The following is a 72,089-nucleotide window of genomic DNA, read 5'->3' on the forward strand; positions in this document are numbered from 1 at the left end:
ATAAATATATTTGACAAAATGGGATTTCCTCCCCCTGAATCTGGCTATACTATATACTCTGCTTTTTGTTGTTTTAAAATACCTTCAAATATCTTCTTTGTGATGGATTTTGTACACATATGTTAATTTAAATACTTCTTGCAACCATCTTCTGGCTAGCTCCAGTATCTCAGCCTTTGGGCATAAACTGTAAGGAATATAAACTAAATCATAGAAAAGTAATGAAAAGTAAAATACAGAGGTGGACAGAAAAGCACTCTGCCTCATAAAATTACCTTGAGGTGTTTTTTTTCCTATTGAGGTAAATTTTTTATTTATTAGACTAGTTTATAATGTTTAAGCAAACTGTTGAAATATAAGATCCGAGAATGCACAATTTATTCTATTTATATCTTCATGGATATTTAAAAACTTATGCCATTTCCTACTAAATATTTCTTGACTATTTATTGGCATTATTCTTGGAAGAAAATGGAAATTACCTTTTGCTTATGCAGCCAAAGCAAATCAGTTTTGATTTTCTATCTGAGATATTTTAAAATATCACATGTAAAATTTCAAATACAATACTTTAAGATGTGTTTTATCAGTTTATGGAAATGGTTATAAGACAGTTATCTACCACAGAAGATTCTGTGACCCAGAAGACCCTCTTTTTCTTGTACATCTTTATAAATATTCCAGAGTACAAAAACTCTGTTTCTATATACTTCAAATTCCTCCATTTGCTGAAGTGAGCACTCTTCATTGTGCTTAGTAATATTTTTTCCTCAATTTTTAGTATGCAAACATTGAACTCCATCCTGCTGTTCTTATTGTCGGAAACAGTTTCAGTGGAATTGAGCACACAAAAGGATCTCAGCCTAGCAATATGCCCTCAAGTGCCTAGTTTCACTTTTCAGAAGTCCTATCGATTTCAATAAAAGATATGAATATATAAAATTACTTTCAAGATCAAATACCTGTAGAATGTGTGATTTAGGGAAAGAAGTTGGTTTAAATATATAGTACATTGTAGTATCATGGCATAACTCAGGTGGGAAGGACCTTATGAAGGTCTCTAGTTCAGCCTTCTGCTAATGAAGCATGACTAGCTGTGAGATCAGTCCAGGCTGCTCAGGGCTTTACCCAATCTGATCTTGAAACATTGTGGGAATGGAACCTGCCCAACCTCTCTGGGTGACTTGACAGATTTTTCTCGTGGGGAAAACATTGTTCTTTACATGCAGTCTGAGCCTCTCATTTCATGCACCACCATGATAAAAGACTCTGGTTCCATCCTCTCATTGACCTCTCTGAAGGTCCTGGGGGCTGCTCTTAGGTCCCACACAGTAAAAACTTCTCCAGGCGGAACAAGCCCTGGTCATGTAGCCTTGGTTACTTTCCTCTAGAGTTGCATTTTTGTTGTAGAGGGGGGCCCAAAGCTGGGAGCAATGTTCTGAATGTGATGTGAGTGCTCTATAGAGGAGGATAATCCTTTCCTTTAACCAACTGACCCTGCTAATGCAGACCAGGAGGCTGGTGACCCTCTGTGCTGCCCAGGTATTGCCCACCAGCATCTCCATAGCCTCTTCCACAGAGCTACTCCAGCCCAGCAATCCCCAGGCTGTGTTGTTACAGGGGGTTGTTTCTTTACAGGTACAGGGCTTAGCCTTTGTCTTCACTTAATTTTGCAAGACTCCCATGGCCCATTCCTCCAGCCTGTCTGTGTTCCTCTGGATGGCAGTCCTGCACTCAAGCATACTAGCTGGTGTCCCTAGCATGGTGTCATCTGCATATTTTAGAATCATGGAATTTTAGAATGGCTTAGGTGGGAAAAGACCTTTAAGATTATCAAGTCCAACTACAAATTTGCCACTGCCAAGTCAACCACCAAGCCATATCCTGAACAACTACATTAAAAGTCTTTTAAATACCTCTCAATGTATTTGTGTGTAGAAGTGTATATACACACATATATTTATGCTAACACAAATTACAGTTTATCCACCAGTCTATCAGGTATAATATCCTGTACATAGTATTTAAAAAATAATTGTGTATTTTCCCGGTCTTATTAAGATGCATTAAACTCCAGTTGAAGTGCAGCAGTGCTAAATTAAACTAGAATTCAAAGTGAGTAAGAATCATGTTCGCAAATTCACGTGCAAGTTCATCTTATTAATAGTCTTGTCTAGATGTTTTCTTTTTTCCTCCTCATCTTGTATGGAATGTTACTTTGAAAAATGGTGGCTTTGTCAGAGTTGGTGGAATGATAATTAGCTCATCATTAAAGAGAGGAAATTTAAAGCTATGAAACAACAAAGCACAATCAGGTCTTTTAGAGATAAATAGGAGGCCTTTTATCTCCAGAGTCTTGATAAGTTGATTGAATTTTTTTCTGAGAGTTGATATAGCCCTCTAATTTTAACCCATAAGTAATCATGAAAGTTCAGTGGGATACCAGTGTCTCACTAGGAGAAACCTTTACAGCATACTCCCAAACTGAGTTTCTATGAGGAATCCTGACACATATACTGCCTTGTAGATGGTAAATTTCAGTTCAGGTTTTCACTCTTCCTGGAAGATCTCTAGGTGTACAGTGAACAAAGTCTCACTTTAAATGCTACCAGCAGAGTGGAGCTTCCCATGTATCATGGTTAAAGTAGACAGCATGTAGCAGGGAACAAAGAGCCTCTGCACTAACACCGCTACTACAGTCAGGATCTGAGCCTGACCAGGTGACAGAGAGCACACAGTTTAATAGTACAACTCCTTCTGAACAGCACAGTTTTCCTAGTTTTTGCTTTGCCCCTGTTTACCCAGTGGTTTTTTGGTTTGGCTGGGTGAAGGGAGATAGTTGGTGGAGAAAACCCTCCATTTTTCCCTTTTGCTCCCAGGGGACCATGTGGGTGGTGGATTCCCCTCTTTGGGGAAGGAAGCAGTGGGCAAACTATTTCCTTTGTATCTTTGTAGTTGCTGCTATTTCCTTGTCAGTAAATGGTTATTTTTTCACTTATATCTCCTTACATTTTGTCACTCTGTATTGGTGGGGAAAAAAAGGAGAGGCCTTAATAAAGTACGTTCTATTGGAGTTCCCACACCAATATTTGTCTTTAAACCAAGACACCATTTCAGCTTACAGATGAATCCTGATTTAAAGAAACATTCCTTACAATCTGTCCCTGAATGCTTTATAAACTTCCAAGACCCCTAATAAGTTCATTATCTACAGGGATTAAAAGTCATCCTACAGGCTTCTTCATGCAAATAGATGCAACTACACTTACCAATTTTATTTATCTTCCACAGTCATATTTTTTACATTTGATCACATTCTGAGATCTCCTTCTCTTCTCTCATCTGCAACAATTTTAAGAAAGGAAGAGATTTCTGGTTAAATGCTGTAAAGCTGGAATTCTATCTGACTGCTGCAAAGTTGTCTGAAGGCTTCTTATCATCATCAGATGACCTGGATTTTCAGTGCTTCTGCACAACATTTTCTTTCATCAAGGAACTGCTTGTTTTCTTCACTTGGTATCCTTGAACAACCCCGAGTAGAAGACAAAATGATATATTTATCTTCCTCATTTTCTTTCCCCTCAGCTAAGCTGTCAAATGATTGCTCATGTCCTTTACACACCAGTTTTTGACTTTGTACAACCCAGAGGAACAGAGTGGGACAGGGATTTTTTTTCTGAAGTTTGCAAGTAGAGTCAGTAAAATGAAAAACAGACATTCAGCCAGATACAGAGTTAAGAAGAAAGGTTTTAAATGTGGTCAAAGATTGCTATGTAAAACCAATAAATGGGCAGAGCAACATTTACAGATTTGCCTGCTAATAGAAATGGGTCTGCCAACCTATACCATGAACAAATAAGGAGTCGTTAGCTATTGACTGAGGGGATGTTCCGCCATCTGTAGAGATCACAGACAGGCTGTTCACTGGCCAGCTCTTGAGTATTTTAAACATTAATGTGATTAAGTCATACATTTCAATTTGCCAAGAGTGTGGATAATATACAGCACGTGTTAAGATCAAGCTGTGGAGTCTAGCAAACAAGTTTTGAATATGGATTAGAAGACTATGTGTGTGTATGTGTAAACTATATATTTTATGTTTTGGTGAAAACATATTTAATATAAAGAGCAACAAGGTACAATAGATTTTATGAAAAATGTCAGTTGTTCAACATGTTTTTTTGGTATTACTTTATTACTGAGCAAAAAGAGCATGATATTCAATCTTTAAAGAATATAAGAACCATAAGCATCAGCATGTGAAATGCAGGAGTGCAAAACTTTCAGAGAACATCCAGTTTTGTCCTGTCAGTAAAGAGTTAAACATTGCTAAAGAAAACAGAAATACAAAAATTATAGTTGTTATGTTTTCAGTGTCTCCATACTGCATTTATAATATACATCCAGCTGATTCATTTTTTAACACTTTCCCAAATCTCTCTACTTACATTTTGAGCTCTTCATTATTTAACATAATTTTGTTCTTTTAATAAGTTTTCTTCATTTTTCCATGTACTTTCTGGACTTTTTCCTTAAGTTTTTTATATCAAGCTGCAGTTTCTGGAATACTTGATTTGCTTTAGCACTTTCCAAATATTTTACTTTGTTTTTCAGTTCTTCCTTCATGACTTCACTCTTTGTGCCTACTCAGTCTGTCAGACTGTCTTAGGTATTTTTACACAGCTGGTATCTAGGCACCTTATTGCTATTAAAGATATCAGAAAGTGTTGCAAAATATCTCTATAAAAAGAAATACTTGTAAGGAGGAGTTGTGCTGCAGAAACAGAAGAAGCGCTGACAAAGGACTGGTCATTCCAGTTTCAATGCATTGCAAATCTGCAGGAAACAGCCTCAGAATTAAATAAACCAGGCATATTCCCATTTTTTATGTGACACGTCTTCTGTACAAAATGTGATAACAGGCATTTAATATCAGTGGTTACACACAGGCACACGTCGGTAACAGACTGAGCAGATACTGGAAAAGTGTGTGGAGAATCTTGTCGAGAAATACACTCAGTGCTGGTGGTTTGGTGAGCAGATGCTGTGGGAGTTGCAGGTTGAGCTCTGGGTAGCAGGAGCCTAAGGCAAGAGGCCCTGGTGCCAACTTGGCACAGGGATTTGTGGTGCCAAGAAGGTGAACACTCAGATGAACTCCACACAGTAGCAGCCAAGGACTCAGCTGGAAGACCCCAGACTTTCCTGCGCTTAGACTGCGAGGATATAAAATCTCAAGGATTCCTTTGTTCAGGGTCCCTCCTCGAAGGCACTAGCTCAAGCCATTATTCTGTTCTTGCACATTATTTTGAGGATTCTGATGTCTAAGACTCTGCTATGAGAAACCTGAGGTTGAGCCGGTAAGGAAACCTGGTCTGACTGTGTGAGTGTGGGGTGTGTCAGGAATCAAGTGGGGCACCTGTTGGGTCACTGGAGCTGCCTGCTGTGAAGGGACCTCAGTCCTAGATCAGGTGGTGCAAGTGTGACTGCCAGAATGGCAGATAGGAAAGCTTCCTTAACAATCTGATCATCATACAAAACACAATTATGAAGTTGGTCAGCAAGGATGAGACACTATCTTTTTCCCACCTGTGCCATGTCTGGTTTAGAAAGCTTTTGCCACATCCTTCTCATATGTGTACACAATAACACCCATACCAGTATGGAGAACGATGAGTACAGGCTGAGAATGCACACAATGTTATCATAGCACCAGAGGAGTAATAGCATTGTATTACATGGAAAAGCTCTCATTCCCATACCATCATTATTATCAACAGCCTCATCTTGAATATTAAAACCATGTGCAGTTTTGGTCACCACAGTATTAAGCTCTTTTAGAGTGCCCAAAGGAGGGCAATGAAGATGATGAAGGACCTTGAGGGGAAGTCATATGAGGAATGGCTGAGGTCACTTGGTGTGTTCAGCCTGGAGGAGTCTGAGGGGAGTCCTCATTGCAGTCTCCAACTTCCCCATTAGGGGAAAAAGAAGGGTAGACATTGATCTTTGTGGTGAGCAGTGACAGGACCTGAGGGAATGGCCTGAAGTTGTGCCAGGGGAGGTTTAGGTTGATATTAGAAAAAGGTTCTTCACCCAGAGGGTGGTTGGGTGCTGGAACTGGCTCCATAGGGAAGTGGTCACAGCCCCAAGCCTGATAGAGCTCAAGAAGTGTTTAGGCCATACTCTCAGGCACATGGTGTGACTCTTGGGGATGGTTTCGTGCCAGGTTAAGGGTTGGACTTGATGATCCTGTGGGACCCTTCCAACTCAGCATATTTCATGATTCTGTGATTCTGTTCCATACGAAGTGGTAAAAAGTATTTGTCATCAAAGAAACAGATTGCCTGACACAAAATCAGTCATGATCCTTCTTTTCCTTTTGCTATCAGGACTCAAGCTGCAAAACTTCCTGGTAACTTCTTTCAGACTTTGTAGACCTCAGGAATGATGCGATTTCCTTCCTTTTTTTTGCTACTTTTAAATACTTCCCAATAATATTACTACGCATTCTCTTGCTGCTTCAGTCTCTCAGATGAACTAAGAGCTCCCAGAAGATCCTGTGGTGGTCCTGGACAGATTTCTTTTCTAAACCTGAGGCAACTACTTCTCATTTTCACTTTTCCATCTCGTAAGAGATGGGCTGGAGGTGATATCAGTGAATAATTGTTACCAGATAAAATAGCAATCAACAGCCTACCAGTGCTGATCGGCAGTCAACAAAAAGATAATCTTTTTGGCCAGGAAAGTCCTGTTGCTGCTTTTTGCATCAGAGGCACAGCAAAAAATTTGGTATCCAAATGTAAAATCAGACCCCAAAATCCTCAGTTACTGGGTGAACACCTGGAGGCCCTGAAGAACTTCAGAAAACCATTGATTCATGCAGTGAAAAATCACAAGGAGGATAAATATCTGATGGGAATAGGTTCCCAATACCATTTTAAATTATGTTTTGACCGCACAGTCACGCACACCAAAAGATTGATTCAAACAATTTAAGGCAGCCTTCTTCAAGGTTTCAGAGTCTCTGAGTTTTCACTACCGCATACCTTATTATAGGCCCAGATTGAAACAGAGAAAAAATGTGTTTCCCACCCTTATTTGATTTTCCAGCTTTGAATGAAGTTGTTATTGAACTGAATTAGTTGGAAACCGAACCAAAGAATATATTCTTCCTGTACATGCAGAAAGAGAAGTGTATTTGAAAATATAGATTAGTACTCCAATAAAATAATTCCGTGCATTAAGCTAATGACTACTACTTCACTGTCATTAACATTTAGAGCAAATACTTTTTCTATTTTATTTAAAGAACAATTAAATTAATCTAAGCCCATACTATTTAGGATTTTACCTGGGTCATGTGTTTATTTTTAATATCTGTTGATTTTCACTTACTTAAATATTCATTAGAACTTCCTTGTTCCCATTCTACATATTTGTATTTTTTGCTGGTTTTTGATTGGGAGTTTGGTTTCTATTTTGGTTTGAGGTTGTACTTCTGTATTGCTGTTTCCTGTTTTGTTGCACCCTGGTACACTTGTGGAGTTAATCTTGAAACTTATAAATTTGCCCTTTTAAATAAAACAGAACCATGGACCGTTGTCAGGTCTTGTGTGCAAGTGGTCTTGAATGGCTGAATTAATGGTATATTGAATTTTTTTCTGTCCTTCCACAGGCTCTGTGTGGTGCTCATATACCCCTAAAGGAGACTCATTGTCAGTTGCGTCTGGGATGGATATTTTCAGTCCAGAGTGCCTGACATGAATGTGACAGCTGTGTTACAGCACAACAGAGTGATGTTTTTGTACCCCATAGGATTTTACAGAGTATAGCAGGAGATTATATGGGAGACTTGAGGCTGCAGAGTCTTCTGGGATAGTACAGAAGACTCTGTAGTCTAACTGGAAAGAAACCTAGTTCTGCCTTGACTATAATTTTCTAGGAGTAAGGAATTATGTTAACAACTAAAAAGAGAGAACAGCCAGTGATCCCATGCTTTGGCTTGCTCTCTGACCTTGCTTTATTTAGCAATATTAAATGTAACTATCTTGAAACAAGGACATGTTCTGAAATAATGCTTTTGTACAGTAATTTAAAGTCATGGCAGGAAAGACTTTCAGTGGTTTCCTTATTTCTACCCTCCTTGCACAAGTATTTTTGGATAGGCACTGACTGGCATGTTCCTTGTATTGACATAATCTGCTTGAGCTGGCAACCTTGGACGAGCTGATGTTATGAGTCTGTGGTGGGGCTCACTGTCAGCCCTCCTGTCCAAACTGGACATACATTTGCCCCATTCAGCAGTTAAAATATCTGCTTTCTTTCTGTTTTGGTAGATACTGTCTAGATTTGGCATGTGCTATTAACATTAATGACTAACGTTGCACTGTAGTAGAAACTATTACTACTTGCTATGTCTTGCCTTGGGCATGCAATATTTCAAGTGGCTACTATATAAGTTGAGAATTGTCTGGTTAGGAGTCTGCTACAAGTGCTCAAAATGTGCACAAAGATCATACAAGGTTCTCCCTGCTCAGATGTGGAATTTAGGTGTCCCATGCCTTGCCAAATGTCTCATAGAAATTCTGATCTTCTAGTGCTTGTTCTCTAGAGTTTGTATAATTAAGCCTGTCACCCACTGTGATTTCACAGTCTAAAACAATCCATATATTGTTGCTGCTGTTTTTAAGCTGATACAGAAATTGGTCTATCACCTGGCAATTCTGTGCTTGCCTAAAGATAAAGGCAAATGTGGCAAACAATCCATATCTTGTTTCTGTAGATGAGGTTACACTAAACATGCCTAAGACATGTCTGAACTGTCAACTCTGCAAGTCCCTCCTATCTAACAGAAGTTACATAAACTGCCTTTTCTGCTCATATCATGGCCTGCTTCTTGCAAAAATCAAAACACTCTAATTTTTGCTTTTTGATCCTTTACAGTTTCATTTAAAGAATATAAATTTTGGAGATCTAAATCAAAAATAGTTCTCATCCGAAGTGGTTGCTCACCTTGTTCTGATCCCAGGGAAGTAATGAACTGCACAAAGTTATTATACTTAGATTTTTGTATGAGATAGGTAAATCAATCAGTGCACAGGAAGATGTAAAATAAACCAAATAGAAACGCAGTGATGATGACAATGGGAATACCGGTGTTAGGGGTGTAGAAGGGAAAAAGAGCTCATAAAAAAGAGCTCAAATAGCTCAACACTGCATAAAAGCCTTGGAAGGCTACACAGAAGTGAATGGTCAAAAAAAGAAACATGCTTCTGCAGGAAAGGATAAACACAACTTTACAATATTGGCAAATCTTGATATGTCAGGGTGGAAAGCAATCTTTTTTTTTTTTTCTCATGTGCATATCACATAGTAATCTCCAGAAAATGTATAAAAACCCCTTTGGCAATTAACACTGAAAAGAACAGGAGAGTAAGACGTATCTCCTAGTGGCAACCAGGAAAGTGCTGAGGAAGCTTTCCTGTCTGACCATCCAGGAGCCACTCTGGCAGTCACACACGCACCACCTGAGCTGGGACCAAGGTCCCTTCACAGCAGGTGGGTGCCCCGCCTGATCCCTATGCACACCACACTCACAGTCAGACCAGATTTCCTTACCGGCTCGATTCCAGGTGTTCCATAGCAGAGTCTCCATCCTTAAAATAGTCTAATCTTGGTGCAATAACTAAAATAACAAAATAACAGCTCGAGCTGGTTTCTTCAAGGAGGGATCCCGAACAAAGGAAAGCCTGGGCTTTTATACCCTCACAATCTAAGCACAGGAAAGCCTGGGGTCATCGGCTCCTGCCATATTGTTGAGTGTCCGGTCCCCAGACTGGGCCACAGGTCCCTGTGCCCTTTGTTATGTAAAGGGTTGGCAGCTGCACACTGAGCTGAGTGTATTCCTCAGCAAAAGCTCTTTGATACGATACAAACCCAGATCCACTATTTAGTAATCTCTATTAGATGATTTGTAAGACTTACAAAAGGCTGTGGTTGCAATGAAGCAGATTATTTTACCCATATTAAATTTCCCTTTGTACTGTTTCAATTACACTCCATTTTGATTTCTCGTTTCTTTGCAAACTGTACTTTCAAATTAGGGCTGCATTAGCATGCTCTTTATCTAACTGGTGATAATTAAATATGTTTTAAAAGTAGAATTCTCCCTCTAAGCTTTTGTTTTCTGCCTAGTAGGCTTTTTGTGAACAAGAACTACTTTGATCACAGCCTTATTTATGTCTTCATCTTTCTCCCTAACAACAGCTAAGAAGGTTTAGACAGAAAGTACACAAGGCTTTTGGTGGACATGACTGAAATATCATGGTGTCAAAAATTGTCTGTAAAATGAATCACGTTGGTGGAAGCAGGAGGGAAAATCACAGAATCATACAATATCCTGACTGGGAAGGGACCCACAAGGATCATTGAGTCCAACCCTTAGCCCTGCATAGGACATCCCCAAGAGTCACACCATGTACCTGAGGGCATTGTCCAAATACTTGAGCTCTGGCAGGCTTGATGCAGCCATCACTTCCCTGGGGACCCTGTTCGAGTGCTCAACCATCCTCTGGGTGAAAAACCTTTTTCTGATATCTAACCTAAACCTCCCCTAACTCAGCTTCATGCCATTTCCTAGAGTCCTGTCACTAGACTTGAGAATGAAGAGATCATTAGCTACCCCTCCGCTTCCCCTCACAAGGAAGTTGTAGACTGCAATGTCTCCCCTCAGTCTCCTCCAGACTGAACACACCAAGTGACATCAGCTGCTCCTCATATGGCTTCCTCTCAAGGCCCTTCACCATCCTTGTGGCCATACTTTGGACATTCTCTAACAGCTGAATATCTTTCTTATATTGTGGTGCCCAAAACCACACACAATACTCAAAGTGAGGCCACCCCAGTGCAGAGTAGAGCAGGACAATCCCCTCCCTCAGCCATCTGTCAATGCTGTACCTGCTGCCCCCCAGGACATGGTTGGCCCTCCTGGCTTCCAGGCCACTGCTGACTCATATTCAGCTTGCCATTGACCAGGACCTCCGGGTCCCTTTCAGCAGCACAAGCGAGGTCTTGAAGGCCTAACCTTAAATTCATAGGGTGTATCTTGGGGCACGGGGACAAAAAAAAAAAAGTGAGCTCTTCATCACATCTCAGGTGGTTCTGCAGGTGGTTCCAGAATTGTCTCTTGTACAGCCTTCTAAACCCATGTTTGCTCTAGATATCTTACATCATGGCATTAAACCAGAGATGATCACTGAATTTCAAATGTGCTGAGTAATTCTGAGGCAGTTTTTCACATCATAAAGGAAATAAAGTTTGGGACTGTCAGAAGGATTGAGTTCCTGGTTTGATCCAGATGCTTTTTAGCTGAGCTTCTGTGGTTGAAGGCTTTTATAAAGATGTGGATGTCTGCAGGCTTGAATACAATTTTAATGTTTACAGTCTTTCAAGATATGTGCTAGGTATTTGGTCAGTAAATTCTTTCGATCATTTTACTCTTTCATGCATAGACCATAGCAGGAATTGAAGTTTCTTTTATTGAATGTTTCATTTTAATACATTTGTATAATTCTGAAATTGTTCTAATATCTTCATCTTTGTAATATAAAAAGCTGCATATTAAAGGAAGGTAGATATCAACCTACATTGCAATTATTCTGTCATGACTATATATATTTCTGCTTAGCCTTTTAAGAAACATATTACTAACTTTATCTTGTATCATTGTTAATGGAGTCCTATTAAGCTTTGCATTTACTTACTTCCTAAATTCTGTAGATGGTTTCTCTTTGTTCATTTATGACATCAACGGACCCAGTTGCTACACATTTGCATTTAAGAATAAAAGATTTTAGTCTAAGAACAAAGGATTTTATCATCCCACAGTGAATGAATCTGGACACGTTCACCCATGTGTGGATGCATGCATATGCTTATTGCTTTGATGAAATACTTTACCCACTAATGTCACAGGAACTTTAACTTCAGAACTTGATGTGCTGAGTTCTTCAATACTGATAACGTGTATTTGGATTCACTACTGTGAAATAATTCAGAAATTTAAGTCAAGAGTTCATGCTCTAATTTAGAATAGGCTAAAATATGAATTGTTACATTTCCATTTCCTCTCCGATGTACTTAATGCATCAATTTCAAGTAAAAAAGTTGTGTACATTTCATAATGCTTCTGAATATATGATTCTTTTCAAGAGAGTTAAGAACTCTCAGAAATTGCTCAAAAATGGGTATAGAACAACTTCAAAAAGAAGCTCAAAAAACTGAATTAATTGCTGTCTATTGTCTCTGTGCAAGTTGTGACAGGTGTGAGAGGAACTGTATTTTAAGGTTTTGCTGACTGTGTTTTTCCTGGAATACACCATGATTAATGGTCATGATGATTAAGTAAATCTTTATTAAAGGTAACAGCTAAACAATTAAGAAAAACAATAGCCAACAGCAATACTGAAAAGTATGAAAAAAGGAGTCTCTATGACTGAGTTTTCTCATGAATTAAATAGAAAGGAAAACAGACAATTAGTAAATAGTTTTAGATTCTTGTCCTATTATACACAATAACTGTTGTCCTGGCTGTAACAGTATCCTACCATGACAATGCCCTGGAATAGTTGCTACAACATTATCTCCCATCCTTCCATCCCCCAAAAGTTTTAGTAATTTGGAAAAGTAACTAAAATCAGACAGAACCATATTAATATATGAATTACACTGCATACCAACAGTCTTGCCATTTCAATGTACTCAGTGTAATTTTGATGTTTTGCTATGTCTTATCAACTGTTCCAGTGAAATTTCTGTGTGAATCCACTACTCATAGATAAACTTTCATTATTTATGCTACAGTAGTGTCTAGTTGCCATCTCTGAGATTAGAATGCTATAAATGCCTCTGATTAAATGAGGAATAGCTTCTGCTCTTGGAAAGTTACCATCTAAATAGAATAGATGGGGGAACAGCAGAAGAAAGTATTGTTAACTACTTATTAAAGATGAGAAGCTGAGGCACAGACTCAGGAGATGTGTGAATAATATTTTATGGGGGAGGACTGAATAAAAAAACCCCACAGTTGCACAGATTTAAACCAAACTTATTTTTCATTTAAAAAAATTAAATTATAATATTGAGAAGTATGTTTTTTGCAACACAAAAAAAATCTATTTTGAGGAAAACCATGGAAAGAAAGCACTAAATTCACAAGATGTCACTCCATTTCTGAGGAATGTGTCTTGCTCCTTTCTAAGGAAGATGTCTTGCCCCTTTCTACCCTTCATCTTAGTTATAGAGTTCTCCTGGAATGATTTTTCTCTTTTATCTTAGATTCATCTTACTAGTCAAGTTCCTAATCACAATAGTCTGGGGAGTACTCCCTCCCTCTAGTAAGAGAGAATGAAATGACATAATGTTCATTTTTTCCTGTTGGCTTCTACTTTATATAAATATCTAAGACATAAAAATCTGCTGTTTCTGGTTTATTAGTGGAGTTATTATCTCTCTTTTTCAATGCATATGTAAATATTCCATAAAAGATGCAATGACTTCAGCGAAAAGCAATGAAAGCAATCTATATCAAGATGTTATACAGTACCTTTAAAGGATTTAAAAAAAGTTCAAAGTCCTCCAGGAATTCAGAGAGGTTCTATTAACTTCTGGGAATTTTTGTGTTAAATAAATGATGGAGTTTGCATTCTAATGGTTTAGAGAAAGTAGACTTTACTTCTGCTTATTGTCATCAAAAAGGTTTCATCATTGCCAGCACAAGTTATTTTGATGTTTCTGAGCATTTAAACCATTCAACCTCTTCCAAATGGAACTTTTGGTTAAAAGGATTCAAAATTTTTTGATGAGAAGTAAGGTGGTTTGCTCAAGTCATGAGTGAAATTTCTGGTAGGGACTGATATAGGTATGAAGCATTTGTTTCTGTGCTCTAGTTTGTATTTCTTGTCTACTGATTACTGAATTCGAGGAACAGAATGTGGAATAAAACTTAAAAAAAAAATTGCAATTTCATGAAGGTACACCTGATTCAGATTTCTCACAGAAGTCAGCTTTCATTTTCGTTATCTAATTTTCTGTTCCATTTGGATTTTTCATGTCATATCAAAGAGATCACATTTGACTCCATAACCAAAATGCAGCATGACTAAGAAAGGAGTAAGAAACCTTTCTAGCTCCTGGCCTGAGATTTTGTTTCCAAGGAAATTGCAGACTTTACTTTGGTAGAGGCCACACCACAAAGAAGGTGCAAAACCACCTTGTAAATTTTCTCTACAGAACCACCTTGTAAATTTTCTCTACAGATGTAAAAGACACGTACAAAATTTTTTGGTTTAACATTCCCCTCTTTCCTGCCGTGGAACGGAAGTGAAGTTAATTTTGCTCTTCCCACACATATGACCTGACAAAGACGATAGTTCTCTAGTGTCAAAATGCAACAAAACTAGAATTCAAGTATTATTTGTTATCCATGTTTATATGTTGTATATCCTTTAGTTTATAAAACTAAACCCCCAAAATACTTCTAGAAATGACAATTCTCCTCTATGGTAACAATGAAAATGTAGAATATCTCCATCCTTATGACTGGGATTATATTCTTGCCTTTAGAAACCACACAGGAAAGAGCTATCACCAGTAAGAACCCATGTCAATCTACAGGAGTTTAGTGTTTTACTGATTTATATCTGCTGAAAAGTTGGTACCTAGATTATGGTCTCCAGTATTATCCAAAATAGTACAACTTTATAGCATATTACAAAATGCCATTAAACCCAACTGCATAAATATAGAGAAATATGATGTACATATTCTCTGTCATCTCCTACCAATAGTAGACCTTCACTGCTGAGAACACTTTTTTGCTTTTATGAAAAGCCTCTCATCATTACTTACATAAATTTTTGTGAATTCTGTTGTTTCTTCCCCAGATGCTTTCTAAAACCAATTCATTTAGCATGATGTTATCGCAGTGATTAACAAAATGATGAGTCAGGACTTTCATTTGTAGTGCAGCATGGCGAGATTATACAGTACACTTTTCTCTTACTGAAAATTTTCTTTAACCTCCATTTCATCCTTCAGTTTACTAATACCTCAGATTTGCTGAACTAAACTTCAGATTCTAGAAATACTAGATTCTAGAAATTCCTGCCTTAAAGGAGTAGCAGCGAAGATTTACACCATTACTGGAATCAGCTGTAAAATCCCTAACAGATAATCTTTCTGGAATTCCTCTAAATTTAGAGTGACTTGTATATTTTCTTTTTTCCCCAGAAAAGCTATTTCATATTATATAAATCATATTATTTCTGAAGAGTCAGCCACTGGATATGAACTTTCCATTCTCCTAGTGATTGTTTCAACACCACCAGTCCATTATGTCCTCTTCACTCTGTTAACTGCTTTCCACAGTTGCATGTAAGCTTTATTTTGACTATTGAAGTTAACTATTAATTTGATTAACTCAGAACAGAGAATGACTGTCCATGATAGGATTTAACCTTGTGCACAAGCAGTAACTAATGAGTGAAGGTCTTCAGAAACTTATGTCCTTACAGCTAAAAGCTTGCCCTCTATGCTGATGACATTTTAGTGACAGATACCAAACCCACTTATCATTCAAGCCAAGAACCATCATCATTAGTAGCACTGGGAATAAACATTCATCATGTAGGCTTTATTGTCTTCAAGGGCTTCTTTTATGTACTTAGTTTTAGAGCTCTCTTTAAAACAATTTGGCTTGCATTGCAAAGTGAGAAAAAGCATTACTTTTCCTATTAGATGGCAAGAGCTATATTTTGAAATCTGGCATCTAGACCATACCTCTCATAGCTTTCACTGATAAAGACATAAATATTCTCCTGAAAGCAGCGGGTGCCTGAGACAGAGAGAGTAGAAGTCACCACATAGCAAAGAGCAATAACAGTTTGGGTTGTTGGATTGGCTATAGCTGGAATACATGTAGTTCCCTGAATACCTTTAGGAAAGATATAAATCTTGGATCTGTGCCCTTCTCATTGGAATACATTCAGACAATAAAACCCATTTTCTTATAAAAAGTAATTTTTTTTCATTCTGTATCTTAAGTGATTCTCCATGATAAGGATAAAAGTACACCTTCAGTCCTAAGTAGCCTGCTTAAATCATCCAGATTTAATCACTATTCTAAAAATTGTTGATTGGGACCATGAGTATCAGTTTCCTATCAGCTGCTGCTTGTCTCTTCTAGATGGCACTCCTTTTCATGAAATTCCTGAAAAAAACCCCACATATGAAATACCATCCACAACAGATGCAACACATTTGGAATGGCAAAAATGTCCGTAAGTCATTGCTGCTCTCTGTGCTCTATTTGGTGCCACCGATAGGTTTTGTTTTGTTGGATGGTTATTATGACTTCTTACATTTTCCTATAAAAAGTTTCCTACTCAGTTACTTAACAATATACACAAAGAAAACACAACTTCGAGGCCTTAAAAATTTTACATCCTAATTTAAAGGCATCTTTAACCTGATGTTCCATTAAGGTTCTTATGGAACAGCACACAGATAACTAGGAAGCAATACATACTCTAGAAGAAAGTCACCAGTGAGAGACTATTAATTCCAAAAGACTAATTTGTTTGGTGATCTCCTTGTTCATTTCTCAATTAGCTCAGTGCATCTCTCAAGCTTGGCACTGCAGAAAAAAGACAATGTTTTAAAAAGTAAGTGCAAGGGCCTGGCTGACTTCTTTGCTGAATTGGCAGTACATGTGGGATCTAATTTCAGGCAATGCAGTGGCCTAGTGTAACACAGAAGCCATAACATAATTTTGTGGGAATAAAAATTCCAATGAGGAACTCCTGTGAGCGCTGTTCTTTGCTACAGTTTTAAATGCTTTAAAAAAAATGTTCTGCCATTCATATTAATTTTATTGACATTTGCTGTAGCTATAAATGAAACAGTTAAAGAGCTGGAGGCGTTCTTCTGAAACTACTGTCAGCTGTGAAAAATATGGTAAAGCTTGTGAAACTGTTCCCTTTAGTGATTTCAAGACCTGCTTCTGAGAGAACGGAGTATATCCTTTCCTATGCAAAGTGGGGAATAATTTCTGTGGAAAATGCTTTGAGAGAAGATCTGTGTCGTGGTGGGTAGAATATGATTCAATAATTTAGTAATTGTGTGGAGGTAAAATATATGAAAGGAAACAGGAAGAGCAGATAGAAGTTATTATCAATCTGTTGCAGATTTCATTTAAAACAGAAGCCAAATCTTCACCTGAGTGAAATGTCCATTCTGCTACAGCTAGGAGGAAGTTAGCCCACTTATAGTCATACTGTTCTAGAGCTTGGTAAGGACAATTTGCATGATTAAAATGGCTTCAACAGGTCAGAATATCTCTATTTCATCTCAGATACAAACGTCACACTTCAGTTGTTCTCAAAGGAGTCAGAGTAGTGACATGATGTAATGTTCTTGTCTCATGTACGTGTTAGCATAATGCAAACCACTCCCTGGGAAGGGAGACAGTGCATGTACCCCGCTAGTCTGACCTGCATTCTGCATTCCTGACGCTTCTGCATTCCTCTTCAGATTGTCTGTATCTGATTGTACAGTGACTCTGAATTCCCTGAATTTTTAGAAGTGGGGTTATGGGCCAGCAGGGCCACAGACCAGTGCCGTTAACAAAGAAGCTGCAGTACTGCATACACAGCAGTGTATGTAGCTCACAACTTGCAATCACAATAAAAAGGAGCTCTCTAATCATGACAATAAGATCAACCTATAATGTAAGTCCATGATGTCAAAATGTATGAGGCTTGTAATACACTATTTGTCATACATTAATATCACAGGGCAGTAGGCTTTTCTACTCAGGACTTATAATTTTTTTAGCTGTGCTATAATACTTATCCCTTCTATCTCCTCAAAAAAAAAAAAAACTCTCTGGGAAACTGAATCCCTAGGGTTTTATGGGAAAGTTTTTAGCTTTCATTTAAGAGGTCAGAAACCAAATGGCACAATATTTGCAAGCCAAGGGGAAGAAGCATGGGCTAATATAATCCCTTCAACTTTCTACCTTACTGCTGCAGCAGATTCAGGGAATAAAACACCTAAAGTATGCCTAGAAATGATCCTTAAAAAAACCCAACCAAACAAAAAAATAAACCTTCTCTTTCAACAATTAACATTTCACCTGTTTGGCAATGCCCTTACTGAATTGGCATCATGCTGTCATAGAAAACATTTTCAAGTTCCTGAGCAGAAAAACAGCTAGTAGAAGGTTTTTTAATATATACATTATATATGTGTGTGTATATATATATATATAAATGTGTGTGTGTGTGTATAAGTGGTTTTTATTCTGATGATGTTAAAGATAGAAATATTTTAAGGATTGTTTTGTGGTGGTTTGGGGTTTTTTGCTATGTCAGGAAGATTTACTTCAATATTACTTTTGTGAGTTCATATAAGAATTCTATCATTTAAAGCAGAATTCTATATTAATGAAATCAATATACATCCTTTTTCATAAAACATAGTTTATAGGTTTTTTGTAGATGCAATTGGAGGGGTTTTTTTTGTTTGATGGTGTATATGTACACAAAGAGAGACTGAAAAGCAGACCAAAAGTTTACTTATGTCTATATGTCCCTCTTTAGTTAATAGTAGAATGGGAATGATATAGCTAATTGCTACCTATCTTCCCTCTCCAACAAATACAATTAACATTATAATACAACTTTACCAGAGAAGAGCACAAATCGATGAAACATTATTTATGAATAATATAATCTATTCATATATGTTATGAAGCTGTTTTCCCCAGATTTTTTTCATCACATAACGTGGTGAAAATTACAGTAAATTGTTTGTGGAAGTATGAACTCACATTGAAAAAGAGGCAATTGTAACACTGTTCTGAATCTAAGTTTTAAATGAAGAAATTGATTTTTTTTCCGATGATCTTTCAAGAGTTTTCAGCGAGAACAGTTCACGCAATCATTCTCTGTCATCAGCAGGTTTAGCACCAAGGACCAAATATAAAGATGCTTTCTTTAAATGAATATTTCTAAGCAACAGGGCTTGAATTAAAAAAACAATAATTTTTTCTTTATGAAAACAACTATATGTATGCCCAGATTACAGCACATGGAGTAAAAAGATTGGAAGATAGCAAACTATTGAGATAAGAAGAAATTAGCTCCTAGAGGTTCCAACAGTTCTACGTCTGCCCTTGCCGAAGGTTGGCAAAATTAATCAAATGAGATTAAAATGAGCCTACATCTTGTATAACTAGAAAGACAATATTTGCATTACATCCAAACTTCTCTGAATGGTAACAACAAGGGTGCTGAGAGTTTATGCCACAGATATATGCCAATGCTATAAAGATAATATGAAAGACATAATTTAATAATTTCAGAAACCCAGATGGATGGATCTCTCCTTCAGATATAAGACTTCATACATATAAGTACAATTATAAAATGAAAAAGCACAGACTTCTCTTGGGTACATAAACATGGGACCTGGGTACTGGCCCTGTAGCCGAGGTAATGCAATCTCATTCCTTATTAGTCCTTTCCTACATCCACAAAAGTAGTTTGATATTTTCTAATGAAACATAAGTAGGATATTAAAGCTCTGTAGCTGTATCTGACTGGATTTAATGCGTATTCTCTGCCACATTTTCTTTGCAATGTGGTATGGTCCAGAGGACCATATTTTTTCTTACAGATGCAGAAACATGTATTTACAGTACTGCAGATCCAATCTCCTAATTCTTTCTCTTTACATATTTTTTGAAAGTTCTTTACACTGAATCTCTTGATTGTTTTAGCTGGTGTTGAGGTCTTATACAAAAAAATTAACTGTTGTTCAATTTAGCTAGTTACATTGTCTGTAATAATCTGGTTTCATTGTACATTCCTTGACACTGCTGATCTCTTACAGCATCAGTTTTCCTGTTTTACAGTTTGTTTCACTGTTATTTCTATTTTTTACTGCATGAAAAGCCTGTGTGAAAACCATGCATGAGAAAGGAGAGAGATATGACTTAGGGATTGATAGTTGTTTATGTCTGAGATTTATATTCAACAGAATAGTGCCTTTACCATAAAGTACATCTGTATCGCCCTTTAGTAAGTCACCTACCGTGTGCTGGTAGACTTGGAATGTTTATTATGTTGTTATTAATTTAATTATTGAAAGAGCCAAGCACATTTTAGGATCAAGCCTTGGGGGTATTTCTGAATTTTCTGGGCAAAATAGACTTTCCGCGTGATCTGCGATCATTGTTCCAAACCCTTGCTGTCAGTGTAGCCTCTCGCCTCCATGAGCAAGCAGTCTTCTCATGTCAGATGTGAAGAGTTTTCAGAATAGAAATTGTTTACATGCCCTTATGGATATTACACTGAATTAGACATAAATTTCCAATTTAAACTTAGCCCGCTGTTGTTTTTCCCTCTTGTAATCTCTATAAACATTTCATTTGTACCTGGTTGAGCTGTTGTTGCTAAAATGCTGTTGCTACTGAGCTAACATTGGTGTTTGCTTTCATATAAATATGTTCTCCATTTAAGCTTCTCATTGAGATTACGTACTATTTTGGAGGGTTTTTTTTGGTTTTCGTATTTCTTTGAAATTTTTAATTTTTAAAAAATTTGATTGATGCTTATCTACGCTGCTCATTTCCCCAGACTTTCAAAACATCACTTCCTTCTCCTTCCGGACATGCAAACTGGATGTTAGTTTATACTGTTGCTTTTCATAGAATCATAGAATCGGCCAGGTTGGAAAAGACCTCCAACATCATCAAGTCCAACCCTTGATCCAACACTACCTTTGTTACTAGACCATGGCACTAAGTGCCACATCCAGACTCATCTTAAAAACCTCCAAGGGATGGTGGATCCACCACCTCCCTGGGCAGCCCATTCCAATATCTGATTACTCTCTCTGTAAAAAATTTCTTCCTAATATCCAACCTAAACCTCCCCTGGCAGAGCTTAAGATCATGCCCTCTTATCCTACTACTGGCTGCCTGGGAGAGGAGACTGATGCTCACCTGGCTACAACCTCCTTTCAGGTAGTTGTAAAGAGTGATGAAGTCTCCCCTGAGCCTCCTCTTCTCCAGGCTGAACAGCCCCAGCTCCCTCAGCCTCTCCTCATAGGACTTGTGCTTGAGTCCCTTCACCAGCCTTGTTACTCTTCTCTGCACCTGCTCCAGCACCTCAATATCCTCCTGAACTAAGGATCCAGAACTGGACATCAGCACTCCAGGTGTGCCTCACCAGCACTGATAACAGGGGAAGATCACTTCCCCTGACCTGTGCCACCACTGTTCTGATCCAGGCCAGGATGCCCATGGCCTCTGGTCACTGGGACATCTCTGCTCATATTCAGTTCCTGCAATCCAAACTCCCAGGTCCCTCGCCTGTGCTCTCCAACCACTCTTCCCCAGCCTTATAGCTTGCAGGGTTGTTTGCCAAATGCAGACCCGCACTTGGACTTGTTGAACCTCATCCCGTGAATCAGCCCAAACTCCCCAGTGCCAGCCCTCGCAGAGCCCTCCTTTCTTCCAGCTGATCAACACACTCCCCCCCAACTTAGTGTTCATCTGCAAATTGCTAATGGTACACTCAATCACCTCAACCAGATCATCAATAAAGATATTAAACAGGACTGGGCCCAACACTGATCCCTGGGGAACACCATGAGTGACCGGCCACCAACTGGATGCAGCACCGTTCACCAGCACTCTCTGGGCCCAGCCCTCCAGCCAGTTCCTAACCCAGCAGAGAGTGCCCCTGTCCAAGCCGTGGGTTGCCAGCTTTTCCAGGAGTATGCCATGGGAGACAGTGTCAAAGGCTTTGCTGAAGTCCAGATAGAACACATCCACAGTCTTCCCCTTATCCACCAGGCGGGTCACCTGATCATAAAAGGAGATCAGGTTGGTCAGACAGGACCTGCCCCTCCTAAACCCATGCTGGCTGGGTCTGTTCCCTTGTCCATCCTGTAGGTGCTGTGTGATTGCACTTGGGACGATCTGCTCCATAACCTTGCCAGACACTGAGGTCAGGCTGAGAGGCCTGTAGTTTTCCGAGTCCTCCTTGCAGCCCTTTTTGTGGATTGGAGTGACATTTGCCAACTTTCAATCATCTGAGACCTCCCCAGTGAATCAGTACTGTTGGTAAATGATGGAGAGTGGCTTGGCAAGCTCTTCTACCAACTCCCTCATCACCCTAAGATGGATCCTGTCTGGTCCCATAGACTTGTTAGGATCCAAGTGTCTCAGCAGGTCGCTAACTGTTTCCTCCTGGATTACAGGGGCCTATTCAGCTTTCTGTCTCTGTCTACCAGTTCCTGAGGACAACCTGTCTTACTGCTGAAAACTGAGGCAAAGAAGGTCTTAAGTACCTCAGCCTTTTCCTCATCTTTGTTCACCCCCATATCCAACAAAGAATGGAGGTTTTCCTTGCCCCTCCTTTTGCTATTGATGTATTTGTAGAAGCACTTCTTGTTCTCCCTAACAGAAGTGGCCTGATTGAGTTCAAAGTGTGCCTTTGTCTCTTTGATTTTCTTCCTACATGACCTAACTATACTCCTAAACTCTTCATGAGTAGCCAGCTCTTTTTTCCATAGTCAGTAAGCACTCTTTTATACCCTAATTTCCTTTAAAATCTCCCTGTTCAGTCAGGCTGGCCATCTTCCCTGCCGGTCTCCCTTTTGGCAGACTGGGACAACCTGCTCCTGTGCGTTCAAGACTTGCTTCTTGAAGCACGTCCATCCCTCCAGGACCCCTTTGTTTTCAAGGGCTGTTTCCCAGAGTACTCTCTGAACCAGTCTTCTGAGTAGGCCGAAATCTACCATCTGGAAGTCCAGGGTAGAGTTTTATTGATGGCCCTCTTTGCGTCCCTGAGTATTGAAAACTCTATTATTTCATGGTCACTGTGCCCCAGATGGCCTCCAACCACCACACCTCCCACATGCCCCTCTCTGTTTGTGAACAGCAGGTCTAGCAGGGCCCCACCCCTGGTAGGTTCATTTACCAGCTGGAGCAGGAAATTCCTCTCTACACTCTAGGAATCTCCTAGACTGCCTCTTCTCTGCTGTGTTTAGTTCCCAGCAGACATCCGGCAGGTTAAAGTCTCACACAAGAACAGGGGCTGGTGACTCTGAGACATTCGCCAGCTGCTTGTAGAATAATTCATCACCCTCATCATCCTGATTGGGTGGTCTATAACAGACTCCCACCAGGATGTCAGCCTTGTTGGCCTTCCCCTTGATTCTGATCCACAGGCAATCAATCTTATCATTACTGACTTCAAGTTCTACAGAGTCAAGAGACTCTCTAACACACAGAGCTACCCCTCCACCTCTCCTACTTTGCCTATCCTTTCTGAAGAGCTTGTAGCCATCCATGCCAGCACTCCAGTCATGCAAGTCATCCCAACATGTTTCTGTGATGGCAACTATGTCACAGCTTTCCTGCTGCACCATGGCTTCCAGTTCCTCTTGTTTGTTACCCCTGCTGCATGCATTGGTGTACATGCACTTTAGCTGGGCTGCTGATATTACTTCTAACTCTGGCTTTCCACTCTTAGGCTCCTTTCTGAAGAGCCTCGTATCAAACCTTCCCCCTTCAAACCTAGTTTAAAACCCTCTTGATCAACCCTGACAACTTACGGCTAGAGCCCTTTTGCTTGCTAGATAGATGAAGCCCATCTGACTCCAGCAGGCTAGGAACCATAGAATTTGCCCCATGGTTGAAAAAAACAACATTCTGCTGGTGGCACCAATCCTTTAGCCACCTACTGATGAGTTTTCCTAATCCTCTCCTCATTCATCCCTGCTACTGCAGGAACTGAGGCAAACACCACCTGTGCTCCTGTCCCATTAACTAATCAACCCGGTACCTTGAAGTCCTTTTTAATTAGCCTGTTACCTCTTTCATTAATGTCATCACTGCCAGCCTGGAACACTGTCATAGGTTAGAAATTCAGGAGAATTTTTCTTTCCCCTGCTCCCCCGCTGTAGGAAAGATGGAGTTTGAATGGAAAGGGGGAAGGGAGTTAATTAGCCTTACAAAAGAACTAGCTAGCCAGGCTGCATTCCCCACTGATGGCCCATCAGAGGCTGGGGGGAAAGGGGAGGAGTTTTGGGAGGGGGTTGCTGGCTCTGCTTAGAGGGGAGAGGGACTGACTGCGGAGTTCGGAGTTCGCTCTCGGGGATGGAGAAGGGGATCTGTGTGTGGGCATTTGGAGAGAGGGGGTGGGGAGGAGATTCCTTTATCTCTTCGATCGGGGACCTGTTTCCATTGCCCCCCATCTACTTGGTTTGCTCTATCTGCCTGATGGCAGGAGGGGCCGGGCTTCACCATCTCCTGCTGGACTTCTTTTGTGGTAGACCAAAACCACTTAATTTTTGCATGAAACTTTTGCTTCTATTCAATTATAAACAGAACTTGAGGACTGTTTCAACTCTTTTAGAAATATTTTAGAAATATTTACTACCCCGGTAAATTAAACTCAGCAATAATTCTTTTACTTCAGAAATTTTGTTTCAAGTATTATCCTAGTTCAAATATTTTTACATATACCACAAATACAGGTGTCAATTTTTTACTTTATCATTAAACTCAGATGTTCTGACATCTTCTATTTAGTTACAGAAATGCATGTGTCACACGCACTTTTGTCTTCCACACCAAAAGAAATTCTTATCTCTTCAGCTGGTGCATCATACTAAATGTCTTTACCTTTTTTTCCAAAACCATTAGACCAGTAACAAAATCCATCTAGGTATACTTGGATTTCTTGAGTCAATCTACATGCAAATGAATAATTTCTACTTCCTTAGAAGATATGTACCCCCATGGTACATTCCTGCAGTCAAGTTTTAGTAGACTTGGGTTTCTTCAGTATTTATTAAAGAAAATTCTTTGGAATTTTTATCTGGATACTGCAGTGATTTAGGTGCTGTGCCTATTAATTTATCTTGAAATTTTATCTCATTTTTCATTATAAGAAAAAAGCCGTATATTGATATTTCATTTCCTCCTGCTCTTCGTTTTCCATTTGAACTAAAATTATTAAGAAGTTCTGACAGAGTAAAACAGTAGGTCAATGCCTTAAATATTAAGGTAAGATAGATGGTAACTCCTAATAATACTGCTGGGAGAAAGCTGGGAAAATCACCTTAGCTATCATTCCCTGTCGCAGACTTGTTAATGAACTACACCACAGCTGGAGCACAAAGCATAAGACTAACCTCTGGCATTTGCAATTTTTGGCTGCTTAAATCTAAATCAGATCTGTCTCATTAACATGTGGTTAATTTCCCCCTTCTGAAAATAGTTTTTGCAAAACCCTGCAAAGGAAAAACGTGACTGTGTCTGCATTTTCCTCTGCTTTAACTTCCAAGCAAAGCAAACAGATTAAGTAGTCACAGAAGCCTACTTGCCTCTGTTTTTTGTTTGTGCATAACAGAACAGACAAAATCATAGTAAAGGCAGAAGGTTTTGGTAAGATGTAAAATACACTGGGATGGCAACTGTAAAATGTTGCTGAATATCAGACTGAAATTCTTTAGAATAATTGGGCTGTTCCCCTCTGGTCTGAGCATTGCCTCACCCCCCCATCAGAGCTCCAAACCAAACAGGTAGCAACTGAACCCTCCCCTATGTCTTCTCACAATAATTTCGTGCAAAGAAATGTAATATTATGTAAGACCCCTCTTCCTTTTTTTTTTTTTTGCCATGATATCTGTCTATGGAAATGTGTTATTGCCTTATCTTTTAAATTTGCAGAGGCAAATAAGAAAACCTGTTTGTATTGTTGTTACAATAACATAAATAATGAATATTTATAACAGATTGGGTCTACAAGGCATAAATTACCACTTGGTTGAACTGTACTTAAATGTATTTTGTTCCTTTTTTTAATTACTTCTTGTTTAAAATAATCAATTTAAAATAATTACATTCATTATTTTCATTCCCTTAGTCTTGACACTTAAGCAAAGCACTTGTTTTATTATATAAAGCATTTCTAGATACTTATGTTTTTAATGTTATTACAGTAGTTGCTTGGAGATCAATCTTGATATTAAACATAACTCTATTAAAATTTAATAAGAGTCAAATTCTAAATATTCCAGGAACAAAACTCATTCACAAGTCTGTTTATGGCAACATTTTGCATACTGCATGCCTTCCCTGAGCACTAACTACAGCCACAAAGTTTTCTTTTCTGATATGTAGTAAATTAACTTGCATTGTTTGGGGTTTTTTTAAAGAAGAGAGTGAAGATTACTCTATTGCAAATGCTTAATGTTAATACATTTAAAGCAGAACTTAGAGTATGTGTAAAGCAATTGTGACATTTTAGGAGAAATATTAAAATTATATCTAGTTACAACAAAGTAATTTTGTAGGTACACACACTTCTTTTTGACTGTATATACCCATCTTATATATAGCTTATGGCTGTACTTTATACATTCATTCTCCAGTAGAGGAAATGAAAAAATTTAAAAAAATATGACAACACATCCAGGTGATGTGGAATACAAGGCAACTGCTGTTGTATTTTTACACTATAGAGAATCAGTCACAACAAAATAAAAGAATTTACTCAAATTCAGGATTTTGGGTGGGGGTTTCTACATTGTTTGTTGATGTCTGCTAAAGGAAAACAGAAACTTTGACTAGAAGAAAATGAAAACAAATGTGTGTGTGCTGCAAAAAGTAAATACATCAGCTATAGTATTCAAGACTTTTATAGCCCAATTAGAACTTAAACAAAAGCATCCATTACAATGACAGTAAACGAGAATGTTTGAGCTTTGATATTTAACAACAGGAACTTGGTAAACACATTTTCAGGAATTTTGAAAAATCAATTTTTAATTGGAAAGTAGAATAAAAATTATTGTCCTGCCATTTTGATTAATGTTGCTTAAAATAATTAACATTATAATATATATAATTAAATATAAAATATAAATATAGAATTATAATATATATAATACACTTATATAATATATTTATATAATATATAAGTATATAATTTAAATAATGTTAACAACTCAAACAAAACCGCCTTTTTAAGGATGATTTGTGAAGTAATACATAGTAGTTGTTCAAGTTCTCGCTGATCTGCACAAAGAAATGATCACAAAATTAAGAGATTGATCCTTTTCAACCTGATAAATAGCTGTTGACATTTTAAAAGTGTCAACATGTAGTTTTTTCCCATGCACAACATGCCTTAGAAAATGCAGACTAGCCTAAGCTGAAAGCCTAGGTTGAAAGTAAATTATTACTTTTCCATAAAATTAACAAGATTTTCCTGCTCTTATAAGAATAAGGTACTAACAACTTTATCCTTCACGGATGACATTTAAGAGCTATGAAGCCTGTATTTATGTTTTTGTATTGAAAATCTTATTTCAACTCTCCTTAGTTTAATGAAGACATAGACACTTCACAGAAATGAAAACTGAATCAGTCAAATGTCTATTAGATGGTTTGGGTTTTCTGCTTTTTTTTTTCTTTTCCTTACTTCCTGGAGGTTAGTCTTGTAAGGAGATGTAGTAGATTGGTGGGAGCTGTTTTGCTCTTCCAGGAAAAAAGAGACAAGAGATATCTAACACTAATGCCTTAATATTACTACTTCCAAATATCTTAGAAACTCTCAAAGAGATTTAGCTTCTGAGATCATATAAAATTAAATTAGAATTTGACATGACATTAAAATTTCTACAATGAATAAAGAGGCGACCTGAAAGATACAATTCTACTCGCTTTAAACATGACAAAAAAAATTAGTGTTTCTCACAAATACACTCTTAAAAATTTTTAATTTTCAGTACTTGGCTTAATACATGACTGAGATATGCAATGTTCTTTTAATTTTTTTCCTTGGTTTCTCACTGCTTAGTTTGACATAAAGAGAAGTATTCAGTACACAGAGTGACTAACTTAAATTGAGGCATTAGGTATAGAACCCTGCATTCAAGATAATGTCAGAAGTTCTTTCCAGTTTGAAGATGAATACAAAAGTTGCAGTTTGATATGTTGCAAGTTTCACTACTATAATTGCATTGATGAGATAAAAAAGACATCTTAGTTGACCTAGAAATGAGTGGTATAGTGAGTGACAGTGGATATCTCATGGCAAACTTCATGATGGCCTGGCCTTTAGTTGCATTCTGTTGGTCTCAGATGTTGGCTAAAAGCTTTACTTCCTTTTAGTATGATAAGAGGGGGAAAGGATGGAGAGTGGAGATTGGATATATTTTTGAACTCAGTAGTCACTAAATGAGTTCACTAAATTTCTTTCTCAAGACAAAGAGAAGGAGGACTGAAGTAGATCAAGTGGAAGGGGTGCATCAGAAAGGCTGAAAAAAAATCCAAAACAAATTAAGAAGAGCTAAAAAGAAAGCAAAATTACCTGATCAAAATGAGTTGGATTATATAGGAAACATCATATGATCAGTCTTATGGAACAGATGATATCCAATGAGTAAGGATTCATTTACAGATATTGGTAAGTTTTAGACACAGTAAAGAAGAAGAACAGGAAAGGGAAAGGGATGCAATTCAGATTCTGCATTGCAAGATCTGTAGGTGTCTACATCACACAGCTAATGCAACACATTTCAAAATCCTTTATTAGTAGAAACTGATAATCTAAAGAGGATACAGAGGACAGAAAGATGCCTGAAAAAGATATCTAGGTGTAACACAGAAGCGTAAAAGGAACCTTGACTGAAGCATGGGAGAGTTCACAGATCATCCTTTATGCTGGGGTAAAATAAATTAAAGGAACAAAATGCATATGCCCCATGACTGTAGATATTTAAAAAGTGACAATTTATTTGATGTTCAGTTACATTTTTTCAAGTCAAAGTTGATTAGAGAGTGACAAACTCAAGGGTTAGTATTGTAAAGAATATAAGACTACTGGGACCCCTGAAGGAATAAAGGAAGCTTTTTTAATGGATTGATTCTAACTGAGGTATTAGTCATTCAGGATGGAAGCTGGCATGAAAGAACACATTCTCTACTGAAAGTAGAGAATGGGATAAGATGAATTAATGATTTCTACTTTTGACTGTAACAATCAAGATGAAAAAAATAAGAAAAATGAGGGTACACTGAGGAATTCAAGAAAGAAAATGGATATGATATACAGGATCTGTTATAGTAATGTGTATACCAAAGATATGATGAAAAGACATTGCAAATAAGATTTAAAATCAAACAAAAACCCCCCAAAAAACAACCTATGTATATACTTATTAAAAGGTGAAATTTGTAATGTCCTATTGCATGGTAATGATATAAAAGATTCTAGAAGAGTAACATAGAATCACGGAATGATAGAACAGCTCAGGCTGGAAGAAGCCTCAAAAGGTCGTCTGGTCCAACCTTTCATGGGAAAGAGAGGTTAGATGAGATTTTCTAGCACCCTGTCTGGTGACACCTTGAAAACCTCCAGTGATGGGAACTCCACCACATCCCAGTGGAGGTTGTTTCAATGGTTAATTGTTCACACTGTGAAAAAATTTCTTTCTTATATCAAGATGAAAGCCTTCCCAGTGCAATTCGTACCTGTTGCCCGTTGTCCTTTCCATGTGGCTCTTTGTGAAGAGAAAGCGTTTGTCTTAGTACTGGATTACTGTGATGAGATCCTCCTAAACCTTCTCTTAACACGGACAGTTTAACCACTGTTTGGGCTGAAGACACTTTGGAGGTGAATAATGAAAGGTTCTATGATGATATTGGTAAGAACCGCAGGAGGTTTACCACCACTGCCTTTGTAGGTAGATAAAAGTTTCTTTATCAAACTGCTACTGGTGGCAACTGTCAATATTCATGTAAATCTTGGACAATAAACCTCACAGCTTTATTGCTCAAATTAAGAGGAATAAGCTTCTGACTACAGGAAGCTGAAGTGTTTAGCATTATAAATGAAAGTTTGAAAGGAAATATTTTTAATTGTTCTTGAGACTGCCTGGCTGAAAACTAGCAAACATAGCCCTTATAAACAGTGGAGGACATGGAAGAGAAGATAACATAGAAGCTCATAGTTTTAACAGTAAGATCATGCATACAGTGGTACTGAACAAGATTTCAACATGGGAGGAAAAACAAAGAAAAAAATCCTATAATGCCGAATAATCAAAGATGTTTTGTATTAGAGGTAGTAATCTTCGGCTTTGACAAGACAATTAATTTTTCAAGACAATGAGAAAATCTTCTATCTCTTTTGACAACCACTTAATAAAGATTTTTATATGGTTCCATACAGAAGACTACTAATTCAAAGGGGGAAAACAGAATTAATGCAGAAACTGTAGGGGAGAAAAGCAAGTAAGTCAAGATGAGACAGTGGCTTGCCTTTCACTGAGAATACTGGCACAGAATGTCTGAGAGTAAATCTGGTGATTGCTTGAAGCCACGTGGTCATTGTGCAAATGAATTCCAAGATGTTAGACAGAAAATAGCAAATGATCCTGAGATTTATTGAAATATAAATCAAACAACATTTTAACAAGCTGAACACTTTGAAACTAATCTGAATTTTTTTTCCATAGGCTTCAGATCATCAGTTGGAGAGTTCATGGTGTACTTTTCATTTCAGCATATATATGTGAATTACACATGTACACACAAATATATGAATTGACATATTTTTTTATGCAACTATGAAAGACCTGAAAAAAAAACCTGTAAAAAAAAGTTGAAGACGTACAACTGATTTTATACTAAAGAACAGGATGTTTGTAGTCCACTGAAGGACAAATGAGGACCTATGCAAAATAGATGCAGTACCATGCAAAGGAGTCATCATCATCACCATGGCTAGGCTTTGCGAACGAAGATTTAGGAGGGACTCTACCCACGTTTGTTACAAGCTCGCTGGTGGCTAAAAAGGCCAATATGAGATAGGCACGTCCGGTTGCAAAAGGCACAGCAGAAAGACTCCTTAGGTGGTATATTCTGCAAGGCACGATTCTTTCTGCGTTGTCTTTTCTCCTCAAGAGTGATCCTGCGTGCTTTCTCAAAAGCATCAGCAGCGTTATAGATGGTGTGTCTCCAGACCTCCCGATTGGAGGCCAGAGTAGACCAGTTATGTTGATCAATATGGCCAAGGCTCAGATGTTGTTTCAGGGGAGTCCTTGTATCTTTTCTTCGGGGCTCCTCTCTTGCGGCAGCCAGTGGCAAGTTCACCATAAAGCAAGATCTTCGGGAGGTGGTGGTCCTTCATCCTGGAGACGTGCCCTGCCCAACACAGCTGTGTTCTCATCAACATGGCCTCAATACTTGTGACTGCTGCTTGTTCTAGAACAGATGTATTGGTCACATGTTTAGGATTGTGCGGAGATAGCGTTGATGGAAGCGTTCTAGGAGACGCAGATGGTGGTGGTAGATGACCCATGATATGAGATCGGGAAATGGTCCAATATAGCATGCAAAGATTTAAATATTTGTCATCTGACCTTGAAAACATACTTAGTGTTTGGCTATCTAAATGCCTATTAAAATGCATGACAGATGCATGATAGCAGTCAATATCAAATAGCAAAACATATGTATATAAAGGATAGTTATCACTTGCAATCCTTAGCTGTCAGGTGCTGAAACCTCTTGTGTGCTGTTTAATCACTGCTGTACAATGCTGTACTCATTAGTTGCCAGACTCTGAGATAAAGGACACTGAGTGACAGCTTTGGTATTTGACCAAGCTTTGTGGCTAGACAAGGTTAAATGAGTGTCATCTCTGGACTGATGTTAAAAATAGCTTTTAAGCAGTCAGTTGTGGTCACTCAAGAAGGATTCTCTACAGTACCAGTAGTAGCCAGTGAGCCAAAATGGCCAGTGGCCAGTGGAAGACAGAATCTGACAGAAGCCACCAGCAAAATTATCTGGTTTTGCTAGTGATGGGAAAGTACTTATATAATTGTTTAATGGCATTTGTCATCTAAACTTCTTTATACAATTGCAATACATTCATGTGCAAGAGGAAGTTCCAGATGACTTTGGTGCAGAGATGGAGTAACGGGGTAACCCATGAACCAGTGGTCTTCTGTGAGAGTAAACAGATATTGGTTGACCCAACATAGCAAAATGAAACTTTGAAGGTGAAAACTGAATGTCCGATGAGCTACATGTTGAGGAATACACTCTGTGCAGGTAGCTCGATGTGCAGCTGCAGAGGGAGCTGCAGGCTGAGCTTTGGATGGTGGGAGTCTGAGGCAAAAAGCCTTGAACTGGCACTGACCCCTTATATAACAAAGGACACTGGGACCTGTGACCCAGCCAGGTGACTGGACACTCAGAGACAAGCAGGAGCAGAGGACTCCAGACTTTCCCATGATTAGACTGGGAGAATATAAAAGCCCAAGGTTTCTTTTGTTCAGGGTCCCTCCTTGGAGGCACCAGCTTGAGCTATTATTCTGTTGTTGCACATTTTTCCAAGGATCTGGACATCTGAAATTGCTATGGGAAATGGGGGTCAAGGCAACCAGGCCTGACTCTGTGAATGTGGGGTGTGCAGGGAGTCAAGTAGGGCACAGGTCAGGTCACTGGAGCCACCTACTGTGAAGGGACCTCAGTCCCAGCAGTCAAAGTCTCTGATGATGGGATTGTGACTGCCAGAGTGGCTCCTGGATGACCAGACAGGAAAGTTTCCTTAACGAGTAGGTCAGCTATGGGGAAGACTTCAAAATTCAAAAGATCAAATTCAAAATAAGATAAAGTAGATGTAGATGTTGCAAAAAAACACTTTGGTTGGAAATTAAGGGGGAAAAAGGTTTCTTACTTCCATTGCAGTGACTTTCTAAAATAGGTTTAAAGAGTGGAGACAAGCAACACAATATGCTTTGAGGTAGAATAAGGTTACATGTTATGGTGATAGCAAGAGAACACAGAAAGTTCCTTTTACTATGCTCTGTATTTCTGTGCCATGACCATTTTATATTCTTTTTCTTATAAACATATTCTTTACAAGTAAATTATTTACTTTGTTCACACCATACTTGTATTTACCTTTTTCAAATATAGACCAAATCCTAGCCCTTACACCTTTATTTCTGTGATATAGCTGCTGTCTCTTTCTAGTTGATACAAATCAAAATTTGGCATTCAGTGAAGTCACTGGTAAAAGAAAAGAGGTGGCCAAGAAACATGTAACAAGCTCTAGAGCTATTGGCACTATTAGCACACTCTTCTGTACTCTACCATAACACCTGAGGATAAGAGAAAGCAGGATGCCTTGTGCAAATTCATTGAACTTCTTCAGATTCTATCTTAAGACTATGTAGAAAAACTTTGGAGACTGTATACCAAACCACTATACCAGACTCCATTTTTATTGCAGTCTTTCACTGCATGCAGAGACAGCTAATTTGCATTTACTGACATATCTATGGAAAAAGTTCCCTATTATACTGCTTACTTATTGCAAATGCCCAGTGACAACATATGATGATATTAAGATTAACAATCTACTGATTAATACCAAAGAGCGTATTTGCAATCAAATTATCTATATCAATGAGGTATGAGGAGAACATTTTGTATATGAGTTCAGCAGTTCATGGAGTGGTGTCATTACTCACCTAAAACCACCTAAATTCACTTCATGAGTCCTTTGTTAGTGTTTCATAAAGCTTGACCTTAAATTAAACAGTATTTCTCATGTTTTGAAATAGATACTTGTAACATGGTTTAGAATTTGCACATGGGCAGCCAAATTTGACCACCCCATGTGAACCAGAGTGCAATAAAACACGATCTTTGCTCTGTGACTACAGGTAGAGAACTACAGAAAAAGGTCATTGGACATTTTGCTCATTATTCAGATGAAGAAATGAACAACTGCTGTGCTGGTTTGGAAATGGAAATCACCATTAACACAGTACAATGCAGTGGAGGTTTTGCTACCTCTGCATTTCTGATTTTATTTTTAGGGACAAATATTTCTTACTGCCTGTAGGTACAATTTGTGAAACAGGTTGCTTTAGAAAGTAGTCTAATTGGCTTTTTTCATAAACAAAGATAGTTCTATTCATTTTTTTAAATATGCAAGATTTTGAAATAGTTGATGATTATTTTTTCATTATTGATTGGATAATACACTACTCTCCCAGACCACTAAGAAAAATATTTTTCGATTCACAAAGGTACACAATTTTGTAATATTTCATAGAAGACTAAGGTAGATTTTACTATAAGAATTATTTAACAACAAGAAATAACAAGAGTAAAGGATGCAAATGCTGTGCAATCTGTTTTATCTGCATCCATGATCTCAATTGATGCAACTGGTTCTTTTCTATATGTGTGCCAGAAACAGAGTTATTATGAAGCTTGTTAATAAAAAATTGCCTGTATGTAGAAGAACAAGTAGGTACTAGATCAATGAACAAGTATATAGCAGTGAGGAATATAGGTCATTATTGCTGAGGTTTACAAAACTTACTGCTTCCTTGCCAGCTCTGTGCCTGCAGGTCTTCTCAAGGATCTCTGATTAAATCCTCTCCATGAAATCCCTACCATGTGCTCCACTCATCCCAGGGGTTTAGTTGTGTCGGTCTAAAGGATGTAGGGTCTAGCCCTGACATGCTTTAGATGCTTTACCTTGACTCATACTGGGGGAAAAGAGACATAAGACACTTTGCAGAGACAGAAAAAAGTAAAAGTTGCGGAAGTACTATTGCTGAGACTGGTTCAGTAATAAAGTGAAAGGAGAAACAAAAACAAGGAATGGTATAAAGCCCAAAAGAGAAACAGGGAAGCTAGTTATTTTTGCTTGGGTTTGTTGGGTCGAGCTGTCAGAACTGTCAGTTGATGGGAGACAGAAGCTTGGCAAAATCCAGGACCAGTCACATGTAGCCACTGAGGCTAACATTTCTGCCCTGGGGGCCACCTTTCTGGCATCTGTCTGCTGTGCTTATGGTCTTCTGGTCTGCTGTGCTGTATGTACTGTATCAGGGGAGGTGACCATGATAATAGTTGGCCAAACAGCTCCCTAAAACTTCTTTATACTTTAAAGTTGTATATACACTATTTGCAGAGTCTCTGTGCACCTGGCTAAAGATGCCTGGACAAAGAGTTCCAAATGAGGGGCTCTAACATCAGGACAAATCCCTTGTGCTTCATCATGGAGGCTATGTGGCAGTGCCTGGGAAGGTTCAACTCCACAGAGCACGTGACTTACTCTCTGTCAAGCAGGATCTTAGTAAAAGAAAATTGATAGACCTTTTCTCATCGTGCCTTATTAAAGTGCAGACTCAAAGGACAACACTTTTATATTAATCACAGCTTTTCTGTTAACCACTCACACTCTAAGGACTTTTAAGCCTGAGGTCAACTATAAGAGCACCACAAACCTTATTTTCAAATGTCATGAGCAATGGTTTTTAGCACTGAGCAAGTAGAACAGTTTCTCGTCTGGAAGTAGAGGACGGCTGTATAAAAATGTAATTTCAGTTAGAACATTGACAATAAATGCTGGGACTGTCTACAGAAGCTTTATATTCAGTCAAATTAAAGATATACAGATTTCTGTGCAATGACAATTGAGTACTGGATATATTTCTGAAAGATAAAGAAATGGGGGCAGGTAAATAAATTATTGTAGCAGAATAAACTGGTAACTGAATGTGGTATCACACTGAAGATTTGGGAGCCTGGACTAAATTGTAACTGAACCTTTACCTTGTTTATTACAGATGAACTGCTGTAACCTCCTCTAAAGCAGTACAGACATGACATAGTTTAATGTATATTGCACTTTTGAGAATTGATGTTGCCCTTACCTTTGGCATTTGCCTTTAGCATTCCATTTCTTTCCCTTGTTTCATTAATGATGAGGTTTCTATCCCTTTGTAGCTATCATTGGTAATTAATTGCACACCCTGAAGAAGAATACCTGTGTTTTGTTTTACTTTTATTGGACACTGAATGAAGGTAGAAACTTCATTTTTTGCTTATTTGATTAATGTAACTATAACATATATGTATCTTCTTCATTAACAAAACATATTATCTACTTCATTGTCACATTTGAAAATGTCAATTTCCAATTCAATCTCAAGACCCTTCTGGCATAATGATTTATCTTTGTGAACAGATATAATTGATCTAAAGCATCATAGAAAGTAATGCCCACTTCCTCTGGTGTCTCTTCTCTTTGGTGGCATGATGAATTCTCTGCTGTCTTCTTTACCCATGTAATATAGATTCTCATAAAGAAAAAGAATAAAAATACAATACTCAGTTGTGTGCTTGAAAAGATGTTTATTCCTTAACTTTCATACAGACCAAATAAACAGACTGCAAGAGGTCTTTAGCTGCAGTATATCAGCATCATCACATTTTTGTTCAATGATAAGTAAGTAGTGATTTTGTGGTAGAATTTGGCACTTAGAAAACAGATATGGATTTGTCTAGATAAAGTGACTAAGGGGAAGTGATGACATGATGTAAAATCCTTGTGATTATCACTGCTTATTACAGATATTGCTAAAAAAGTCCAGATTATGGCACATAATTAGGTTAATGATTAGGATTTGGCTGTGGTACAACCTTTTGTGTCCAGCTTGAGATGCCATGTCTCATTCATAACCACACTTTACACCGCTGAGATATGATATTCCATAAGGAAGAAAGGACATGAGAGAGTTGTACCCAGATAGAACTTTGTCCTTGTCATTGGGAAAAAGCACAGCAAATTGGGCTGACTGCCAGCAGAGAGTCATTCCATGGCAACAGCCTCCTTGTTTCCCTTCTGAGAGCCCTGAAGAAGATTTTAGGGTTTCAGTGAGGGCTTTCCAATGGAATGCCAGAGTCGTAGTCTCAAGAGTCAGAGCTGATCCATCCTTCTCTGCATCACATTGATGCAGTCTCTTTCCCATAGCACGGAACAAATTTGATTCTTTCAGGCTAAAATTCTGAATACAAGTGCAGCAGTAGAAGTCCATGTTATGTTCCCATCATAGGAAATAATACGCTTTTTTTCTTAATATATGGTAGCTCACAAGGACCAGAGGAACATATCTTTGGAATCACAAGTCAAACATTTTTTTTTCTATTTGATTGTCCTGTGGGATATTACCTATCACAATTCTAAATATATACATATATATATACATAGTCTGATCTATTGTGATACTAAATTAAATATCTTTCTTCAGAATTATGGATATAATACATAAAAATATAAAAATACATTAGTCGTTTCTTTCTTCTCTTGATTACCTTTTTAAATTTGAAGTATTTTTTCTTATTTATAAGGAGTCTGGCAATATTGGGTCCTAGTTATTCAATTTTTCCTTTATTCTCTTTCCTATTGGCATAGGTCTGAATATCCTGATTCAGGATTTTGTCCTAAATATACTTTAAAGACTGTGGATGCCTGAGCTTTTACTGTGTGTTTTACTGTCAAATGAAATTCCTATTTATATTTGGAAAGCTGTTTGTGGATTTGGTTTTTTAAAACAGAATTTGAAAGATCTATTTCCTGTGTTGCTTGTACTGCAAAACTCCCTGGAACTCTGAGAGCGGCACTTCATAAATGAAATGTACTATTATTGCTATCTTCTCCACAGTAAAAGCCATTGTTAGCGACAACTGAGTTGCAGCCTTAAAACTCCCTGTCCAATATTATAACATTCCAATGTTCTGTTTAGGCTCAAAGAACTTAAGTTGAAAAATTTTGGTTGACTGGTTGACTGAAGTTGGTCCAGCTTTTTTTTAGCTGGAAAAACATCTTTTACAATAAGAATCCACATACAAAAAAACCCAGCATCTGTTTGAAAGATAGAATGTATTTTTAAACACTGATTTTTGTTATAACACAAAAAACTGGTAGAAGTTGAAATGTGAAGGTCAGATGTTTAACTACTGTAGATATTATAGTTTCATTCATCTAAATGAAGCTTTGCCTGTTCATAAACTTTTGTCCTGAAGTGTCTCCTACCTGGTATGTCTCAATGAGACTTTATCATTCATAGTGTGTTGATCTTAAGTGGTGAGTGGGAGTCAGTGTGTATGTGTAATTGTGCGTGCTAAAAGTTACTTGAAACTTAAGTTATGTTATTCATAACTTAAGTCATGAATATTAAACTTCCGAGAAGTTCACTAGACATCTCATTACAGTTAAAGCATATTTCAAATTGAAAGTTTTAAAATGGTGCTTTGTTCTCATTTCATTATTACTAACATTAGAGAGCAGAAATTCAAAGGTTTCATTGTAATATGAATTCTATACAAAAACATTTAGTAGACTAATACATAACCTTTAGGTTTATGAATTGCTTCTTAATTCATTATTTTTTATTTTTTATGGCTGAGATCTGGGAGACTGTGCTAACTTTGCGAATTTTATATGATTGACAGTGTTTCAACTGTATATTGTTGTAGGCTGCCTGAATAGTTAAAAGGGGTTTATGAAGACAGAAAGGCAGGGTAAACAGCTCATGCAAGTCAGCCTTAGGGATCCTATTGCATAAAATTTAAGAACACATGGAACAACTTTTCAGGGAGAAATTGATTAACTGCCTATATTCAGTGTAGAAGCCTTGGTGTAACAGGAAAATTTTTCCTCCTCAATAAATTAATTCTTTAAAAATTGTCCAGTTCATCCAAAATTATTTGATAGCTTCTCCCACAAAAATAAAAACAAAACCAAAACAAAAAAAACTTGGAAGAAAGTGATACAGATCCTGTTTCTCTCTCTTCCTACCTGGTTAGGGCATTCATCTTGGTTGATGGAGGCACAAAATCAATTTTCGCCCCTGCTTGAAAGGGATTAATCCCATATTGTAACAAGGACTCCTTCCTAGAACATTATGATGTATTTTTGGGGTGGCTACAGTCAGTAGCTCCCTTTGACTGTGACCCTGAAAGTACTCGATATACGTCAAGAAGATCAGCCCTAGAAGGTGATGGCTTTAAGAGTATTTCATTCATTCCCCTAAGTTTAAAAGACTTTGTCTTCTGAGCCTAGTGGCCTGCATTAATTACAAATACTGAACAAATGCTACCTTCTGAATATCTTCCAGATTAGTGTTTGGAATTGAGGCATGAAAATCTTATTCAGAACGAGAATTTCAATTAAGTATGCCCCACAATTAAGATGATGGGTTGTTGTCTTTCTTAACCATTGAATATATAAGTAGAAAAGTATCATCAGGTGAAACCCCAGAGTTTTGTATTATACAGTACTTAGCATGCTCTGGTGGTACATGAAATCTGATAAGTTAGAGGACAACTCGGAATTTGAGTTAGGTACCATGGGGAGTGTGTATGGGAAGGATATACAAAACAAAGGAGAAAGAATCATGAGAGAACAGCATCAGCATCACCATATACATCTTTTAGTTCTGTGAATGGTATATATTCAGACTCTTTATAATTTTTCTTTTCAGCAAATATTTTCAAAATTGAAATAAAATTGTGTTTCATATCACAAAAACGTTTCATCCCATTTACAGTTATTATCTTTTGCTTTTGAATTTGTATGTATGTAAATATATCTAGTTTTGCATATGTACAAAATGCATGTATATTATGCCTATATATTTACATTAACATATGCATATATAGTAACATGAGCATCTATATGTATATGCTCACATTTATTTTCTCTCTTTTTTTGGGACCATGGCATTTGCTCTTTCTGTTTGCTCTGCCAGATAAAGGGATTTCTTTAGTAATTTGTACCATTCCTCACCTTGGCATGCTGTGGGTGAAAGTACTGGAAAGGGAAGCTTCCCCGAGGTGGGATGTGTCTCACAGGGGAGAGTGGGTATTGTAAATACGGGGAAAGCTATGAGAGATGTAAAGGGTGACACAAAGGCAACTCTAGGACCAGATGGGGGGAAAGAAGTGATGTTCCTGGAAGCAGATAATATGGTATGGAGGTACATGTGGGTGGGGTGACCACAGCACAGAAAGTCCCTAAAGAGCAATCAGGCTGAGGGAAGTGGTTGCCCTTTAAGGTGGGTGTTTGTAATGCTTTTCATTCTTTCTCTCTTAACTACTCACAAGATATTCTGTTTTAAAAGATGTTTTTAACTCTGTTTCAGTTTTTCCTCAAGTAAAAGCAGGATTCTGAGGCTCATAACCCTGTAGCTCCACAGAATGAGCAAGGAGTTGAAGCCATAGAATGCCCTATGGCATGCAATGGAAAACCTCCTCCAGTAGTGTGCCAAAGGAAACATCCTCAGCATAATGCTGATGCTTCACACTGGGGTTTCCTGCTCCCAACCTGCAGTGCCAGAACACTGCCTGCATCTGTGCATCCGATGTTGATTCACCGACAGGGGAAGGTGTGTCACCTTTTAATCAGTGGTATATAAATTAAAATTCAATGAAATGTCAGTTTTCACAATCATTTCTTTCTCATACATGCTTCCAACTGTTTTAAAAGCTGCAGAAAAAAAAATCCTGTTCCAAACTTACCCACAAATATTTAGCGTATCAATCTTTTGTAGCTGTTTTAAGCTAATTCACTGGTACCGTTCATGTATAAATATACATATATTTATATAAGATTACACAGTCCAGTAGGCTAACCTTACTTTAAAAATATTACCAGACAGAGATGAAAAACATCACATCAGTTATCATAATTATATTACTTCTCTTTATATTCAAATAAAGATCCTAAGATTGTTGTCCGTTGAAAAATTACAAAGTAAAAGGAAACTCTGATTGTTAATGGTACAATAGACTGGATAATGGGTATGAAAGAGGGTTCTTGATGTGGCAGGAGACAGTAAGCAATAAGCAATATTTCCACAATATTTGAGAAAGGATTGGATGTGTTTCTTTCACTTGATATGTTTCTTTTTTCCATTTGAACAGATGCTGTTGTCATTTGGCAAAGTACCCCTTCATGAGGTCAATTCCAAGACATTAGAATTACTACTCTTGATTTATGCTCTTATTGTTTTCTGCACAAATAAAACTATGGTGTCTTCCATCCAGTTAATGTGCCACTAGCTTAATTAGTTTTGAAAGTGGAAGAAGGTGCAGGACAGAGCTGATATTAATGAGCTGTACTAACATTAGGACCTGACTGGAACTATTTATTAAAAATAGAGGTAGGTCTTGTTATGTGCTTTGCAATGACTGCAGTAAGTAAATCCAGGCTAAAGCCAGAATTTTATATGTGTCTATCTGCATATTGCTACTGCCCCCCCAGGAAAAAAATCTGGTCTGAACCTGAATTCTGTGTTTAATTCCATACTTTAAAAAGTTCCTAAAAAGAAAACCCCTGCCTACAAATGACTTGTCCATTTTGAAAACTAACGTGTGACTTATAGCTAAGGGAGGCCTTGCAGACAAAATTTTGCAGTTTGATGGATGTGCGCTTCAGGGATTACTTTGTGAATAAGTCTATTTCCTCCTCTATTTTTATACTACTAGTACTCGAGTGACCCAGTTAGATGGCCATTGTGCTAGGTACCATACACTGATATGTATTCAAAGCATGTACATTTTTCTATCAACAACAGCAAAATGTTGTGAAGATGAGAAGAAAATAATGTGCCAACACCAAAGATGTGCATGAACCTGAAGGACAGCTGATAGCAGGGGAGAAAACCAAACAAATTCATAGTATTCCACCTTGAGGAGGAAGCAACCCTGACATATTCAAATTAAGGAAACTAGGGAGACTACTATGACTGCACATCTAAATAGATGTCCAAATCTACACTGGCCATGCCTTGTATTTATTTAAATCTTAATATCCTTTGAGTTGGAAAGAGAATCCATTACCTTGTTAGTTTCCATTTTGAGCTGCTGCTGTTCTGAATGAATTTATTTTTTGCATTTCCTTGTGACTTTCTTCACTATTCTGCCCCATTTGGTATCAAAAGGTAATTTTTTTGGACCTTGGTTATAAAGATTTCCCTCAAGCTTCTTAGTTTTGACCCAGTGTGATATTTCTTCTTCTTCATTACCCTGAGATAGATAGTAGGTTATTTTTGGGCCTATTTCTCCCTAAAAAGTATGAACTTTGTTTATCAAGCTCCATAAAATATTTGCTCAAGCTGAGCATGAACAGGCTTTCAAGTGTTTTCAGAGAATCTAGAAAGGGGACTAAGTTCATCATTATCCTGAACACAGTAGCAAAGGACAGATCAACATAATTTGACTTGTTCCACTGCTGTGATTCCAGAGCAATTGGAGTGTAAGCAAGAGCAGTGTTCGACCAAGTCTTTCTACCTACTTGGTGCAGACACAATTACAGCTATATAGTACAGCACTAAGAGCTGCTTAAAGCGTCCCTTTTACTTTTTGACGCTAAATAATTTTCAGAGACATCAGGGAAGAAGGCTGTGTAGTGAGAATGGAAGATGTAAATGCTAACAAATGCCTTTTGCATAGGTGAAATTGTTTATCATTTCAACTTGTTATACAGCAAAAGGAAAGAGATCCGAGTTTCAGGATGGAGGCAAGGAAGAGATACCCAACTGCCTAGTCCTGATACTGGAGAAGAATCTTTAACCTTGGTTGGAATGATGAATAAACCTCAATGGATATGAATAAATCAAAGCTTACTTAGATGGAGTTAATGTAGAAATGCTCTTTCTCTAATGTTACATATATAGTGTTTTGATAGTTACAACATATATTAGGCAATATAAAGTTAGATTATATAGAGAAAAATCATACCCTCCTCTGTAACTCTCAGAAATAAGAATACTTTTTACTGTTGGTAATTAATTCACTTAGTGCATACAATTATACAGGATTCATTGTAGAGTAAAAATCAAATTTTTCATGCAGTACCCAGTGATCACTATATTTAGCATTTAATCAAATATTCAAATGTTTATTCATGTGGAGTGATATTCCAGACCTTAGGATATTTTGATATTTATTCCAACTGAATACCTGTTCATTTTGAAGACATGGCAAAATCTTTTGCTCTTTACAGTTAAAACCTAAGTATGACTGATATATATCCAGATCTCTTAACTTATTTATATAAGTTAAGGAAAATTTTTCTTCCTATAGAGATGATAAGTATTATCAGGAGTGGTAACAAGTATGAAAAAAAAGTATGCTTTCCATGATTTAGAATAAGAAGGTATCAGGGAAAGATCTTCAGCTGACAGCATGAAAAATCAATTTACAAGTAGATTTTAAAGCCTAGAAGTAGGTTATAAGCAGAATTAAGCTGTTGCAGAACAGCTTCAGGAAGCTCATGAGTGAAGTGCTGATCTACAGAGAGAAAAGGTATATACTTATGCCATATCAAAAATGAGATAATAAAAGTAAGTGATCAACACATGGTTTTCTGCCTGCTGTAAATACAGACTTGCACAGCAAAGCCAAAGAAAGTCTGGAGTGACTCAGGCATAATATATGCAAAACAGAGGAGCAACTTTTATTTAGCAAATTAAATAATTCCCACAGCAACCAAAATTACAGTTGGGTGCCAACAGTTATTTTGTGTGTTATGTAAGTCATTCAGATACCTCCTCTTCTAAGTAGTATAATTTATTACATTCATTTGATGGCTGATGGTCTCAATGTCGCTTCCAGTTAAGAAAGGAAAAGGAAATTAATTACAGATTATATAATCCCTAAATGCACTAGGAGTCCTCACCATGACATTTCTCTCCTGGTCTTTGTCATCCAACTAGACAATAACAGCTAAGCAATAATACTAGTGGTACCTAATCTTCTTTCAGTGCTGGACCAAATCCTTTGCCTTGGGGCTGAAAAAGGAATTGCAAAAAAAAGAAAGATTGGTACTGTTTGCTACTTGTGGAACATACCTGCTACCTCTACTCTGACATTCATGGCTAAAAATTACCACATAGTTACAATTTTAACATCTGCAAAAAGATATCATTACCAAGATGTATTTTCTAAATTTCAGCAGATGGGAAACACAACTTCTCAAGTGCTAAATTAAGCTTCGAGACTATCATGAGAGATTTTTACTTACCCTTGCATATGCTGTGGCATATGATACCTGAACTAAGGCAATCAGGTCAACTAAAACACGCAGTCTCACTGTGGAAAAAAAAAAAGTTTAAGTATGAAATGTATTTTAAAACTCTGGCCACCGATATCTCTGAAATAGAAATAATACTAGCAAAGTAAAAGGAGTAAATGGTCAAAATATGTTTATATAAATAACGTTTATACCTTACTTAATCATTGGTATGCTAACATCAGCACTACCATCTAAAAATGGAAATATTTCTGCACCAAATTGTGTTTTCTGATATAAGTCTGAAGTACGTCTAAGCCTCTTATAACAGACCCAACCCAAGCTGGCCATATGCTATTTAGTCCTCTCTACTGCAGTTCCAATTTCTGTCAGTAAATGAATGTAGTGTATTCTTTAAGGAAAAAAAAAAAACAAAACAAACCAAAACCAAAAAGTAAAATAAATATGTGAACTCCTGGAATTTAAGAAAACGTCAATATGACCTTTATTTTACAGTCCTAGTTATACAGTCTGATGATCTCTGAAATTCTAATGTTTGGCAGATAATATTTTTGTATATTGATGAAATTGTAAATAACTGTAAGTAAGGAAGAATGTGTGCAATTCAATATCACGATACACAATATTGTGCATTGTTACTTGTAACATCACCTGCAGATAGAATTTCATATTTTTAATACCTTTAGGTTTCAAACACACCTACTGATTTCAATACATTCTGGAGTCCTGCTGTTAAATGTTAATGTCATTAAAAGAATAATTTCTGTCTATTCTAATACAATGTTGTACGACAGGACCTAGAGAAAGTTTATCTTAGCACACCTTGTGTGGTGACTGTAAAACTAATATATCATTCACAGCACCAGCAATGCAAATCCCCATGAACGTGGAATAAGAATCAGTTTCCATCAGAATAGTTTGGTCTTTTTTTTCCTGAAACTCAAGACATTCACCAAGGCGTGAAAAAGCAGAAATGATATGGATGTTGTCCGGCTTCATTTTAAAGGTCATAAAATACATTTATCATCCTTAATATCTTTTATGTTTCTATAATTAAACTATATTGTTCATATGTTTTTCAGATGCTCCTTGTATGAATCCAGGGTTGTATAATGAATACTATTTATAAGGGCAAAATTACAAGATTATTAGAATAAATGTTATATGATCTGTACAGCTTAAGGGTGAGTGAATAAAATTTTACATCAATGATATTCATAATTATTACGGTTTTGCTACTTTAGGACAGAGTGAGCTACTGAAATGTCTCAGTTTTGACTCAGCATTTTGTCAAATATATTGACTTCGGTAAGTATGAGCACAATAATTATTTTTCCTCAGCAGAATACACTGAGCATAGCCAGCAAATGGAGTCCTCAGAGTCTCTGTCATGGCATCCTTTCTCCCCATTGTGGTCCAAACTACAGCAGCCCACGGACAGAAGCAACTTTTACCAAACGGCAGATGTTGCATTGGGGACTGAGTGGCCAATTCTAGTTCCAGTCCCTTCCACATCCTCTCTGCCATGAGTCCCAGGAAGAGAGAAACAGTGACCTGCTTTTGGGTTTGTTTTACATATCACAGAAGATCCTGTAAGAGGATTATGTTGGTAAGGAAGTACTAAAATATTGTATAGAAAATGTTTCTAAATCCCCAACTAAAATCAATTGGTCAAGTCCTCATCAAGAAACTAACAGTATTCTTGTCCTGTTTAATGGTTCCCTTTCTGACACATATGAGCAAATAAAAGATGTTACATACAGGATTTTGATTTTACAGTACCTAAATTTGAGAGGTGTTTTGTTTGTGGAGTAAAATTGAAAACGGCAATAGTCTGACAGCACACATGAATGGCTACTCAGCTACTGTAGTTCTGAGTTTTTTATTAATAGGTTGTGGGCTCCTGCAAAATGACCTCTGCAACTTTATCAATATCATGGTTAGAAGTTTTTTTAAAAGTTATCCTTCTCTTGTTAAAATGTATTTGTTCTTTCAAATTTTTTTATTATTTTATATATGAGTTTTCTCTCCCAATATTTGTATTTCCTATGTATTTACTGAGAACAGTACAATGTCCTTACAAGCTCTGTTCTTTGCTAGACTAAACAAGCTTTGTTCTCCCTTCAGCATTTCAATAGTCCTCAGCAGCTGTTCTGGTACAAGTTAATCTTTTGCATATATACAGGACTGCTTTGTATATGGTATTCCAGACAAAGCTTCAACATGTCCTTGCACAATAACAGTAAAGTTTTGTAATATCTAATAGGATTATCTTACTATTTATAGTCTTTACACCTTCTTCATGGTGTATTACTTTGATACATATTAGTGATCCTGTAAACAAGATCTGTAAAACTTGGGAGGTCTTTAAACTGATTTCACGCTGACAGGACAATGTGTTTTTTTCTCCTGTCTTGTTGTTTGTAGGTTACAGACACTCACTGGTAGAGGACAATAACAAAACATTGCAATAACCTTGACTTTGTAACAATAAATACTGTCTTATTTCTACCACTAAGTTCTAGTTTTTCCTACAGAATACTACAATTCTCCAGTGTATTGATGATGTCTACCAACTTAGTTAACCAGTATATTTCTTAATTCCATGCCAAAGCAACTAATTTTGTTAAGATCTGCCCCAGAACCAATCCTTGCATAACTACACAAAACAATTCCCTGGAGCTTGATAGATATTTCCCCTTTTCATATATCCCATGTTCATGTCTAAAGTTCTCCTTCTGCATTCTGTCCACGGTTGCAGTTTACAGTTCTGAGCTTCTGAAGTTAGCCAGTAGTTTTCCAAGGAAATATGTGTGTTACTTCCTCACATAGATTAAATATGTAATGAGTTATTTCTTAAAAATGATGATGACCATGTCAATCATTATTCACTGTTGTTAAACATGTTGCATTTTATTATTTTTTCTATTAGCTTACATGTCTTTAAAGAATGACAGTCTTCATCAGCTGTATCAGGATTTGAAGAAGGACATTATTTTTAACCCCTCATACTCATCATAGAGTGCACTAAATTCTGGGGTTTCCTTCCACCTGACTTTAAACAGACCAGTTACTTCTAGCCTTTAGGGATTCTCTACCTTAGCTGATATTCCTTATTGATAGCATATTCCTTATCAAATGATGAGATAAAATATTGATTTAGCTTTTCGGTAAAAACTTAGTTTTCCTTTAAAATTTAACCATTTAATGTTTTCTTATTTTCCTTTTTTTTTTTTTTAAACCGTAACTTTTCTTATTATTGTTGTATTCATTATTTTCAAGATCAAATTTTGTTTTGGAGTTTCTTCTTAAGCTCTGAATTTTCTTCTTTGACAACCCACTTTTTTTTTTGTGTATCACTGCTGCTATTCCTGGTGCAGTTTTCAACAAATTAGGTCCAGGGTCTTTTTTAGTAAGGTTTTTTTTCCTTTTTATTGAAACATTTTCCAGAAAACCTCTCTGTCTTTAAAGTTTTCATACTGAGGTCTCTAAGTTCTTCAGCCTAGGTGATGCCGTCTTAATCCTTTGATTTTTCACTTTTCCAATTTAAGACAATATTAAACTGCGGACCAATCTTTATTTTTATTAGAATGAGATAAAATCTGAAATGGCATAATGTCCAGCTTGTTCAATGAGGAACTGCAGCAGGCATCACACCTCAGAATACCAAGACTGGATTAATGATCTGTGTTTTCCAGTGCCTATGTGAACAAAAAATTTTCAATAGTGAGAAATGTCCTGGTAGGATATATTTCTCTAGAAACAGAATATTAAAAGAGTATGTATAACAGAAAACAGACCTTTTTTTTTTTCCCCTCTACTGTCATGAGGCAAAATTTGTGAAGAAAGAAAGAGAGTCTAAGAACATTATTTTAATCAATTTTACCAACATCTCAACAGTAAATAGGTAAGAGTAATTGCAGGTATAACAAAGCGAACATTTTTTGGGGAAAAGGAATAATAAACCCTTAATGGATGTCCCTGTTAAATGTACACTCTTCCTGAAAAAAACAATCCAATTTTTTGATGGAAGATACACATTAGAACTAAAAAAAAATATTGACTATTTTGCTGTCAAAAGTTGTAGTTTTGCCAAGACTGAGATGCTTCTATGGAAGTATTCCAATTTCTGACCAACTCTATTATAAATACTTACTTGGGGAGTTGAAGATTCTGGTGTTTCTGCATACTAAGCAGCAATGGTCTCCAAAGATTTTAATGTGAGTGGAATATTTTGCAGGGTTTGATCCTAAAGGAGATATATATATCCCTCTGTAGTATCTGCAGAATAAAATTCCAATGCCGAATAAGTCTCTGAAGACTGAGAGAAATGAGAGAAGATGCTCTGTCAAAGTAAGAATACAAGCTAGATACTGTCTTATGAATCCATGATCCAGAAGAACAGTCAGACCTGTAGTATAACATTTACACCTTGAGGGATCAACATCCCTTAGTCTGATAAACTAGATAGGTACCAGAATCCACAATTTCACCATTCAAGACAGATTGTGCAAGATACAAAGTAGAACTAAAAATATAGTCTGCTTGGAAGCTTCTCTAAAAAGCTATTCAAGAATAAAAGAGCTATCGTGGAAGAGAGGTGAAAATTGCATAAAGAATATTTTCTACTAAGAAATACTAGTCACAATTTTTTTTTGTTTTCCTTAAATAAAGCAAAACGTAAGATCCAGCTGTATGCATCTGAAAAATAAAATTGAAATAATACTTTAAAAATGGAAATGAATAAAAATCACTCATGATGAGGATGATTGAAAAATTCATGGTGTGCTGATTGAAAAATACTTCAATATAATTCTTTCCTTTGATTATTCTGATCCTTTCGAGACATTCTATAAATCAAGCAAGTAGTTATTTTCTGGAGCAGTGGATAACCATGATATCATCTCAAACATTGTAAGACACATGCTGGCTTTTAAAATAGTGACTTCTGTAAAAGCAGAATTTGTGTCATTACACTATGATTTAGTAGCATCTTATTGCATGAGTATTCTTGTTTGGTCAGATTATGAGCCATTTATTAGTATTCATATTCAGTAATCCACATTTCATCCCACCTAAAGATTTCAGAGCTATGGCACTGTGTCAATTTTGCTGCAAGTGCAATATGGAAGTAATCTACAAAAGTATTGATATAAAAATCTGATTTAGAGTGGTGTGGCTGAACGTTCTGAAAAATTTAGAGTCTGAGATAAAGTACTCTAAGTCTAGGATGGTATTTCTGGCATCTACATTGAGTACTTTTTGTAGGATGCTTGAACAGTCCAGACTTCTTGAATCACTACTGCACCCTACCCAGAGGGATCATAATTGTGCTGAGTGGGCATAGTCTGTACACAAAGGCAACTCAATTTATTCCACAACTTTGCAGTCCTGAGCAATATAAGCACTGATATATGTCCACCACATTCTCAACACTTCTGCGTGACAGAAACAGCCTCCTAAAGTCTACTGTCCTACAAAAAGGAGAGTTCTCTCAATGGAAGGAATCAAACTCAAAAGTGATAAATTTTCAATCACCTTACATTGGTTAAGTGCTTTAAAATTAAATGAAGTAAAATAATTTGAGAAATAAGGTCTTTCACTTCCTTTTTTTCCACCTCCCACCAAATCTAGTCCGTTACCTAGCAAAGTGGATTATCATTGCTATACAGTGCATGACAACTGATAAAAATGATCAGATTATAGAGTTTAACAATGCATAGTGAAAGATGTTTCATTTTATTTTATAATGCCTTTTGTGACAGCATATTCTGGCAGAGTGTGTTGATTAAACAACTGATAATACTGTGCTGTAAAACACTGAGATTCTTGGTACTTTATAAGGAATTAGTACTAAAAACTAGAATTGTCCTATATGAACATAGTCTTATTGGGAAAACAAGAGAGTACCATTATTATTTATTCTCTGAGATAACTGTGCAGTATGCTGTACCTAACTTTGCAGGCAGACAAAACAATGAAAATGAAGCCTAGTCAAAAATTTCTAGCTTTCTGGTAATAATGAGATTTTAATTTTTTTTTAAATTCTTATGTCATATATGAGTTCACTATATTGAAAGAATGCTTTTACGTTGCTTCATTACCCTGTGCTGATCTTATCACAAGTGTGTTATTAACTCTTTTCTTTGATAATTAATATTGACTGCATGTTAGTCTGTGAGAAAATAAAATGGCCTTCAGTCCCAGTCTGTAGAGAACCTATGGAAGACATTTAACAGATATTTCTTTTCATATATTTTAAATCATTCAATGGTGCGCCTCTCTTGCCAGAAGCAGTTCTCATTGTAGTTAGAAGGTGATGATTAAAGGATGTAACTAGTTTTTTCTCTGCCCATCCACAATTTCATTTGCTTGCTAATCCTTCCAGCTGAATCTTTCCAAGTTGCTTTCCTGAAAAGAAGACACAGCAGGAGAAAATTAAGGAGAATGTGAGTGCATTTGTTTGAAGCCCCAAAAGACCATTTTACGTTCGTTGTTTGTTTATTTGCGTTTGTTCCTTTCAGTGCTCTTCTGTCAAATCTACTATGATTTGATAGTGGGAGCCAAACCACTATTCTACTTGCTTTTCAGGAATGCCCCAATAAGGCCATCTTTAAAAATAAAAAAAAAAGAAATTATTCTAATCAAAGTAAAGGAGGGCCTGAAATAAAACCCCAGATTAAAAGATTCCTGAATTGTATTAGAATTAACCTCTCACTTCTAAATTTACATCTCAATTTCATCATGACATTGTTGAAAAACATCTAACTTATAAAACAAAATAATAATATGAGGAAACTAAACTGATAGATGGGACTATTTTACATTAAGGAGAGAAAGGGCAAGGAGAAAATGGGGAGAAATAAGTCAAAAAAGTTACAGACAATATATTATGAAGTAAGGCATAAAGTGATTAGTACTGGAGAAATATTTTATTTATCATTTAAAGGTTTTATATTTCTTAAGCAGAAAATAATACAGCTACATACAATTAAAAACCAAGGCATGCATGTAATGGTTCATAGTAATAGCTTAGGAGTCTGAGAAAGACCAAAAACCATGTCTTTGAAAATGCAGAATAAGAAGGCCCTAAAATAATGTCTGTCTTGCCAAATGTAGATTTCAAATACAATCCTAGAAGACTGTGTCACTTCATTTAAATGTCAGAGAATGATAGTCAGCTGCTAGGCTGAGCCAACACTGTCCCTAAGAAAAAGACTACATTATATTTCAGTAGAGAAGAACCATTCAATGAAAACCAATATTAATTAATAGAAAATACACTTTAGCAATTGTGTTTATCACAAATGGCTTTTTCATCACGTGAATACAACAATTTAACAAAATTATTTATTGAAGAAATCAAATGGGTACCCTGCAGATTTGGGATGACATTCACACCTCTAACTCTGGAACATATTTGTTGTTTACTGTGTATGAACATGAGTAAAAATCTTTCTTTGACGCCATGGTTGTTTCTTTCTCACAACTAGTGATCAGCTGAGGTCAAAGGCTACATCAGCATCTAGCTAGGCAGAAAACTGCCCTGATAAAATGTAGAATAGATGACAGAGGTACAGAAAAAATGATACAGCAACATATAGCACAGATACAATTGTGGGGGTTTTTTGGAGCAGGTAGCAGTGATAGTGTCTATCTCGTATTTGCCTTTTTAGCCACCAACGCGCTTTAACAAACGCGGGTAGTGCCCTTCCCAAATCTTCATTCGCGAAGCCTAGCCATGATGAGCAGTGATAGATAGGTAACAGGAACACCTGACTGGCCACAGTTCCCCAAGGGCGCTCTGGAAATAGCTGACCTAATTGCAGGTGCCTGAATTGCCATTAAAGTCAGCAATTGCCAGCTGTTTCCAGAGAGTAGTACCAAAAGGATTTCATTAATATCTAACTGTGGTAGAGTCAATTCAAACATTGTCATCAGCAGAAATTATTCATTTTCCCTTTACTGATCTTAGAAGCATGCTATTCTATTTTACTCTGCCAGCAAATTGGTTAATCTGTCAACAATGGGGGAGGAAAGAAAAAATAGGGGCTGCCTGTCAGCTGGGGTCATGTGATAGCAAAAAACCTGCAAGCAGATAGTCATAACAGAAGATAGGTGACCCTCCAACTATTTCTGTCTTGGTCATGGTCCTCCAAAGCACATAAAAGTACGTAACTGAATCTCAAGGAGGATCATTATGCTTTTATGAAAATCAGCTCCTCATCAAATAGGAGAAATCAATGTATTTTCTCAAGAAATGTAATTTTCTATATTCACCCATAGATTTCATAGCTAGAGGCAGTCATTAAGAACATTCATTCTAAGTTAGTGAAGACCATAGAATTTCAGGGAGTCATTTGTTATCTCAAACCCATTGTCTGGATCAGCTAACACAGTCTAGAAAAATAACTAATTGTCTTGACTTAAATTCTCCATGGAGTTGAGGGTACACATCTTCTATAGATAAAATTTTTCAGAGATTAATTATTCTTACTATTAAAATACATTCGTTATGTCTAGTCTTGGTTTGTATAATGTTAGTTTGATTCTTGACATATCAACCTGTAACATAAACAGCCAGACAGCAGACAGCCAGACCCTCTTCTGAGTTCTTCATACCCAAATATTTCCATCCTTGGAAAGGATGAATTTAAAATTGTAACCAGCACACCTTTGTTAGATAGATTTACTAATAAAAAACTGATTCACAAATTCTATCCATTGGAAAAAACATGTCTACTCCCATCTGCAAAAATAAGAGAAAAATAACAGAAATGATGGATGGAGGTTCAGAGATTAAAATATTCCTATAAGAACCTCAGGCTGAAGAAGAGATGTTTTTCTTTAAATGAATGCCAAACATTCTTCCTGATTTTATTAAATCCTAAATAGTGTAAGCACACGATGCATGTACTTATAGACATATTTTTTCCTAGACAATTCAAGGCAGTTTTGGGACTGAGATGAAATGAATGGTGTTTTGCTAAGAGGATGCTGAATCTATCAGGAGGCTGACACTATCCTAAGGAAAGAAGAATTGACAGGTTATTGTTAGAATATCAGAGATTAAACGTTTTTCCATTTTTACTTTCTGGTTTTCACTTATTTTGTAGCTGTTTGTGTAGCTGCTCCTCCTCCCATACACAGAAAAATGCATCAAATTACCTCTGTGTATTGATGTGATTGCATGAACACTCATTAGTACTGCAAGCTGTGAGACTGAAATGGAGTCTCTCTCCTTTAAAACACAAGGTTACCTAGGGAAAATATTGTAAAGTATACTGAAGGAAATGTGGGAATTCCTAAAACATGGACTTCAAAGTGCAGTCATTTCTGTGTGGAAGTCTATGAGCCCAAATTAATCTAGTGTAAGAGGAAAACCTTAGCTCTTTAAAGTAAATAGGGTTTGAAGACAGATACCAGCTGGACTAGAAATTTTTATTACAAAATTAGAAGAGCTTTTAGATGCCTGTAATCTATTGAGAGAACTGAGACAAAGAATTTTTAAAGGAACACCCGTATTGGGTGAGAAAAAATGAACTGTTTTCTTTCATTACTTGCGTTTGAATTGATAAAACAATTCTCAAGAGGAGAGGTTATAGTGATGAAAGAGTATGGTCAACTTCTTGAGTTTAGTACAATACAGCACTTAAGAAAGCACAGCAATATAAAAATTCATCATCTGACAACAGTATTTTTGTCCCACTATCTGCATATTCAGGCATTCCTCTGAGAACAAGTTTATCCTGGGAAGTAGAAGATAAGGCTATGAATCAACTGGTAATTTTAGCCAATGAAAATATTGACTAAGCCATCACTCTTGGATTTTATACTCCAAATATACTTGCATTCCAAATCAACTGTTATTAAGTAAAGAGCTTATTGAACTCAGAGCTAAACAATGGAATCTGCTCAGCATACATATCCTCAGAATTTATAGGCTTGCAGCAGGATTAGTGAAATACCATTATTTGTTTCATCATCATCTTGTACCATGGAGAAAACTATTCTTTTTTAATTCATAGTTATCTATTTCCTTCAGTCTCAAACATAATATTTTTCTGCCAGATGTATAAGCTGAAATGATGTTATTTACAGCTCTTTTACTAAGTAAAACTACAAATATCAGTGCCTGTAACAAGTAAACCCAATACTTTCTGCCTGAAATAGCTTTTACTGTCTGAATTAGGGTGCCATATCTACCCCAATTTAAGATCCTTTAGTTTTTATATACCAGTCCAATATAAAAGTGAGCATTGAATTCCAGCACTGCCTTACTGATATATTGAATGCTGAAATTAGCACCAGTTTCCCATCAAGAACTATAAATCTACTATCATGTATCGTATTTGGAAAGTTGATTGCTGGCTTGAGTGTCTTATCATAAAACAGTTTTCAATTCAGTATACTGACATTTTAATTTGTCTGTTCTTTACTGCTCAGAATTAAGGAAGGGGCACCATTCCAAGCTATTTCTCTGATATCATTTAGAAGCAACATGTCTTTTGACCTCTGAATTAAACTGCAAATCTCTTTACATACACACTATTTTGCAGTGCTAAGTTACTCCTTACATTAAATTTCCAGCTGTTTTACTTTCCCACTGAGAAAATGCAACCACTTGTTCAGCAAAAAGGAGATTACCATGAAATAAATTACTGTTTTTTCGAGGAAATTAAAGGTTTATGGAACACCTTGATTCAATGTAGAGCTTCATTGCTATTCTAGAACCAACTAGTCAGCTCAGCACAAAGCATCTTAATGTATTTTTATTTATAAACATAACAAGGAATATCAAGGTCAAAGATTCTTTCAGGAATTAAATTATGTGAAATTGCTTGGAGTTTATTTACTTCTCACAGTCATGTTAAACGTAAGCTTATTAAGCTTACCATATGTGCCACCATTAAGCATCTGACCAAAGACTTTTCAAAATGTCTTCATTTCTATTAAATTTATACTTAAAATAGATGTGTATTTTTTCACCAAAAAAAGGACTGAGATAGTGTACTCAAGGACACATGGATCATGACTAAATGGAGATATTTAATAATTATGTCAAAGTGAATAGAATTCACAAAAAAGGAGGAATGTAGAAAGTTTAAACATGGAAAAAGAAAGGGGCATCTCATTGGAACCTTCAACTCAACATTATTTACCCCTACAGAAAAATACTATGAAATGTCAGTGGTAATTTTGCAATAGTGATGGTCTTGCTCATGCAAGAGTTAATACCAAAGTTGCAGTTATTTTTCAGGGAGGTAGGAGTAAATGCATATGTTATTTCTCTAAGTAACTTGTGGGTACAGTAATAGCATCCAATGACTGTTTTCTTTCTACAGATTTGAGAGAGACCTGTAGTTGGGTCATTCATTGTCTCTCTGTTGTCTCTCCAGTAGGGAGAGCTCCGTTCCTTTTCTCTACCTTTTCCTCATTCAGGAAATATATGGTGTAAAACTTGGAGTTCATTTAACATCTCCTGGCCATATGTAAAGCAGTCAATCTTAGCTTCTTTAATGTCTAAACATTGTTCCCACAGCAAAAGCAATGGTAGGGAACAAGATCTGTCCCAGAATTTACACACATAAATTAAGAAAATATAGGCATTTGTTAAGTCACAGTCGTGGGGCTGTAGTCCCATAAACAAGTTCCTGCAGAGGAGACACGAAAATGGATTGCAGTGCTGATTCCGTGGTTACCACTAGTGTGTGTTGCTAGTCTATATTAAATAGGACTGCTTTCAGTAAAGACAGAGAATATAAAAGAAGAGATGAGGCTAACTTTTAAAACTGACTACCTCCATCTTATTTTCTGGTCTAATGTGTACAGATTCTTTCCATTGTATATTCCAACTCAGTGTAATTTATGTGTGGTCCCAAGAGATTGCCCATAACAGAACTCAATATGCATATTTTGTCACCTGTTTAGTTGAGAGCTATTCTAAAAAAAAAATTAAAAAAAATTTAAAAAAATCCATGTATTTATGCATGTGAAAACAGCGGCAGTCACTATTAATGAAACCAGAGAGACAGAAAAAGGGATTTCTTAGGTGCAGTGTAGAGCTGAGTAAACCCTCAACAAATTGACTGTGTCTAAAAGTTTGATGGAGACTGAACATCCATTGTGAAATCTGGCAGATATGTGCAAGAATCTGTGTGATCTTAGACACACTAGAATCAAATGCAACCTCATTTTGGGCTTATGAAAGCAGTGCTAGACATGTCTTGGCCCTGCACTAGTACAGTTATACTACTCAACTGTTGGGTTTTTTTAAAAGGATGCAGGAAATGATTTTCCATTTTATTGTGTATTCACACATGTAAACTGCATGTGGTCCTGACCTAGTGAAATCCATATGATACTGTGCTGTGTCAGATATTGTCACTGGCTGTGATTTACATTGGATTGTTTTACCTTTCATGACATGACTGCTGCATAGAAGTAATATTCACGTCCAGGAACTTATCTGCAGCCACAGGAGATTATGGGGGTTTTGCTGGGTTTTTTTCTTGATTGAAACATGTGGTTGTTCCAAAAGCTTCATCTTAAAAAAACTCAAGCAGGCAGTCATAGGGTAGACATGGACTGCTGGCTTGGGACTGTAGGACACATGAGAGGATGATTGAGGACCATGAGACAGGAGGAAAGGTTGCATTTCTTCTCACTTGTATAATCTGTAAGATAGGATGTCTGATATATGTTCTCTTACTGAATACTGTACACTGAGAAAAAGTCTAAATTATATATGTGATCCCAATTAATGTGATGATGTGACATTGAATCAATGTATCTATGCTAGGGTCTTACCTGTAGGTATGACACAGTCAGTATGGATTTTTTCTCATGTATAAACAGCTAATATCTTAATGGATAAATTTCAGTCATTTAAAAGAACAAATTCCAAGCAGGTGGTATTTAAGATCATAATTGTTCTCTAGGTAAGCAGACAGTCAATGTCGATCACCCTCTAGTGGTTCTTCTGCGGAAGAGAAAGAAGATTGAGTAATGGATCTGAACATCTTTAACTCTGAGGGTCCAATAAAAGTCTTCACGTACAAAATGAAGTATTACAAAAGATGTGTGTTATCTACTGCACTCACACAAGTTGCTCATGACTATGCCTTATGGAATGCATTGTTCTATGGAATACATTTTTACTAAGGTAAAAAATATCTGTAACTTCAGATATTTATCTGTAATATTCAGATAAAGGCAAAAGAAAAACCCCTGCTGCTTACTGGAAAGAATGAGGCAGTCTGCAGAAGCCCTTTCTTCATGAGCCTGTGATGTTTTGACCCTGGCCAGTGACTATGCACCACACAACCACTTGCTCACTCTCTCCCCTGCAAGAGGGGATGTAAGAACTGATATGCGCGCAGGTAAACCCAGATGACCAAACCACAGCTAAGGTATTAAGGAAAAGTACATTCCAAAGTCAAAACCCCTGAATACACTGGCAAATCATGCAGTGGGCAAAGAGTAGCCCAGGAAACCCCTTCAGGTACTTTTATAACAACACGTCTCTCATGCATATAACTTCAAGTCTGTGTTGTCCCCTCTCTCCCAGCAGGGGCCTCAAGCATGTCTGTGAGAAAGTGTTATCTCTACACAGGAATCTTACTTTTTAAAATAGGCAGAGGATAAACATCAGTAGGTGTAATAAATGGGATTTTCCCACTATGATCTTTCCCAGGCCTATCATTGCCAGGTGCAAAAATGTCCTTGAATGAAACTCTTCTTTCCTCCTCAAATAAATCTTCTACATTTAAGTCTCTTTGCCTACAGGAGGGGAATTCAAAAATACACAAAAAAAAGGTAATAAAAAGGCATTCACTCACTATTTCCCACAAGCACACTGATGCCCAGCTAGCCTCCATGCAATACCTACCTCCTCCAGAATACCCTTTCCTCAGATTTTATCTTTGAACATGGTGTTATATATTCCTTTGGTTGGTCTTGGTCTTGTGTCCCTTTCAAACTCCTTGCCAACCCCCAACCTACTTGCTATGGGTGGCAGAGTGGGAAACAGAGAAAGCTGTGAAACTGTGCAAACATTGTTTAGAAACAGCATGAACACTGGTGTGTTAACAACACTGTTTTAGCCATATACCCCAAACACAGGGCCATAGGGGCTGCTGTAAGGTAAACTTACTCATTCCCAGCCGAACTCAGCACAGTCTTATTTCTTCCATTTTAAAAATATATTTCCTTTGTATTTCACCTCAGTGCACCCATTTTGTCATTTAGCCATGTTAGCAGGGCAACATGAGCATCCTAAAATGTTCCAGTGCCATCTTCTGCAGGTGTTCCACTTGTATCTAGGTAAGTGTGTGATATAGATCACTGCATCAAGGTGTGCGTCTCTAGTTAAGATAAATTATTTTCTTTATCTGTCTTGAAAATGCTGCTGGAACTTACTATAAATAAAAGGAACTGCTAAAACTACTATGCCTCATAGAGCACAGAAAAGGTAGTGGTTTCTAGAATCTGGGAAGCTAAAAGCATCTTCAAATATCGCTTGGTAAGTCAAGTTTAGTTACATATTTGCCATCACCCAAGCCCAACAGCATTTCATTAACCTGAGGTGTTGGATGTACATCTGAACCAGACATTACGTTTAGCTTCCAAAAATCAATACAGAAATCAGATATGCTGATAAGGTTTTGGAACTAATGTAATTAGGCTGCAGCATTCCCTTTGTAATGCCATAATGACTAACTGTAGCATCTCCCATAATTTGCCTTTTACTATGTTCCATAACTGTTCAAGATATGAGTCATTTGCAAAACTCTTGCAGGTTCAGATGTTTCTGCTATAGAACTAATCACTTTCAAAAGCTTTTAATTGGCTATCTAACTTCTCCATGCTGCCCAAGAGCTGAGTAATCCCAAATGGTATTTCTGGTCCTTTTATCAGACTTCTGAGGTTCCAACTGCTTCTGAAATTGGCCACTTGCCATGTATCTTCGATGTCAACCACTGTTACAGGATAGTAACATGATAAATCTGAGCCCTTCACAATTTTCTTACTAGCAAATTTCTTTGCTAAATTTGTCTACATGCCCGTAACATCAGAAGACTTTGGACCAGTTATTCATCTTCCGCAAAGGAAAACAAACTTGATGACCCATTTCTGTATCAATACAGGGTAATCTTACTACAGAATTGCTCTGCATACTGATGGTGACTAGATTTTTTTCAGTTAAAGGATAGAAAAAAGTTTGTATTTTCTTCTGTCCTAGTACATGCTGTACAACATTCTGATTTGTAGTAGTCCTTTATTTCTTCCAGGATTCCTAGAGATGGGTCAGCAGTCCCTGCAGGTAGTTCTCCAAAAAGAACCATAACGGGTGAGACCCCTATAAAATCTTACAAGATCTGAAGATCTTACTCATTCTGGCATTTTACAACCATTTGCTTTTTCTTTTATTTAGTGTACATTTACACCATGCGGGCACAGAATCATGGATAAAAACCTATAGCTTAAATTGCAAACTCTGGGCAGATAATTAAGGGTATGTGTAAGGGCAGGGTGAATATTCAAAGCTGAAACACACACACAGACATTAGAGGAGCCTCATGTAGGAGCAGCATGGTAAAAGTTGAAGGGGTGTCTGAACAGCCTTTGAAATGGTGTCGCAAGCACTTGTGGCCTCAACTATCCCAGTTTTGGCACTTGGCTGACATAGTGCACACATCTGTGGGACTGCCTGCTCACACCAAAGGACTGCACTACTTCAGGCTATGGCACCATTGATGGACTAGTAGCAAGTCCCACAGACCCCAGGTGAGTATAACCAAGAGTTTAAATATTTCTGCTAAAGCCATTTATGGATGTAAGACTAGGATGTGTCAGAACTGAGTTTTGTAAATCTAAGTCTGTGATCCAACCTGTAGGAGACTCATTCTTCTAATGCACATGCTTCCTATTTCTTGTCTGATTAAACGCCGTAATAATTACCTCTGTTACTGTAATCTTAGGCAACATATCAGAAAAGAAATTAAGCAAATACAAAATTAGATACGCTTGTTCTATAGCTGAAATATCTTCACAGGGGTGAAGAGGGAAATAGATCCTTAGCTATAAATTCATAATCAGTCATAATTTGAATTCAATGTATATCCATGGGTCCTGGTTTTACATGAACTACATAGTTATACATTCCAAACTTATTGTATGATTTTCGGCTGTTAGTGCTGTGTAAAGCTGGACATTGTAGTTCATGGAATTTGGATGTGTTGGATAGTCTCAGTTGCATGGTTTCCACCCATTTAACTGGTAAAGCATTTGTGTAACAATGACATCTTCTTCCAAGACTTGTTATTCAAGGGTTTTCAGATTTCCATCCTACTTTTTCAAGAGAAAAAAACCCCAAAACATTATTAGTCTCTACACCTGGTAACATTTGAGAGACAAAACAGGCATAGGACTGAGATAAATAATTGATAATAAGCTAGGGAGAATTTCCCATCTCATAAATCTTCAACAGTAGCGTTAACTAAATTCCATAAATGGGTCAAATTCTACCTTCAATTACACCTGTGCAACCTAATAAAAAGACTAATAATTGCAAAGAGAGACTTTAGCCTTGTAGACACTTTTTTTGACAGTAAATATGACAGCCTCAGGCTAAGCATGCAGGGCTGCAGCTGGGAAGATTTTCATTTTTTACCTAGAACTGGAGCAAATATGATACAGAGTCATTGATCATAAAAGAATCCTATCATGTTGCTGTTACACTGACAGAAGACAAGACTGTTCTTCAACTCAGGAAATAGACACAGCTCTATTGTTGCATGGGCGTTGTACTCCATCTAAAGTTAAATAATTTATGTGTCATGAACCCAGCTCACATCTCAAAATCTGCATTTGCTGAACTATATCATCACTTCAAAATTGGCTTGTAAGATGAGAGTAGAAAAAAAACATCCTGTTTGTAAGAAATGACAAAGAGTAGCCTGAATATATTTTGTAGCCCCTCTGAAATATGCCTGAAGAGTATATTTCAGAAACTCACATAGAAAAATAAAGAAAGGACTGTTGTGATGCCATGAAATAAGAATCTATACTGTAAATCTAAGATACTGTTTTCATTATCAAGGTGAAATTTCTTGAAGATATGGAAGATTGGAAATGGACACTTACCTGCTGAATCAGGCCTAAAAAAGGAAAAATTATGCGAACACTATATGGGTAATCCTTTGCTATCACACATTGCTGGAATATTTCACTTAAAAAGTTACCTGGACAAAATATTCATGAAATTATTAGCATTTTTTAATGAAACTCCCATGACAACACCACAGTGAAGTTTTGATGCAGTTGCTGTATCTTTCTGTAGAGCCCTGCACTGTGGATTTCAAGTGTTTTATAGCACTTTTAGCATACACTTGAAATAAAAAATCACATTCTGTCAACTTCTGTTGATGGTTGCAAGATCTCACTGTAGAGACCTTTTAAATATAAACTCCAAGTGTACAAAATACAATAGAAAAGGATTTCCATATATTTTTAGAAGAACATGATTTTTGAAGGTGTAAGCATGGGAGTTTTGAGAAAACAGAACTCTGATATTTCCTGGAAATCAGTTTTATTTTACAGAAATATTTGTACCTATTGATACAAATGCCATGCAGAACAGCCAGTTACAGACCATAAGAGTATCAAAGAACAGAAGACCAACTTGCAGAACATAAACAAATAATTATAATAAATATAGAATTGCAATATTGAGAACTGGAATTTGAACCGCAAGCTCAAAGACACTACATAGGAGTAACTTAAAGAGAAATATATTTAGAAAAGTATTCTCAAATGAATCACACTCACCACAACCAAGGAAAAGTGTATGGAAAGAGCAGTGCACTCAGCTTGCAGCTTTCCCTGAGAAGCCACCTGAGCACACTGACAGACAATAACACCTCTGCTATCCCCACATGGGACTGAGGCATACTGAAGGTCACCTCTGATGTGCCCCAGCCCCACAGCCCCAGCCCCACATCAGGCAGCTGTGACAGCAGATAAGGTATGCAAAAGAGCTGTATGTGCCTCTACCCGTACTCCCTCTTTTCGTTGCCCGGAGAACTGCATTTAATCTCATGCCGTGGTTTTTCTTTTTTCAGTTGGTGCGTTCTAGGCATGTATGTGCCTAGCTTTCTACACTGCTAATCCTTGCTTCAACTCACCTTTGCTGATTTGACTCCCTGGCTTGACGTCAGACCTGTCTTGTTATAATGACTTTTCCAGCAGTCCCTGAACTGTGGGTAGCCCCAGTTGCTGTTGTGGAACTTGCTCTGCTTAAGTGCTTAAGGACTGTATTGTTTGCTAGTGAGCCTACCTGGCCATTGTTCTCAGCTTCTGGCTTGTCCTCTGTTCAGGAGCAATTCAACTCCTGATGTTACCTGCCACCTTCTCAATAAGTGTTTCAGATGTGTATGAACAGCTGTTTTTATGGAGCCTACCAAATCAGTGGGGGCCCACCAAGCTGCAAAATGACCAGGAAGCTAAAGTTTTAGTTCTGTAGTACAACTTAATGTGGAAGTAGAAGCTCTTCTGAGTGTCAAGCTGTAAATAATGTGTCGACAAGTGAGGTCTTTAGTGTGCACAAGATATGCTGTAAGATGGAATACGAGAAACACTAGCATCTAAGAAGTGGAATTTCATTACCTCTTTGTTCTCCTAACAACATGATTATACAACACAATAGCATGGAAAAGTATTCTTACTATAATTAGTCAAAAGTGATACTGCAAAGGTCAATTCACAACATGTTAATTTTATAGGTGTATATAGGGGTTTACAAAAAAACATAGGCCTCAAAGGACTACAATGAGACATAAGAGTTAAAGGATTTATCATAACATTTGTTAGCATTTGTCATAACATACCTGAATGTTTAAGGGCACTTCAGAATATGCTTTTTGTGAATGTAATGCTGATATCTTAGTAGAAGTAAACTTGCATACAAAACCTTTAAACATTGATATTAGCACTATAATATATATCCCAAAGGAGACAGACTTCCTGTAAGTATTAGAAGATTATGAATGATTGACAGGATTATGTCCTGTAGATTTTTCCTTGCAATCCCTGGAAATACTTTAAGTCTTGGAGGCAAAGAGTGTGGTCAGCCATCGATAGGCTTTTTATTGTAACATTAGACTTGTGGTTTATAATAATGACTGCAGCAATAAGTGTTCAGTAAAGTTTAGAAGCTGTTTTATTCCCTGTTATGCTGGGTGGAGATTCTGTTTAGCTACTTATCAACATAAATGGTTCTATTCCTGAAGATCCTCTTTTTCTAAGTGGAAAAGACACTCAGATCCAGGAAGCACCTTGAGTATGTTACAGCTGTCATCTAAAGTCTAAATAAGATCATATAATGAGCTTCATACCTGTAAACAGGTATGAAGGTCAAAGGGAAGCAGAAATCTGAACAAGCAGTTTATAGTCTCTGCATAGTCTTGTGTTATACTTCAACTGAATTATGCTTCTTAACTGTAGGGATCAGTCATCACTAAACTGCAGAAAGCAAGCTGAGCAAGTCATTGCAGTATTAGCCTATACTCACCCAACTGAAACCACAGCACTCAGTTTCTTTTCATTCATCTGTGTCTCTGCTACTATTCAGTAGGCCACACACTGTTTGCTTACATATTGCTGTATATGCACATTGGAGATTATGCACTATCATGCTTTATTTCTCCAAATTTTCCTTTAAATAAAAGATCCCTGTGGCTTTCTAAATCCATGGTTTTCAACCTATATAAAGCTTGGGTTAATGGTGCCTATAAACTCATCACTTCTCTGATAGGTGTTTCTCAGTTTAGCATATGCATATTGGTTTAAATGACAGGTTCATTACCCATTGTTTTTGTTAAGTAAAAGTGGTGTAAGAATAAGTGCTGTTTGCTCACCAGAAAGATTCAGATTATCAGAGTATTAAGAATGTGCTGAAAGTCAAAATTATTGAGTGGATCAGACAATACTCTTTAAAATTTTTGCTTGCACCATCAAGAAACTACTAGCCTGGAACAAGTGTAACAAATAAGCTACACTGCATCGGTTAGTCTGACATAATCATCAAGTTTTCATGAGACAAGTAGTCAGTGTGACTGGTATTATGTTATTACTGCTACTAATTAGACTGTAAAAAAAAAAGAAAAAACAGTGATAAAAACCATTACATCATAAGGGTTAGCTGAAAAATTAATGCAGGCTGAAAGAATAAAAATATTCAGCTGCCTGATTTACAGAATTCCATCACAGTTTTTTTGCCTTTCTGACAAGGGCAATGAATGTGGTAGCCTTGTATATTAGGATTTAGTCTGAGCAAGATTCAGTTGCAAATAATCATTTTTGGTCCAGCTGATTAGGATTTGGACTATAAAAGCCATTGTACCATTCAAAGTCTTCCTTGTTTCTCTCCTTTGAACACTGTCAAAGCCTGGAGTGCCAGAATGATGCTGAGTGTGGCTTTCTGCTCATGCTTCTCACACCAGGAATCAAAGCAGGCAAGCACCTTGCACTGAAAGCACATATGGCTATCAGGGAGCCAAGATCTGTATGTGTGATGCAGACAAATTAGCTGAGGGGTCTATGTCAGAATAATAGTGTTGGAGTATAAATTTGTAAAGGCACATTGGAGTTTGTTCTTGTAAAGGTGCTATGAGTCTAAATCAACATTCACCTTGGCACTCAGCTGGACTGGCAAACTTGAGCCCAAATTTGTGCACATCTACCTTGAGAAGCTATTGATGTGTAACCTCTCAGATTCTCTAGGCCTCTGTTAATGTAAATACTGATAAATTTAGTTTCTAACTTTACATTAGTCACAAAAAAGTTCTTTGTGTCTCTGCTAAGAAAATCAGTACTTTATTCTTTTTGAAACGTGTATATATTTCAGAGAAGCCAGTACTAGATTTTCAAATGCAGGGACTGGAGTAATTTTCTCATCAACAGGCTGAGTGGCTGGCTCTTAGAGCCACTGTGTGTGCTTCTCCATATTATCCAACTTGCATGTAACATTGGCATATGAAAGTATCGATATCCACCTGCATACTCTGATCCATGTGTCCCCTCAAGATTTTAGTATGGTGCTTTTCCCCAAAATCTGGTAGCAGTGTGTTTCATGGAAAAGCAACCTTAACCCACCATATTTCAGAGAATCAACAGCCAAAAAGCTTTACACTGCTTATAATTTGCTTAAAAGAAAACTCTGGAGTTTGGGTTAGGGGTTTTTTTAAATTTGAAATATTTGTGGCAGACATTTATCTTTAGCTCTGCGATATTTTGTATGTAAAGCACTAGCTAGCACATTGTCCTCTGAAGTAGCAGAAGCGGGAGGAAAAAACATTAATCACTTACAATATAACACATAAACCAGTTCTGTAATCAACACTGAATCACACTACATAACTGTAAAATTATTGGATTGGAAACTCTAGAAGATGGAGGGAAGGGAAGATCTGACTAGTGTTGTAAAAGCATTTTGGTTATTGCTTTATATTGCACATTACACTGATCCTTAACATCAATTTTCAAAAGCAACTTCGTAGACCTACCTCAAAATTCTAGCTCTTATCCTGCAGCTCTTTTGGAGATTTTTCTCCTGATTAAAACATAATGAGCATATAAAGAGTAAAATGTATAGATTAGAGGTATTCCTCTAATAATATATAATTAGAGGTATTCCCCCCAATCTCTTTGACCCATTCTCTATGATTTAAACAGTGTACAGTCAGAAAGAAATTCATCACTGATTTCTGTGGGATGCTTCATAAAGCATTTAGGACATTTTCCATTACTCTAGCAAATTCCCTCTTCCTAATATCAAAGTGAATACAATTTGACAGGTGGAACTAGTAGTAGCTAATGTTCTTTCTTTCATTTAAAAAATCACTGGATATTTATCTATGCTTTGAATTCTAAGAGTCTAATTAATAGCATACTTACCATTTTTATATTACTTGGAGAGAAGAACTAATGATTCCTGCGCATTAAGAGGAACATATTAACTAAATCACTGGAAGTTCAAGCTTGCAAATTATTTTTTTCATCATTTTTCAATACATGTCCTAACACCCTCGTAGCTTTGTATTTTCTATAGAACTTTCACTTTTTTCCTTCTCTTTCCTGAGACTTTCTAATCTCTAGAGCAGGCTGGTTTTTTTGTTGTTGTTGTGATCTTGTTATAGGTTGACACTGTAAGAGCTCGGCTTTGTGTTCTTTGTTGATTTTTCACTTACTATTCCAGACAGAGACTTACCGATAACACTAGCAAATAACTCTGAGAAACAATAGCCATCCTCAAAGAAAAGGGCAAAAGTGAAAGAGGAATAGGTGAAGGTTTTGCTAGGAGTGGAGGCTTGGAAAGGAAAATAATAATCTGGTAAGTCTAAAGTTAGGTAAGACAATCCTTAGGACTGGGAGGAGATGGATGGAAAAGAGAGTTCAGGTTCAGGAAAAATGTTGTTGGATTGGAGATTTTGAAAATGTGAAAATTAACAAGGGTTTTGGAGTATTCCCTAGTACCTGAAGAGTAAAATGAGAGAGTGGAGCCTAAGAGCAGACGAAGGAAGCATTAAAGGAGCCCAGTTTTCAGAAGACTAGAGGCTTTCAGAAAATTCTAGGATGAAAGACTTGTTTATACCTGCTCTGTGAGCCTGCAATCCTTTCAGACTTTAAACTGCATTTAGGGAACTTCTGACATACATTTCTAGCTAAAGGTGCTGCAACTTGATGAGCAGACAAAAAGGGAAATGCAAAACAAAGGCCAGATCCTACCCTGGGTTTGAAGAATCCTGCTGTTTGGTGGTACCCTGAAAAATAACTCATTGAGCTGATCAATACAATCAGTGACAATATGCTCAATATGTTTTCTCTAGTAAAATGAAGTACAGGTAACTTGTGCAAATACAAGCTTTATATCTTGTCTCTGAAAGAATCAGAGATTATTTCCATGTCAATTATATCTAAGTGAAATGTTGGAGGGATCATAGCTTTCAGCAGGAAGACCTGAACTCAGATATCTCTCTGAAAGTTTAGTTTATTGAATCAATTTTCTTTGATTATTCATTGGAACTAAGATAGATATAGACCTATATTTGTTAATTATTTTTACACTATTATCCATGTTTTTCAGCATAAGATTTTGGCAAAATTTGATCTTTAACAGAACATTTGTGCTGAGACTGTCCTGCACCTTTTGCAGGAGCTTCTAACAGTTTTAGTAGTCTAGTAAAGCAAGAGTAATCGAACTGGTGTTATGATGTGAGGGCAGGAAGTAGGAAGAGCAGATAATATGTAAAGCACTGTAGTGTGCTCTTATCCAGCTGTCATTGTTTTGCAGGACGTAGTTGTTCAATTTGACTGAAATAAGAAGTGGATCAAGGATGAATCTTAATCACATCTATTTGCTTGTGTTAATTACACAAATCATCTCTGTCCTACTTCCCTATAATCTTTGTGAATCAAGCTAAAGTGTAAGATACAAGCTTTAAAACCCTTTTCCACACTTTCTAAGACTTGGATATATTGCTCTTTGCACAATGTGTTTAATAAGAAAGGAAATTAAGACACTGGAAAGAATTAGTTTTGTATCTAAAGAAGATGTTTATTTTTAAAAACTCAGCCCTCATAGGGAAAGTGTGTTCTTGTTCTTTGTGAATAGCAAGGGGGGATATAGAGATATATTACTTATTCTGTGCTAAGAACTAGGTGAGAGGTAATAGTGTTTAAATAGTGAATAGGAATCAAAATTTTGAGGGCTTTTTTTACAAGTAAATCAGCAAAGGAGGGGAAAAAGTGCTCTACAATTCATTCCTTTAAGGACTTCCATCTATTTGTAGGAAGAACCATATGGGACTATTTTGCTATAAAATCCATGAACATGAATTCACTTCCTGAAAGTCCCTTTGCTGCACAGGAACAATGATCAGACTGCATTGCAGTGCCAAGCACCAATTCCCTTACCAGACTCCTTTGTAGAAGCTCATCTCCCTACTGTTCCCAGAATCTGTTTCCCTTTTCCCCCTACCCCCCTCTCAGCTGAGGTCACTCAGTAGGCTGAAGTAGCTATTGTTGCTGCCTGTTTTGGAAAATGGCAGATAAAAGATGGAATTAGTGGCCACCACTATTCTGAAGGACTCCAATACCATAGTTTTTGCTTAAAGTGGTGTGAAGTGGGGTATCCCAGCCTCTGGATTTCTGTCCTTCTATTTTCAGAGTATTTCTCATTTTTTTGTTGAGAAAGTGCTGTGCCAAGATATCACTTATTTCAGACACCCCGACTGGGTCTATACGGCCAGAACATTCTCCAGTTGAGTTAGAAGATACTGTTACTGTGTGTGAGAAAGTGATGGTCACCTTCCCTGCAAAAGGCTGGGTAGCCTGTAATATACTGCCACTGTACTCATAGCTACAGAGCCAAATTCCCTCTGACCACAGACCTTGGCCAAACTGTGACACAAAACAGGTGTTGACAACCATATCGAACAACTCTACCAAATACCCTGGTGAACCCAATTTTACCTAGTACCAAATAAAACCCGGAGATTACACTCTTTATTTCTACATGATAGATGGAAATAAATTGTTCCATGAGAAACAAAGTCTGACCTGAAATCACCTGAATACAGATGAAAACAGAAAGATTATCTCACATCACATCATATCACTGAATATTAGATGAGTTATATTTGATAAGTTTTCCTTTTTTTAATTTGGGGGGACTGAAAAAGAATTGCATAAATACTAAATGTTATACAAAAGTGAGTCCCAAGATAGAGATTTGTATAAAATGGTTATTAACAACCTTGTAATGCTGAAAGCATTAAGAGTGGTATGGGGAAGGACTGGACGATGGAATATTTAAGAATATTAAAGGGGTGGATAAAAAAGAAGAAACTCCATTGTCTCCAAGAAACTCCCATGTCTCGCTTACCATTTCAAAGTGATTTTTAACTCCCAGCATACTTTTAGTCGGCATCAAAGGGATTTCTATATTTAGATCTTCCTTCTATGATTTGTGTGGTACTTAGCCAGGAGCCTTGAGTAACTGTTTTATATCTCGTTGTACAATTTTAGTGCTAGACACATGTTTAGTGGTGATATATCTCATTGATTGCAGAGAACACATCATATTTCTGCTATTTTATTTCTGTCTCATAAAACTAGAACTTCAGTATCTTTTTTGGGAAAGGTTATCCTTAATATAGAGCAATGAATCCTAGGTGGAGAAATTTTACTTCAATGAAACAAGTTGCTTAGGCTTCTGTTTCATATTTTGTTTCTTTCATATTCCATACTTTCAGCAAATGCTGACAGGCTTTTTTGAGGCTCCAGTGATAATCCTGAAACATTCCCAAGAGTCTGGCATCTATCCATCTCGTATAGATCTCTGCTGCTCTCCGAATGTTACATTTTCAGCTGTCTACTTGGGAAACTTCATTTCCATATGCTCTAGACTCTAGTAATTCCAAATATACTTTCCCTGTTGAAATGGAAAATCATTTCTTTTCAAAAGTTTCACACATAAACATGATTATTCTGAAAGAAAAAAAACCTAATAAAACTGAAAAGAAACTTTCTCCCTGTTTTTTTTAACATTTTAAACCATTGCCCTTCATTTAGTTGTGAATACCCTCAGTAATACATTGATTTCAAACTGAAATTGCTTCAGTTAATTGCCTTTGCCTCTTTCTTGAATTAAAAACTCCTACTCATTCTCTTTCAGCTTGAGATACTGGAAAATGGCAGTGGAGTTGCAAAAATCCATGTTACTGATAACCACCACGGTGTTTATTAGCACATGGGCATAGTGAGTTTCATTCCTCTATCTTACTAGTGCAAAGGAGTTTCATTTAAATTTCAGCTTACTGGGCAAGAAATACAGAAGAAAGTAGGAGTTTCAGTCTTGAGATCAAAGAGATATAACCCATATAGATAACAATCCTATAATTTCCAGGGCCTGAATATAGGTCCTTAGTGAGTGCATTAATTAAATGTTTGTGGCAAAGCTGCAAATGGCTATTTCTAAGACTGCATTTTCAAGCTGTCATCTCAAGTTTACTGTTGTGTTTGGTAGATATGTGTCTGCATGTTTAAATAACTAGAACTTAAAAAAAAGCCAGTGTTATCCTGGTACCCCATTGATAGAACTGCCACACATGGGCTCTCCCCTGCTGTTTTTCCTGGGCAGGATTGCTTTGGATGAGCTTGAAGTGTGTGCTTGGGATTTCCAGATGTATTTCAGCCCTGTATCCTCAGGTAGTTTCTGTGAATCATGAAACCCCACATGTGTTCACCCATCATGCATGTCTCATTCTGAGTGCACAAACACCGTACAGGGGATGTTCTTGAGAGCACTCACACTGCCTGTGACATTGCAGAAGAGTAGCTGGTCCAGTTAAGCAGATCCAGCAATGTTCAGAAGAGTGGAAAGAAACACAGATGTGCTGCACATGTGCAGTGAGACTACAGTCTGAAGCCCTGAAGCTGACTGCACTACTAATAAACTGTGGTGATATGTGCCTGCAAAACTGAGAAGGGGTTAAACCATAAAAAGGCTACAACAGAGGAGAGAGAAAGAACTGTTCTCCATGTCTGTGGTAAACAGGATGAAAAGGAATGGCCTTAAATGGCAGCAGAAAATGTCCTGTCTGACACTGGGTTTTATTTTTTTATGTATCAGAACTGCAAAGCCCTGAAATGCATGGCTTAGGTAGACTAGAATCTTCATTACTGGCAATACTTAATGCCAAGTTAAATAGGCACCTGTCAGGAAATAGATCCTGCTTTATAAAGGACACTAGAATAGATGATCTCCCCAGGTTCCTTCTGGGTTTATTTTCTTATGATTGTATGCACAATAAGTCTGACATATCCCAAAGGTTTCCAATTACAGTGCATGAACAGACCATCTGTGCAAAGCAATCTCAGTGTGCCTGATGCTTCCTGGAAGCGTTTTACTTACTGAAACAGAAATATAACAGTTCTATTCATTTATACAAATGTCTGTCCAGAGTCATTGGGAAAAAAGTCTAATAGAGATACCCATCAAAGAAATGGGTTTACTTAGCATCTCCTGTTGATTTTGCATTATGCCTAATTCTCCCAAGAAGAGTGTGTGTTGAAGATGCCTAACATCCTGCAAGTGTTAAGATATAACCATACTTTCCCTTGAAAATTACTACAGGATCCCATCCCATGCACTCTTAAGGGAAAAGATTCACCCTAGTTAAACATGTAAAGCAGTATTTTAATGAATGTTTTCAGGATCAGGTCCATAAGAATACTAGATATTCTACTGAAACAATTACTCCTGTTTAAGAAATGTATCAAACCAACTCCTTTAAACATTTTCTCATGGAAGGAAAAAACAAATCTAGAGTTGAATTACAGTACTAGTGGATGGTATTTTCCAAGACATCTTTAGCTGCAGTTTTAACACTATAGGTAGTAAATGTTTGTAAACAGCTGAATTGCATAGTTGGACATGGAATCAAAGCCTTTAGGTGTTTTGAAATTCCTCAGCTTCAAAAATGTGAGGTTTGAAGTGAAAATTGCTCTTGGATAAACCACTTATAAAGGAAGGCTATGTGGGCAAATACAATGACATTATAAACATTTGAAAGCCAGTGAATTAAATATTAAATCACCCAAGATCACTTTTGAAAATTTCTTACAGTGATAAGCATGTCTCTGTTTTATGCTGTTTCTGAAGAGCTGGATTATTCTTATAGAGATTCTTATAATAACTTTTGGTGTTCATATAGCATACACAAAGAATACTTTCAATATACACAGAATAATAATCTTTAAAACCTATTTGCTAAAAATATAATATATAGTTAATATAGGAACCCGTCTCTTCAAAGAGTGGAATGTGGTAAAACAGCTCAATCTTCCTAACATTAAGAACTGAAGAAAGTACTTGAAAATATCTCTCACTGTCTTTTTCCCTTGATTGTTGCTATTGCTTCTGTTCTTTTCTGATAGTAGTTGGTGGTACTGGTTAGATCTGTGGTAAGTTCAGAAACAAAAAAAAATGTATCTTGTCTGGTGCTCATGCTGCAATGAATCTTGCAG

Source organism: Manacus vitellinus, unplaced genomic scaffold (assembly GCF_001715985.3).
Source record: "Manacus vitellinus isolate BGI_N305 unplaced genomic scaffold, ASM171598v3 scaffold_0_pilon, whole genome shotgun sequence".
Taxonomy (NCBI): domain Eukaryota; kingdom Metazoa; phylum Chordata; class Aves; order Passeriformes; family Pipridae; genus Manacus; species Manacus vitellinus.